At 47.3% G+C, this 71746-nt stretch overlaps 1 long non-coding RNA gene across 1 annotated transcript; it reads left to right on the top strand.

Moving 5' to 3' along the window:
- The first annotated feature begins 20807 nt into the window (after positions 1 to 20807).
- Positions 20808 to 42898, top strand: LOC124237946 (uncharacterized). The gene is made up of 3 exons (XR_006888191.1): positions 20808 to 20916; positions 41412 to 41489; positions 42770 to 42898. It is a non-coding gene; the product is annotated as an uncharacterized LOC124237946 (long non-coding RNA).
- The last annotated feature ends 28848 nt before the right edge of the window (positions 42899 to 71746 follow it).

Here is a 71746-nt window from a genome sequence, read left to right as displayed (position 1 = left end):
GAAGACCACTGGCTGCTGAGTGAGGATGGGCAGTGAGGAGTCAGGGAGGATGCGGGAAGAGCAGTGGGGCGGCTCCAGCTGTGCCCAGCACAGTGGTCATGGTGCTGGTGGAAGGGGAGAAAAGTACCCTTTTGGGGACATATTTTGGAGGTGGAATCACTAGGACTTACAAGTGGACTGGATGTAGGGAGTGAAGAAAAGAGAGGATTCAATGATTAATTCTTAAGGTTTTAATCAAGCAACTGGGGAAGTTGTGGTGCCATTTACCAAGATGTGGAAAACTAAGGGATAAAAAAACATTTGTGGGAGGTGTGGTGAGGGCGGAAAATAAGCCTTCTCCTCATGCTGTTAAATGTGAGGTTTTCCCCAGCCGTCCAAGTGGAGATGTGGGGTAGACAGAGGGAAGGAAGAGTCTGGTGCTCTGAGCAGCCGGGTCCAACGGAAATACAACATGAGCCACAAATGGGAGCCACATAGGTAGTTTTTAAATTCACTAGAAGCCACACTAAAAAGCTAGAAGAGAAATGTGAAATTAATTTCACTATATATTTTATTTCATCCAATACATCCAAAATATTATGATTTCCACATACAATCAATATAAAATAATTAGTGAGATATTTTGCATTTTTTGGTTATTCATCGAAATCTGGTGCATATTTTCCACTTTCAGCACGTTTCAATTCAACTGAGCCACATTTCAAGTGCTCAGCAGCCACACGTGGCTAGCGGCTACCATATTGGAAAGCGGAGCTCTAGAGAAAGCCGAGGGTTACAGAGTTTCGTGTGGGAGTTATTGCCATAGAGGGGGCAGCTGAGGCACGGGATTGCCTAGGAACACCTAGGGAGCATAGATAGAGAAGAAGGCTCAAAGCAAGCCCTAGGGCACTGCAAAATCGACAGCTTGGATGGAGAAGGGAGAGCTGGGAGCGGAGACTGGGAAAGAGGAGCAGAAAGATTAGAGGAGAATTTGGAGTTTGAGGAAGGCTCCCTGGCTGAGTCCAGAAGTGTGAGCCAGTGAAGAAAGGGGAAAGGGCTTTCCGAGTGTGAGGCACACAGGAGCACAGCAGTGAGAGAAAGGGCATCTGGAGGGGACTAGAAGAGTGTGGATTTTTCTAGAGTGGCAGGAGAGGATGGGGAGGGGTAGGTGCTGGAGCCCAGAGGACCTTGTGCCCATGCTGAGGACTCAGAGCTCCATTCTCTGGGCTGGTGGTCTGGGTCCCATTTGCAAACACACCACCACCACCAGTGCGTTCACACACACCGTGCATCCCCTGGTCACTCTGGGGTCGGTGCGCTGCCTGCTGCGGCTCGTTCCTGCTTTCTCTCCTCCTCAAGAACGCAGACCGAGAGCACCATGGTCTCTTAGGATTAGTTGCTCTACCTTATAAACAAAAACCTCATTCTAAATTTTAATTTTTATTAACAATGAATCACTTGCAGCGTACCTCATAGCTGATCGCGACGTATTGGCGCATCCCAAGGCAGCAGCTGAGAACTTCTGCCGCAGGCCGTGGGGACCCTGGGAGGGCTTGAGGCAGAAAGAGGCAGAGCCGTGTTTGCATTTGAGACAGACAGGCTGGCAGCACTGGAGAGGGTGAGTCTCTGCCTGTTGGTTGCAGACCCCCTGTCCTAGCCAACCCCTCCGTCTCCTTAGTCCCTCTGCAGGCTTTCATCTTTCAGCTTCACCTTCCATAACGAACAGATCAAAAGCTGTGCCCTGCTAGATGGCTCAGGATTCCTGTGTGGCCTTCTTTGCAGGCAGATTATTAAACAACACTTGAATATGCCAAACACATGCATCAGAGATCACACGGAGAGTGGGGGAAGCACGTGAACTGAACAAAGCAGGCGTGTGCTCAGCAGCTCCCAGCTCCACTCGTGCATGTCTTCCTCAACAGTCCTAAAGAAGAGATGCTGCACAGGCGGCCATGGGCACCCATGCCCTGGTGAGATCTGGACTCAAGTAGTCAGGGCCTGGGAGAGAAGCTGGGGAGGTGCCGGGATGAAGCTGAATGTGGCTGTGGTCCTCAGACTTGGTCTTCTCTGCAGAAGTCTGACTCTCACTGCTGCCACGATGTCCATAGGCCGTAGGCTGCTCAGGAGCAACCTGAGCTGTTGAGGCCAAGGTCATGGGCTCCATCTCCAGGCCTTTATTCACTTATTCACTTGGGTTATGCATATATTGAGGGCTTACTCTATGTCAGGCATTTGTTTATACAGTGGTTAAAAAAAAAGGCAGAGTCCCTGCTCTCGTAAAGGGTATATATACTCTAATGGAGGAGGCAGAGGTTATACAAACACACCAATACGCAGATTACTTTAAATTGTAAGTGCCACAGAAGAAAAGTGCCAGATTCTGTTAGACAGACCTGCAGGGGTATCTATGGTCGCTTGGAGGAAGTGACATTGAGGCTGGTTAAGGCCACTTACTACTCCCCGGCCCCAGATCTCACACCTGGCCCTGGTTCTTTAGGGGACTGGTCAGAGGAGGGCCAGGTAGGAAGGGCTGAGCCAGCACTGTGGTCGGAGGGTCCCTGCACTGGGACTCAGAAGACCCGGGTGAGCCCTTGGGTGGGGCGCGGAAGCTCCCCAAGCTTTCAGTTCCAAGCAGTGGGAAAAATCCTTGGTGGAATTACCTCAGGGAGATTAGACAAGGCCTAGGCCCTGAAGGTGCTTTGAAAATCATGTCACATGGCATAATATGTTATCATTTACGCAAACAAATCTTTGTGTCAGCTCCATGCCAGGCGCTGGGGCGATTCAACGGTTGGTCAGACGTAGCACTCATTCACAAGGCCACATCTAAGGGGACAGCTTGAGCAGGAGTGTGTACATTAAGCGTTTTCCCCAGTGTTGTCCATAGGCACTGATGGCCAGTGATGCTCTGGGACCAACAGTCAGACTGTGACTCTTGTCTAAGCATCAGCGCTTGGCCCGTGCAGAGCCCGCAGCTCTTGGCCTCGCTGATGTGACCTGGGAATTGTCATCTCCCGTGGCTCTCCCTCTGAGCAGGCCTGTGCCTTCACCTCCTATCTCTGCGCAGGCTCCTGCAACTTTACCGACTTACCCTTAACACTCGAATCTTTTTTCTGTGGAGCTTTGCTTATTCCCTGTTATTCACTCCTCTCACCCCATGCATTGTTGTTCATGCTCTCCTCTGTGCTAGACCCATGGCTCACAGTAGCCCCCTTTCTGCCGGTAGCAGGCGCTGCTCTGAGTATTTCTGTCTGTAAAAAGGACTCTTCAGTTTTGAGTGACTGAAATCTAATCAAACCAGCTTAAGTTAAAAAAAAGTGGTTGTGATTATTGTGGTTGTTCTTTTGGTGGCTCCTGAAACTAGGAAATTCAAGAAGTGAGCCTGGTGTCAGGTACAGCTAGCTCTGAGGGTGCTCATCAGGAAGGTGCCTCTCTTTCCTGTCTGTTGGCTCCATCTTCTGCGTTAGGCGTCACTCAGGCAGATTCCCCTGGGGGTGGTGAACACGGCTGCTGGCAGCTCCAGGCTGTGCTAACGAGGAGAGGACACTTCTTTTCCAGTAGTTTCAGCAAAAGTTCTGGACTGACTCAGTCACATGACCATCCCTGAGCCAACTGTCTCGTTGGCGGTATGGACACTCTGGCCAGGTGTGGCCGTGTGCCCTGGACGTCAGGGATGGCCAGCTCCAGCTGGAACTACGTGGACTCAGAGTGCAGTTCTTCAGAGGCAAACACGGGGCTATTGTTGGAAGAAGGGATTCTGGACAAGCAAGTACCGTAAAAGTCCACATTGCTCTCATCTACAAACTCCTTACTTAGTAAAATCTTTGAGGACCAAAGCCATGTCTTACTGCTCTTCGCATGCTCAGTGGCTATCCTGAGCTGGAACATAACATTCAGTAAAAGTTTAACAAACAAATGTGTTCAGAGTCAGAATTGGGGAAGCCATGCACAGCTTTGTGCATGAAGTCGGTAGGACGTAAGGTGGACATTAACCAATGGGTGGAAATGGCTAAAACAGGAATTATGAGAAACAGTAGGCAAGACTTGGTGACAGATTATCCATGGAGGCTGTGAGGGAGCCAAAGGTGTGCCTAGGGTTTCAGTTCTGAGTAAGTGGAAGGAAGATGGACCACTGCCTGGGACTCACCCTTGCATATCACCTGGGGCTCAGCCGGTGTTTATGAAGCAGAGTCTGGAGCTCAGGAGAGAGGTCATCACTGCATCTAAAAGCCTGAGCATTTTCAGGGAGAAACCTGAGAAGGAATGTGCCCTCCAAGAATGAGAGTGCCGGGAAAGAAGGGCCTAGGCTGCAATCTCGGGAATGGTCCTCATGTAGGAGGTGAGCTGGAGAAGGAAGACAAGCCAGTGACTATGGCAGGGCCAGATCAAAGGGGAACAGGCAGAGGCAGAGAGGTGCAGAAGCCAGGGGAGGAAAGACCCCAGAAGAGGAGGGCAAATACGTGAATTGATTCAAATGGTCAAAGGGGCCTAGCTGAAACAAAGGCCTGTGCATGCAGCATCATGGTGATCTTCAAGAAAGCAGTCTGGGGAGTGACAGGAGGGCAGGAAGCGGATTCCAGGGAGCTGAGAGATAGTAGGAGGAGAGACCAGAACAGCAACAGGTCCTCCTGAGCGTGGATCACCAGAGTCCCTCCCACAAAATAAAGCGAGCCCAGCCCTGCAGGCCCTAAGTACCCTCGTTGCTTGAACACGGTGTATCATTCTATTGGGTCTCAGTTTCCCCACTTCTAAAGTTTGGACTGAAATACCTGCTCCTAAACTCAATATTAAATTTACAAGTGGCTTTGATCTCAGAGCAAAGGGTGGGGAAATAAGATTTTTTTCTGACACACTTCTGCTTTGGAAGGTAATGAGTGAGGATGGGGATTCGCATTTGAAATCAATATTTCAGAAGACTTAATGGCAGCATGACAATTGCACATTTGTGGCTCTCAAAAGGGCAGATCTGTGCAAATCAGAGAAGATAGAGCAAAAATCGGTAATTTCATGTCTTGCTTGAGAAGGAGCATTCATAGAGAATTTTAACAGGGAGTAAAGTTGCTAGGAAGGACTCCCTTTCACGTTAGTTTTCTTCCAAGACTCTTGGTAATGGATTCAGGGTGCAGCTGGTGAAAAGAGTGAAAAGAGGGTTCATTAATTAATAAGCTGCAGTGACTTCCCTTGGTCTATAGAAATTAATGTTTATTTTTCACTGAGTACTTAAAGCGCTTTGCAATCTGAGTTCCACTTGCATTTTGTGTTCTCTTGACTACAAAAACCCATCGCCCTGTGGATGTTACTGACCTTCATTGCAGGCCCTTTCCAATTGTTTATTCATTCCACGAACGTTAATGTGTACCTGCTATGTGCCAGGCCCTGATGTAGGCTCAGGAGCTCAGTGGTGAATACATTCACAACGCTGTCCTCTGTCCACTGCCCGTACAGCATGATGGGAGGAGGGAGGCACGGCAGAAAGACCATGCCATCAGGCTCACACCGCAGGGTTAGAATCTAGACTAAGTCATGTGCCAACTATGTGATTCTGGGGAAATCTATTCTCCTCTCCCAGCCTCAGTTTTCTCTTCTATAAAGTGGGGTAAGAACACCAACTTTTAGGTCTGATGCAGGGATTAGTGAGAAAATGTATGTTATGAGCTTGACACATAGTTGGTCCCAGTTTACTCTTATCTTCATTATTACTATTAAAATCCCTCTGCCTAGGATGTCCTTCATCAGGCTTGGAGACAGAACCACCAAACCTAACTTTGTCCCTGTGAGAACGCATTCCCATGTTGTCTTCTCTGGCAAGCAAGGAGCTCTGTCTTTATTTGGCAGGGGAAGCATAAGACTTTAGAGAAAGTAAGAGGGATGGTGTGACTGGAGCTGGGGTTCAAGTTAGGTAGCCACTGCAGTAATCACACAAGAAGTGATGGGAAAGGATGGAGGGATGTCCATGTGAGTAAGCTAGAAGTAATCCACATCATGGACAGGGAGGGAGAGATTTTGAACCTGGGCAAGAAGTGGTACCATGATTGGAAAGGGGGTCGTTAAGAGAGAGGAGCTGGTTTTAGGGGGAAGAGGTGGAGCTCAACGTTATCAAGAATTCTAGAACACTCTCTTAGTTATTTGGAGCCATCAAAGGATGGGGTGGCAGGCAGGTTATTTCAATTCTCCCTAACTCATGACCTAATCAGATTGAGCTCTCAGCACCAGACACTTAAAATTCAGAAGCATATTGACTTGGGTGAAGTGGCTGAAGAAGCATTAAGGCATGCATTGCTTAGTGCCCTGCTCACTCCTCTTGAGCATGAGGCGAAATCTTCTCCTGGCCTGAGCACTCCCTCAGGATGTATGTCACTGCCTGGGTGGTGTGGCCATGGTCATGGTGGACCCCGGCTGGCCTGCTGTCTGGCTCCTAGCTCTGCTTCACCGTGATAAGAGGGAAGCCTAGATGTGGAGATGTTGAACAAGTTGTGCTCTCACCTCAAACCTGCCTCTATCTTCTCAAGCCTTTGCCCAGCTGCTCTGGTTAGGAGGCAGCCTGCTGGTCCCCTCATCTCCCTTGGTGGCCAGAGTGGGACTTATTTACTCAAAGGCTCTGTTCTTACAAGCAGGGGCCTACCTCTTATTGGCTCAGCTCCTTTATTTTACTTTGCGAGACACCTTTTAATAATCCTTGCCTGCCACCACACACTGGTGTAGTCAGCAAACGCTGGGCAGTGTGTGTAACTTTTATCCTCCTGTCAACATCCCTGCTGCCCATAAATAGCTGAGCACTATCTTTTCTAGTCTTCATTTCACAAAGCAAACTGATCACAAAAGGACTTTAAGGGTCTGTACAGCAAAGTGGCTAAAGGTAGTTGTGCCATAACAGGGAAAATATCCAGCAGGTGGCTGAGAACTTGGACATAAAGTGTAGGATCGAGGCGATGGCTGGTGGTCCAGCTCTGGGAATTATCCTTCTAGCTGAAGTTGGGGGAGAGGATGAGCTCTTCAGGGGGAGCATGTCAAGCATAGAGAAGGAAGAGAAGGCAGCAGAACTGAGAAGGGAGGGAAGACGAGAGGTAGGGTCTGTTAGGAACCACAGCCCTAACCCTAACCTCAAGCCAACTCTAACCCTGACCCTGCTCTAGATGCTATGGAACTGGGGAGGAGAGGCTTCCACGGACGTGAAAGTCAAGGGCGATGAAAGCCATTAGAACTTGGAGGGTTGTGATCAAGAAGGACTCAGAGACAGATCGCAAGAGGTTAAATTGAGAGCGGGGATGAGGAAGTGGAGACGGCACGTGTAGCAAAATGGCATCTTGCTAAGCAGCCCGAGAATTATTAGACATTTGGATAGAGCAGGGCAGGACCAAGAGAACCTCAGAGAAGCAGAGCCCTGCAACCCACAGCTGGGGTCGTTGTTCTTCTGGACTTCTCGGTATGTGAAGAAACACATTTGTGACTGTGTAAGCCCATTTGAGTCAGGGCTTTCTGTCTCCTGCAGGCAAACACATCTTAACTGGTTCCACTATCTGGAAGAAGGTAAACTCCAGGGAGGCAGGAATCTCACCATCTTGCTCGATCTTAAATATCTAGGATCTAGAATAGTGGCCAGCGTATACGGATAAACATTTGTTGAATGAAATATCTTTAACAAGGCGGTTCTAACAACATTAGTAGTGAAGAGTGATGGACTTGGTTAGGTACGAACACAGGTGCATGCCTCTGGGGCTTCTCCAAAATCACAATTTCCCTGTAAGGGACCCAAGATGTGTGGGTGCAGGGCCTGGTGCCAGCTGGTTGCAAACAGCATCATCTACTGATCCCATCCCGCGTCATTACAAGGTCATTTTCCCTGAACCCAAGGCCCAGAACGACGGTTCTTGACCAGAGGGGTCTCTGAAAATCACTTGTGAGTTTTTCTAAACTACACATGCCCACTTGAACTGCTTAGCTGCAAAAAAGACATTTTTGAGAGAACGGAGGAAATCTGATTATGGGTTAGTTCTGCGGCACCCGATAGAAATGTAATGCAAACCACATAAGTAATTTTGTTTTCTAGGAGTCGCATTAAGAAAAGGAAAAAGAAACAGGTGAAATTAAATTTAATAATATTATTTTACTTAAGCATATCCAAAATCTTATCATTTCAATGTGTAATTATATAAAAAACTGTTAATGAAGTAATTTACATCCTCTTTTTCATGGGTGAATGTGGCTGAAACATGAAATTTGAGTTGTCCAGAGAAGCAGGTGCAATGGAAAGACTCAACTTTAAGGGCAGCCTCTGATCTTGGCTAGACCAGTAACTTGCTCTGTGTGTGTATGGCAGTTTATTTCCCTCTCTGGGCCTATGTTGCGTCGTCTATAAAAAGGCCCCATGCATAAAGCAACTTGACATTTCAAAGCAAGTATTCGAAGTAGGTGTTACTAACTCATTCTACCTGAGAGGATGCTGAGGCTCAGACAAGTTGAGTGTCTTGCCCGGGTCTCATAGCTTATGAAGGTTGAATCAATACCAAACCCAGGTTTGCCTGACCCTGTGGAAAGTTCTTTCCACTTTGTTGCCCTTTCACACCCTCTCCTTTTTGGACCAGAAACCTCCCAGGAAGTAACACTATCTTGCCTCCTCACTCTGGGATCCTGGTCAGAGCTGCGAGACTCTCCTCTCCTCGCCTCTCCAGTCTTATAGACAGAAACCAATGGAGACCTCGGAGAAAGTGTGTATGTCGGGGGAGAGCAGAAACCATTTATTTTTTTCTAAAAATACACGGAATAATGTAATGCCTAAATAGCCTTGCTCTAGAATTCAAGGCACGATTGACTCTCAAAAACAAAGTGGATCAGGGCTCTGCTCAATATTTACCATGAAGACCTGCTCGCCATCAGCGAGACTGTCCTTACTAGCATCCTGTCACTGCTGGGCGCTGGGGGAGTATGCCGACTGCAAGTCACTTCAGGCGCTGGCGGGCCTTTCTGCTATGCTTAGCAGCAATACCAAGGGAAATTCAAAGGCAAAATCGGCTGAAGCATTGCTGGTGCCAATAAATTCTTCTCTGTGGAGTGACTGAAGCATGGTAATTTAGCAATTGACGGCCATTTTTCCAGTAATCATTGAAATAATAATTGATAATTAGAAGAAGTCTACTAAAGGATTGCATTTAAACCAGATGCAAAACATTCACCCCCTGCTGCCGCCTCTTACTTCTTTTATTCCCACTCACTAACTTAAATATTTCTCATTTCTTTTTCTCTTGCAAAAAGATGAAAAGGGCTATTTTGCCCTTAAGTAAAAATAAGTATAATTTCCTTCTGGCAGGCTCCCCAGCGGTTCACCATTGACATGCCGCAAAAGCCAATTAATAGACAATCACCATCATTTGCTAATTTCGCAGGCCTTACGCGTGGCTGTGAGTGGAAATGGAGCTGACCCGAGAGGGGCCAGCCCTGGGCTGAGCTTCTCGCCAGAAGAACAATGCCCCCAGCGGGATTCTGGAGAATCAGCTGCCGTCCCTCATTAGCCCACGTGGCCCTGCTCTGCCCTCATTGCTTTGATGGGGACTTGAGAGGCGTGGCAGCCCAAGTTCTGAAGGTGACTAATTAAGCTCCTGTCACCTGTGCCCCGAGCTTCCCGGGTGAGCCTCAGGATGGAGGGACCTCTCGTGGGTGGTGCAGCTCTGAGGCAGAATGAGAAGGTGCAGAAGTAGTTAACACTGTTTCTAATTTCTAAGACAACTTGGAGGCACTGAAGGCGTAGCATCCTGGGAACTTATTCTCCACGTTAATAGAGATAATTTGAGAAAACCACTTTCAGCTGTCCATGCCCCTGGCCCTTCCCATTTGCACTGCCTACATCCAATTAACTAATCATTTTTACAGTGGGAGCAACTTAACTTTGAAAGAGAACAAGCTATGTGCTGAAATATGGAGGAAGCAAGGACTCTGGGTCTCTCTGCTCTTCTAGTGAGAGCGTGTGAGAGCAGGACCAGGCCTGAGGATTGCCTGGCCGACTCTTTCACGTATAGATCTGCTTTCTTTAAGGGAGGCCCTGGGGGTGGGTGAATCTGAGAGGAGGGGGTGGTGCTGCATCTCTCCAGGGAGGAGATGGGAAGGCCAGAACCAACTGTATGTGGGGATGGAGAGCAGGGGTCAGAGGGGCAGAGGTGAGATTCCCCAGCTGTCTCCCTGCTTTGCACTGTATTAGTGTCAGTTGAAGGGCACCAATAGAAAGGGTTTAAAAGGAAGAAGGATTCTCCTCCCAGTAACTGAGCCCAGGAGAGGACTTGGTGCAACCTCTTTTTTCCCTTCTAAGTCCCTGTGGTTGAAATCAGCAGTGACCTTAAAAGTAGGTTTTCGGACCCAAGTATATCTCCCCACCAGGGGCTATAGATAGAGTACCTGTAACTCCACCATTTGGAGTTCCAGGCAGAATGCAAATACTCCTGGGAGGAGCCAGGACCCTTAACCAGGATCCCTGTGCATACAGCTAGCATGATCGAGGCTCAGTAGAATGGGACTCAGGATGAGTTTCAAGAGGGAGAGACAGCAAAGAAACAGACAAGGAGATATATAGTGACGCATGTTATGTAAGTGTGTGTAAGTGTTATAGAGAAAAACAAAGCAAGAGGATGAGGAGAGAGGGGCCGGGTGTTACTTTGTGTCGCATGATAAGGGAAGGCCTTTTGAAAAGGTGACATTTGAGAAATGACTAGAAGGAAGTGAGAGAGTGAGCTATGTGGCTATCGGGGAGGAGCATCCTAAGCAGGAGGAATACTCAATGAAACAGCCCAAAGGAAGGAATATACTTGGCTTGTCTGAGAAATAACATGAAGGTCAATGTAGCTGAAATGGAGGATGTGAGGGGGAGCATTGCAGGAACATCGATGGTCAGAGTTAGTCAGTGGCCTTGTGGGCTGCTGTGAAGAGTGGGCTTCTATAACTACTGTCATGGGAAAGACTAAGAGTGGAAGGACAGGAGTGATGTGATCACTCTGGTGGTTGTGGTGAATAGACCTCAGGAGACAAAGGAGAAGCACGGTGAATTGTCAGGTTCGTGCATCAATCCAGGCCAGAGATAACAGACGCCTGGACCAGGACAGCAGCGGGGGAGGTGATGGGTAGATTCTGAATGATTTCAAAGGCAGGTCCAACAGAAATTGCTGGCAGATTAGAAATGGGGTGTTTGAGAAAGTGAGTATAGTATAGTATAGATTATATAGTATCACTCCAGTGTTTTGGGCTGCAGTAACTGGTTGGATGGAAATGCTATTTACTAAGATGGGGAGGTCTGCATTAGGAACAGGTTGGAGAAAGTGAATGTGGAGTTTTGGTTGGATGCCTGTTATCTATCCAAATGGAGAAGTCCAATGGCCAGTTAGATATACAAATTTGGAGCTCACTGGAGAGGTCAAGCTGGTGATACACATTTAGGAGATAATAGCATTATAAATGGTAAAGTGGTGGACTGGAGGTGATCACCTAGGGAACAGGTCTAGATAGATAGAGAAGGGAAGTCTGAGGACAGAGAGGCAGTGCAGTCAGGGAGAGTGGAGGAGAACCAAGAGAGAGCACTTTCCTGGAAGCAGGGAAGAAAGTGTGTTATGGAGGGAGAAATTGATTCAAATACTGCTGAAAGGTCAGGTAAGATGGGGACCTTGCCTTGATCATTGGGTTCAGCAGTGTGGAGGTTATGGTGCCCTCGACAAAAGGACTTTTGATAGAGTGCTGGGGCAAAGACCACCTGGAGTGTGTTCAGGAGAGAGTAGCAAGAGAGGAAATAGGGATAAGTTTTAAAAACTCAGAGTTTTGCTTAAAAGGAGAGTAGAATAGTCAAAAGTAGCTAGAGGCAGATATGGGTCAAAAGAAGTTTCTTTGTCTTTTGAGGTGGGGAAAATAACCTCATGTTTGTATACTGATAGAAATGATCCAGTAGAGAGTATAACAACCGATGATGTTGGAGAGAAAGGAAAGGATTGTGGGAACAATATCCTTGGGCAGGCGAGAGGGGCTGTGATCTACTCCAACATCAGAAGACTGGCTGGAGCAGGAGCCCAGATGGCCAGGAATGGGAGGAAGGCAGAGGGCGTGGGTGCCGAAGTAGATGATGGGAGGGAACTCGCGATGGTCTCTTGCTGGCTTCCAACTTCTAGTGAAATGGGAAGCAGCAGAGAAGGAGGAAGCGGAGGAGGGGTTGTACTGTAGTTCTCCAGGCCGGTGGGGAGTGAATGGACTAGAGAGAATAGCAGCCTTGTAGGACAGTAGCAGTCACAAACTCGAAGTGAGACGAGCAGGTGTGTATCTGGCCAGCCATTTTCAGTTGGCTACCAGCTTGTGGGTGCAGAGATGCCGACAAGAGGATTTAACGAGGGTCAGGTATCGCCGGGAAGAAAACAACAAAGGGAAACGTGGGTGAGGAATTTGAGGAGATATGCAGGGGAGGGTTTATAGGAATGCATAGGTGGTTGAGGGACAGTGACTAGATGACTGGTCAGATCAACGAATTATAAGTCTCACCGGTGCTGAAGAGTTGCTGGAACGAAAAAGAGAAGGAAACGTTCAGAAAAAGTTTGAGAATATAGCTGATTTTGCTTGAATACCAAAGAGAGTATGGTGGGAGTTATGGAGAGTAGGAGATGGGCTCAGCTGAGAGGACATAAGGAACTGAATGGAATCAGAGTCTGGGAGACATCTGGCTTCGTAGGATTGGTGGGAGACTTAGGTTACCCAGGAGGGTGTGATGGGGTGGCTGCTGGTAGGTGCAAGTTGGATGGTGGTGGCAACACTGTGAGTGTTGGGTGGGAAGAAGGGGAGCAGGGGTTCTCTTCATGTTACATAGGGTTGGGGTGGAGTCCTCTTCACTCCTTTCATTGGTGGTGTGGGAACTGGGGTGGAATCATTGGGAACACAGGTTTCTGAGGATCCTTCTTTACTCATTAATCGAAGATTATCCAACTGCATCCTGGGCATCTCCTTTGGGACATTCCATTAATTTTAAATTCAATATTATCCAGTGCAAATCTGCTACCACTCCCTATAAACCTCTTTTCATACTGTGATTTTTCGGGGAAAATCTCACACCATCAACTTCTTCCCAATAAGAATTCTGAATTCCCTCCTTGCCTGCTCTCTCTCCCCACTCCACATTAAGTTGCCCATCAGGTCCTTTTGATGATATCTCACCCAGTGTCTGAATCTGCTCACTTGTTGCCCCCGGTACCCACACTGCTGTTTCCAGACCCCACTGTCTCTAACCTGGATGACCACAGCAGCTGCCCACTGGTTTTCTCCCCTCCACCCTCGCTCTACTACAAATGTTTGTTCCATCCAGCTGCCACAGTGACCTTCCAACCCATGCATCTGGCTGAGCCAGTCCTTAGCTTTAACCCTCCAATGGCTGCCCATTGCCTTGAAGACAAAATCCAAATTATTTAATGTGACTTATTTACTGAAATTTATTAATTTACTTCTCACCATTCTCCTACTCCTAACCAACTCCACAAACCTCTCCTTCAACATCTCTGAGGGATTTTGAAACAGGGAAGCCTTCTCCTTGTCCCTCACTCTTTATTTTCTTATGCTGTTTTATTTTTCCCCAGGGCACTTAACTGTCACTTGCCATGGTAGATATTTATTTGTTCATTTGTCTGTCTGTGTCTGCACATGAGAACGTGGCTTGATTAGAGTCGAGCGTGTCCACTTTGACCCTGGCTGCATTCCCAGAGCTCGGCACAGTGCTGGGCCCGGGGAAGGCGCTCAGTAAATTCTCACTGCTGGGTTGATTTCCAGATGCAGACACCATGGGCTCCTTCATTGAACGTGACAAACCCACCTAACAGTTACGAGCAAATCAGATGATTTATTGGCTTCTATGACTGCAAAGTGTAGAAGTGGAATTTAAATGTGACTCTATGGCTACAGCCGGTTATTTTTGTGAGTAAGCAAGATGCTTCTTCCAGCCACATCTTATCACCTTAGTGATCCCAACAGAAAACAAGACTTTGCTGGTAGCTCTAGGGGAAAAGTTCCAGGGAGGATGTGGCTAGCCAGACCTGCCTATCTCTAGGAGTGGGGGTGCATTGGCCCCACCTGGCAGGAAGAGGGGTTCTGGAGGGTGCCGGATTGTTTTTCCCTGTCCTCTTCTATTTTGGCACTTGTAAAGGAAGCAGAAGGGGAAATCTGGAGAAGGGAGTTACTACACAGCAGAGGTACTGCCTGGAAGTTCTGTTTTCTTTGGGTTGCTGAGTCTGTGAGGGGAGGCCCACATCTTTACGGAGGAGGTGAGAGAACACTTGTCAGAGGGTATTTGATGTGTGAAAAGACAAGTGTAGGAGGTTGTGGTATTTCGACTGATGATGGCATATTCATATCGGTGTCAAAAATGTGTTAGGAAGATACAAAACACCAACATCTCTTAATAATGGAAGTAAATTAGGTTCAATTAGAATACTTGTTGTTTTTCGAGTGCAGGGCCAAATTACATAAACCAAAGGGTCTTAGGATTCTCAGAAAAAAGAACAACGAATCTGTTAGAAAAACAATTTGCAAACACTCATTAGTCCAAAAGCGTCCCTGAGATTTCTGCCTCCAGGCCACTAATGGGCCATGAAACTTGAATTCAATAAAAAATGATTTAACCATCAGGCGGGTGAACTGGGTAGACTCCTGCTTCCTCGCTCTCTCATTACCGAGTTTATTTTTTGGAGGCTGTTTGTGTAAATACGATTTGTTTTACTGAAGTTCAGAGAAGCTTTGCATAAAGACGGTATTTTGCTTCACTGAAGGAGCTGGTGTGGGCTGCCCTCCTGCTGGCACTCCCTGATGCTCTCCTGTCCCCTCCCGCCCCCATGGCGTCCCAGCCACTTTGGACCCGAGCTGTGATTGCTGGGTGTGCACGGTGAGTCAGCCAGTCTGGGGAGTTTTGAGAGCTCGTACATTAGATTCTTGCTTTCCAATCCATTAATTTTGTTGTTCCAGGCCTGTTGGGAGCCCTGTTGCCGCTTGTAAGAATAACATCACTGCTGGTGCTTCAGGCGGCGGGTAGCCAGGCAGCTGTTCTCAGATGCTCTGTCTCCGCGGCGCTGCTGGCCTTCGTGTGTTGTGCTTAGTGGTCGCAGTTTGATGACCAGCTCAGTAGGAGCAGGTGGGAGTCTTCCTTAAGGGCAGGACATGTCCTCCTCCACACCCCCCAGAGGGCTTTGAGCACCCACTGCCCTTCTCATAGGAATACTCAGCCTATCCTCTGAGATGGAAGAACATAGAGATTTCTTCCGAAACATTTTACAAGGAACCAGAGGAATTTGTCCAGGACACAGTGGTTTGGGGTTTTCTTCTGATGGTTTTGCATCTCCCGCCATCACCATTGAAAAGCGCGTCCAGGAACCTGGCCCCGTGGTGGCTTGCTGTCTGCTGGAGGGACATGGGATTCTTGGTGGCAGAGTGGGGTTGCCTGGTGGAGTCTGCGTCAACGGCAGGCTGGTCAGTGAGGGAGGGAGACACGTGGTAGGCGTGGATGAGCAGGCCGATGGATCTTGTCTGCTCATCTTTGGTCCTGCGGGATCCAGATGTTTGATCAGCACTTTGAGGGGCAGCGCCATCTAATTTAGCTAGGTCACTGTTCCCTCTGTCCAGCTCTGATGTGTCTTTCTGTAGCTGATTTCTCAGCTCAGCTGGGGCTCGGGATCCATATGATATGGTAGAGAAGGTAAGGGCTTTTCAACTCAGTCCTGCTACTTACCAGCTGGGTGACATTTGGAAATTTACTTAGCCCCTCTGAGCCCCCATGTCCTCATTTTAAAATGGGGATAAGAAGACCTACCTCTGTGGTTTGCTGTAAAGATTCAATTAGCTGAGATAAAATATGAAAGCTCTTGGCAGAGGGCCTGGCATGTAGTGAGCGTGCCAGTGATGAAGCTATTGTCTCCCAGCTCCAAATCCACCCTTCTTGGCTCTGTGGTGCTGTGACTGGGTCTCTGCAACCTCTACTTCTGCACTGCCAGCTGCTCCCTGTTAGGCTCTACCAGTTGGAGGGACAGAGACACAGAAGGGAGGAGGAGGAAGAAGGGACTTGCTCCTGGCTGTTTGCTTCCTGTTGCTGTGAGCATCAGCCCAGCTGGCAGCGCACCGGTTCATTCTCCAACTTTCCTGAAGCGCTGCCAGCACGAGCCTCCTGGGGCTCCCCTCAAGGTACCAGCAGCCGCTGGACAGCTCCCTCTCCTCACAGGCATGGGTGTCAGCTGGTGGGGACTTTTCCTTCACGCCTCTAGGTTCTGATGGCTCCAACCTTTTCTTTTAGTTCCTCCAGTTCTAGGGGTGGTGGCTGCTTCCTGCAGTCACTAGTTCTGTGCTCCCTCACCTTCCCTTGTATACAGAAAAGAGTTGACATAACAGACCTGGCCGCTATGCTTCGAAAGTCCTGCTTGCGAGGTTGGCCCTGGGCTGGTGTCTGGGACCTTGGATTTTGCCAGGGTCCTCACCGTTCCTTAAATGATGAGTGACTCATTGTGCCTAAGCTGTTTCTATAAACACTATGGTTTTTGCTGCACACCTGCTTTCCGCCTGGAGTCTGGGGTTTTGGTGCATGCTGGGTGGAGGGTGACTGGCCCTCAGTAGACACCCTGGGCACTAAGTATCCAAAGAGCTTCCCTGGCTTTTTGACAGCATTTCCCAGGTGTCGTCTGTCACAGCTCACTGCTGGGGCATTAAGTGGGCCCTGTGTGCCTCCCCTGGGAGAGGACTCCAGAAGCTTGTGTCTGGTTCCCCAGCGTTCGGCCCCTAGGGCTCCCACTTTGCTGACTGAGCTTTGCCTCCTTTCTCTGTAATAATCACTGCTGTGTGGTTGACTGTGCGCTGAGACTTGGGAGTCCTCCTAGGGTGTCAGCAACCCTGGGGGGTCCTAGGGACCCTCACATCCCTTTTTACACTTTCAGTTCTCCAACATCCTTTTCAACAATGACTTATATTAAATTCCCTCTGTTGAAATGCACAGTGTGATTTCTGACTTTCTGAGTAGACCCTGCCTAGTATAGGATGATGTAGGATGTGGTATAAAGAGTTCCTGGAAACAGATCCTCAAGCAGGACTCTTGGGAGTGGGATTGGTGGTGTCCCTCACCTGCAGCTAAATGCAGTGCCAAGCTCCTGGCTAATAGCGATGAGATGCAAGGAATTCCTGGCATTCAGTGGCAAGAAAATGCCCTGGTTCATTACCTGTGTTGATCCTGATGAAGTGCCTACGAAGCAAGTGTCCTGGGATCACATGGCTGCTGTACGTGGCCACCTTGTGCGTAACGATGACTGCAGGCAAGGACTGTGGGTAAAGCAGCTGCTTCTGAGGGTGCAGATGCCCTTATAGAAGGATATTGACAAGCTCAGGACTCTAACCTCTGCTCAAGTCAGAGTTGGAAAACTGGAAAGCGGTTATGGCCACCTCAGAGTAATTTCTTTTTTTTCTATTTGCAGGGTCAGCCTTGCTTGAGGGCTCAGACAAAGCTGAAAACCTTGAATCTGCGAGTCCCTGAAGCTCCCTTGCTGTTCTGAGGAGACTGGTTTACCCTTGCATGGAGACCTGGAAGAATCTCTCCAAGGGGAAGCCCCATCCTCCTCAAGTCCCACGTTCACATCCACTTACTGTCTCTGGGATGGTCCAGACTGTGGCAGGCAGAATGATGGTGCCCAAAACATTCATGTCCTAGTCTCTGTAATCTTTGAACATGGTCCTTGACATGCAAAAGGCAACTTTGCAGATATGATTAAGTTAAGAACTTGGGATGGGGAAATTGTCCTCGGTTACCTGGGTGGGCCCAATGTAACCAAAATGGTCCTTGAAAGTGAAAGAAAGGGCAGAAGAGAGTCAGAGAGAGATGTGATTAGGGAGGAATGGTCAGAGAGGTCATTGTTGCTGGCTCCCAGATGAAAGAAGGGGCCACAAACCAAGGAATGCAGGGATCTTCTACAAGCTGGAACTGGCAAGGAAATGGAATTCTCCCTGAGAGCCTCCAGAAGGCAGTGTACACCTGCTGACCCCTGGATGAGCTCAGTGGGACCTGGGTCAGATTTCTGACCTATGGAACTGTAAGGTAAGAGAGCTGTGTTTTGTTTTTCAGGTTTTTAGGTTTTTTTGCTGAGGAAGATTCACCCTGAGCTGACATCTGTGCCTATCTTCCTCTATTTTGTATGTGAGTCACCTCCACAACATGGCCACTGACAAGTGGTGTAGGTCCATGCCCGGGAACCAAACCCAGGCCACCAAAGTGGAGTGTGCCAAATTTAACCATTAAACCACAGGGGCTAGCCCCAAAATCTGTGTTGTTTTAAGCCACTAAGTTTGTGATAACTTGTTATGGCAACTATAGAAAATTAACACATATACCTGTAACCAGGGTCAGATCTCAGAATGTGCAAGCACTGGGCATAAAAATCCGTGTAAGGAGGAGACAGCTTATACTGCAAAGTAATTGCAAAATTTGACTAACTTATGTCAGAATTCTGAGAATATGTGGAAATGGATTCTAAAACTTTTAGATGATGGAGGATGGAATTTAACCGTAGATGGAGAGAAATCTATTGATATGCATGCCCTTATTTGAGATTTTAGATTTAATGTGTTACTCGTGCAGCTAAAATGGGTCTAATAGTTTGCTTGATTGGTTGGATAAAATTACACACAGTGTAGCCTGTTTAAATGAGGTCAAGATGCCAGAACTTTCCTGCTATGACGTGGGGAAGGAATCAAAGATTTGGGGAGACTGGGACATTGAAGTGGATTATCATGTGCTGCCTGCAGTCCCCCTCGCCTTCTATCTACTGAGGAGGCTCAGGGGACAGTACCTTCGCTATGGCATTGGGAAATACATTAGGACCCTTGCAAAGCTCTGTGGTGGCTGGCCTCTGGAGGCCTTGGATGACAGTGGAAAGTGCTGCCTTTTGGACGGGTGCCCTGATTTCAGTGGGGACGATGGGATCCTGGACTGGCAGGAGCCAAGGATTAACCACCTGACTCCAGGTGAGTTCATTTATCATCATGCTGGTAACCGGGATATTTTGAGCTGCAGTTATCTTTAGCAGTACTGTTGCCCCTCGGAAAGCAGTAGATGGGCAGCCTACTGAAATATTGCTTGATCTATGTAACAGGACAAACTTTAGGTCTGTTGGCTAGAAATCTGACTTGAGTCACCACAACACAGAGTCACAGACTTTTATCCAATTTTCAGACCTGGGTCAGTTCACAGCCCCAGAGCCCCTTGACTGAAGGGGAGGCCGAGTGCTCCTGAGGAAGGACCGCACAGCACTGCCACGAATAGATCCTGTAAATCTTCCTCCAAACCATCCCCAAAGAAATTTACTAGGGTAACTGTGCTCCGGTAAATGGAAAAGGGAAATGCCCAGAACTCTCGGGGATTACTCAGCACTGGCTCTTTAGGAATGCTCATTCCTGGGGAGCCCAAAAGCTGTGATCCACCAGTCAGGCTCATGGACCCACCCTGTGGTTATTTCCCCACTTCCTGAATGGATGATCTGAATAGACGTTGTTGGAAATTTCCAGAGTCTCCACGTTGACCTCAGGCCCATGGAATGAGGGTTATTATGGCAGAAAGGGCTGAGTGGAAGCTCCTGGAACATCCCCTCCTCACCTGGACATAAGCCCAAAGCAATACTCTGCCCTGGGGGAGCCGCTGGCCTCATGGACCAAGAACCAAGAGCAGAAGGGCAACATGCCCTTGTGTTCATCTGAGGATGTCCATTGGATGCCTTTCAACTGGACTGGATCTGGCAGGCACAGAGTCTCAAGGAAAGCTTAGAGCTGAGCGTGAAGAGTGTGGGATTGGAGTGGGCAGCCCTGTATTTGAATCCCAGCTCTGCCACTTAACAACTGTGTGACTTGGGACATGGTACCAGGGACTCAGTTTCTTCGTTGAAGAGGCAGAAAGCCTAGCAGGTGAGAGATTCCTGGAATCAGACTGTCTAGATTCAGTTTTGGCTCCTCCTCTTACTTGGTAGCTGTATGAACTTGAGCAAGTTACTTAACCCCTCTGTGCCTCAGAGATAGAGTTTCTCTCTCTCTAAAGAGATATTCTAATACCTGCTTTTTGGCTTCCTGAGAGAGTTAAGTGGTGTAATGGATGCAGAGTGCTTGGTACAGAACAAGCACTCAAAAATAAGCAAGATTATCTTTATATTAATTATTTAAGAGAAGGAGCAGTTTGGCAAGTGACGGCTAAAGCAGATGTGAGAAGTGAGGCATTTGTACATAAGGCCTGGCCAAGTATGCTTTAGTCTCTAAACTAACCAACCAACTAAGAAATGAACAGCAAAAAACCCCATTCTATTTATTAAAATGATTATGCTGACCCAGTCCATTTGCATGACGCAGGGTGAGTGGGGCAGTTGTGTTGGAGTGTCTGGGGACAGAGGGCGGATGACAAGAGGGTGTTTATCTCCCGTAGGGCCTGAGAAGGCACTGCAGGCCTCTGAACAGGGAGGGACAGGCAGGAAAGTCCAGCGGCTCCAGGGTTCCTGTTGGATTAAATTACATTTCATGCTCGTCTCGATGTCCTTCCCTCAGACACTACACTGCCGCCAGGCCCAGTGCTCATCGGTCCGCCGCCACTGATCCTGACGTTTCTCTACCAAGTTTAAGTAAACACGAATAGGGGGATGGTGTAGTGCTTGTTTCAAGGAGGATGCCTAGCATTTCCTCAGCCTGTGTGAGGGACCACGCCCTGTGCGAGCAGCCTCTCATGCAGCTGATTTCTTGCAACAACCTGCTCGAGGTGGACTATTCATTTCACCTGCAAAAGAGAAAGCTAACAGGAGCAACAGCGGCGTCAGTGATGAACAGCATTTATTGATTGTCGCCATGTGACAAACGCCGTGCGAATCATTTTACACGAATTAAGTTACTTAATCCTGGCAGTGAACCTATGGGAGTGGCCTTGTCAGCATTCCCAATTTGTAGGTGAGTAAATGGAGGCACAGAGGCGTTATCTGGATGGGTGAAGCAAGTTCTATAGCTGGGACTCTCAGCGTAGGGTGGTCTGATTCTAAAGCTTATGCTCGCCCGCAGTTGTTTTATTTTACTCGAGAGCAGAGTGCCAGTGAGCTCTGCCCTTGCTGAGAGGTGGGCTGGGCTGTGGTGGGGAGGTGGGGAGCTGGAGAGGAAGGCACGCATAGCGACGGGGCTGTTGTCTTTCAAAAAGGAGGTAATGGAGGGAATTTACATTCTCCCTAAAACTCAAGTTTATTTTAAACAAACAACAAATAATGAGAAGCTGCTGTGTGCCAGGTCCTTGCCGGGTGCTGGTGGCAGAGGGCTGACTGTGCCACGGTCCTCGTCCTCCAAGTCTCCCAGACTGACATTCCAGGAGCATTTGGTACTTCAGCATCTTCCTTTCTATCACTCTATCCATCACATAACAAGAGCACTGCTATTTCCTGCCAGCTGGGCAGCTCGAATATGCCAGGCATGGTGCTCGACACGAACACACGCTGGCTTCTTTCCTCCTCTCCACCCACTCGAAGTTGCTGTAATTGTCTCCATTGACCAATGAGATACAGTTGCACTGTAAGTAGATTGTCCGAGGTCTCTTAGATGGAAGGCTGGTGCTTATTTCCATGCCTTTAGGCTTTTAAGGCAAGTTCTCTTTCCACTCTACATGGATGGCCCCCATACAGAATAAATTGAAGGTATCTTTCAAAATACTCTCTGTCTCCAGCTCATCCTGAAGTTCTTTCATTAGAATGACTGGGGCATGTTGGGGTTACACATTGCCAATGCTCCGAGGGCAGAAATCATCTGTCGTATTTACCATTTAATTCTCTGCCCAGTCCAGACACAGAGAAAGCTCTTAATAATGTTTAACCAGAGAGTAAACATCATCCCATCTCATATCCTTTTGCTCAGGAAGCGAGAAGACAAGGCATGTGTACCCCCTTAGTGTGGGTGGGTTGTGAGGGACAAGAGAGATGAGGGCCTGGCTCCTGGTGCGGAGAACAGAGAAAGGCAAATACATGGCAAAGGAAGGTGCTATGCCTGGAACTGAATTATGAAACGATCCCATTGTGGCCCAGTCCCCACACTGCATTCCAGCGTCCCAACCACTTCTGTGCCCCTGAGACCCTGGGGCTGAATCCAGAACGCTTCCTCCTGTTCTGCCAGAGAAACACTGATGGTGACTGCTCATCACCTCCCCTGACACCCTGTCTGAGAACATCCTGCCCTCCCCTGCCAGGCCCGACTCATTCCATTACAGTTTCAATTACAAAGCTCATTTTTCCCTGTTGGCCTGAAAGAGTCAAAGAAAGTTTCCCCGTCTGGGTGCATTTTTTAACTGGCCATGGTGTTAGCTTATTTATTCTCTTCCCTAAGACACAAATGGCTTCTAAAAAGAGGAGTTTAATTTTGCAGCCCACTGGTCCATGATGTGCGCCAGGCACTCCGTGGCCTCATCACGCTGTCTCTCGTCAGTGCCGTCAGGAGACCGGGGCGCCACTTGGTTTCTGGGAGTGGGATGGACGTGTCACTGAAGGAGAAGATTCCCATTGCTGCTCCCTCTAAAATAATGACCACCGTTCACAAGCGCCTGCTGTTTCAGGTGCTTGAATCTCCCTGCCTTCCTGTGTGGTCTGCGAGAATGAGTGCTGGACTTCCCGGAGGGGGACCCTTGAGAGGCAGGGTTTAGCCGTGTCTCTGCTTCGCCGCTGGCCCGCCTTTTGACCTTGGGCCTCAGTTTTCTCATTTGTAAAGTGAGAGAATTTGATGGGATGATATCTAAGATTTCTTCCCTTTCAAATTGGCTTCAGCATAATTTTCTGTGTGCGGGATGGAGCAGGGGTGGGTGTGGGGACGTGAGGAAGTCCACAGGGAAGTGACAGCTGTTAGGCTCGGCCTGGACACATGGGTGAGCATTCCCAGACGGGTGGGCCTGGGGAAAGCGTTAAGAAGCACCAGGAAAGGGAGGTGGGCCCACAGCAGGCAGCTAAGTACCTCCTGGCAAATGCCTAAGTACCCCCTCAAGCTGAAGCTTTGTGATTTTTGGGAACTTGAAGGTTTGATCAGAATTTACAGGAAACAAAGTGCTAAGTGCCCTTTTCTTGTTAGAAAATTTGCTCCTCTCTGATCACATGGGTGCTTTACCAGGGGTTTCCTTAAATGGCAGATAGTCAATATTTTAGGCTGTGAACCCTCCTGTCTTTGTTGGGACTACTCAGCTCTGCTGTTGTAGTGCTAAAGGAGTCGGGGACAATGTGGACATGGCTGGACACGGTTGTTTTCCAATAAGCCTTTCTTTACAGAAACAGGTGGTGGGCCCGATTTGGCCCCTGGGCTGTAGCTTGCGGACCCCCGTAGCACACCAATAGGTAGACCTGAGATAGAATTTTTAAAATTCAACAGCTCTATTGTTGCTGCTGTTTTATGTTTTATGGCTTTCTTAAAACGCCACATGGCATGGATCTTTAAGTGTGTGGCAGGCCTTCAGAGGATAATTGGTGGTGCCCGCATAAGACTTCGGCAGAGAGAAAGCTGTCTTGGGGTGGTGGGCACCCTGCTCCCACCAGGCCCTGATCTCTGCAGGACTATGCGATTAGCTGGACTGCCTGACTATCCTTGGGGCACCCCCTTACTCCCCCTTCTCCTGCAGCCCAGCTGCCTTCCCCGTGCCCACGCCTGCATACTGCTGCTCCTGCCATCTCCCTGCAGAAGACCCTCTCTCCCATGACCCAAACACCTCCTTTGACTGCATCCCTCCCTCATTCTAAGCACTGCAATAGGGATTCGATGATAAATAAGGCTTGGACCTGGCCATCCCTTGCCCACATTCTTGAGTTTGTTGTCTTCTGGTGGTGTGGGAGAAGGGCTGTAGGAGTCAGGAGATCTAAATTCAGATGCCAAATTGGTCATGGGACCTTCAACAAATCACTTCTCCTTTCTGGGTCTCTCTGAAGAAGCTGGCCTTAGGGCTATTCAGGTTCACGATGGCTCTTGCATACTAGGACTGTGGTGTGCAGCTAGTTAGGGAAGTAAAATCTTGATGGATTGTTAGCATTTTTCCTAGCAGGAAAAGATTATGGAAGAGTCAGAGCTTCACCCACAGTTATATTTTTATAGGAGGGCCTTGTGGGGCCTTGGACCCCAGTTTATCACTAGCTGTCGGCTCTCTGCACAGATGGGGAGAACCCTCCTTATCAGGCCACAGTTCGTCTGGTTTGGGATTCTGTCTTAGATAGTGGCTCCGAGAGGGGTCTGTGGAACACTGTCCTGCTGGCCTGCAGCGATGCGTCTGCATATGTGTCTCTCCCTCTGGATCTGAGCTCCTTGGGCAGAGATGAAGTCGGGTTTACCCGTCGTCTCCCGTAGATCACACAGCATCCAGCACAAGGTGGGCGATCAGCAAAGGCTTGTCGAATTGAAAGGTTTGTGGCAATTTTTGATATTTGTTTGGAGGACTTAGACGAGACCCTACAGAAAGCAAGCCTGCTTTTAACGGGGGGAGTTATTTAGGGGGGAACTAGGCTGATTTATAAACACTTAGTCTGTGCTGGGGCTTGGTACTCATTTAGTTCTTAAAATGGCACATATAATTTCTATTTTACAAATGCATAACCAAATGAAATCAATATGCTAAACCAACCACTTTTTTATTGATAAAATACATTGATTGTATGTGCCAGGTACCATGTTATTCTGTACATTTACATTTAATTCTTGCTGTAACATGGGGCAGTCTATAGTCTTAGCTCCGTTTCATAGATGAGCAAGTTGAGGTCCCCTAGGTAGTGAGGGACGCTGTCTGACTCCACAGCCTGTGCTGTCATGGGTCACATTTGACGTGGAGCTTCCCGGAAATTAGGGCAAAACACTTGATGGCTTACAGGGTTTTTGTCATAAGAATCGGTCCTAGAAGGATCTGTCTTTAGGATAAAAAGCCAGATGGATAACAGACAGCATAGTCAATAACACTGTTACAAGCTGGAGAAGAATCAATTTAGATAGGGTAGTTTCTATAAAGACTCTTGATTAATGTCCTAATGTTAAGTTTTGTTTTTAAATCAACTCTGGTTGCACATTTAGAACCACCATTTTAAAAAAAAAAAAAATGCCTGGGCAGAGCCTAGGACAAGCAAATGAGAATCTCGGGGCTCTGAGTACTGATGTGTTTTCAAAAGGCAGTTAAGAACCCCAGTGGCAAGCATAGTCGGGTGGGAGGAGCCGCTGGCGCCTCCACTAATGCGGGCAGGAATGCAGCTCTGACAGTCCAACTCGGTATTCAGGATGCTTCAAGGTGGGAGAGGATGACATGACCCTTAGACCTTCTTTCTCAAACATGATTTGCCCCACCTGCACTTTTGATGGAAACTGGACGCCGGAGAACCCCAAGTGCTGTGTGCTCATGGCGCCTTGCGGCGCGCGACCTGCGTGTCTGTTTGAGGGTCAAGCCCACAGGTGGTGACTGTCTTTCTTTTCAGTGACCTCTGTGACCTTTGTCCTCAATAGCTGTACACACAAGTGGTAAATGTGATTAGAAACAGCATCTTCAGGGAAGGAAAATGACCAGTGACAATGGAGGAACAAAAACTAGTGACCCATTAGTTTATTACATTTGCCGAGTGTTTAACCTTTTCAAATCCTTTCCACGTCATCTATATTATTTAACTCTGATCACATTCTCTTTAGCTTCCTGCAGAATGCTGCTCATGATGGACCCGTGGCTACTTCTCCAGCCCCTCTCCTGCCTCTTGTCCCAAGCACCTGTGCTCCAGCCATTCGGAGCCTCTGGGAATCTTTCATACCTCCCTATTATGCTCCTACCCTTCTCTCTCTCTAGAGTTCTCTTTTACCTCTGTCCACCCCATAAATCCCTGCCATCCTTGGGCCTTCTGCACCGTCCCTTGCAGCTCCCTGGCTGCGATTCCTTCATGCCGTCCTTGCCACTTGACTGTGAGCCCCTCAGGGGCAAGCAGCTGGTTCGCTTCATCGTTTTTTCGTCTGATGCTGAGCACAGTGTCTGGAAGATAATATGTGTTTAATCAACGTTTGTTGAGTTACTGAAACCTTGTGAAAGAGTTTTTGGAAGAGCAGAACCAGAGTGAGCAATTTGTTAAGTCGTAAGTCATTGGCTGTTTCTCCCAGTGTGATCCTTTTAAGGGGGTTCACTGTGTCCACGCATTGCAAAGCCCGGTGTTATGAATAAGAGATGCTGGGAAAAATGGGAACAATGTGGCCTCCGGGAGGGGAATAGGGTGTCTCGGGGAGAGGGAGAGGAAGGGGGACTTGCCCTTCATAGGGTGCCCTCTTTTCTTTCTTTCTTTCTTTTTTTGGTGAGAAAGACTGGCCCTGAGCTAGCGTCTGTTACCAATCTTCCTCTTCTTTTTTTTTTCCTCCCCAAAGCCCCAGTACATAGTTGTGTATCCAAGTTGTAAGTCATTCTAGTTCTTCTATGTGGGATGCCACTTCAGCATGGCTTAATGAGTGGTGTGTAGGTCCGCATCCAGGATCTGAAGCAGCGGACCTGGGCTGCCAAAGTGGAGTACCTGAACTTAACCACATGGCCATGGGCCAGCCTCCAGGATGCCCTATTTACAATTTGAATTTTGTACATGTTACATGTGTTACCAATACAAAAAATAAAATAAATCACAAGAGCAATCACTCCATGAGGTCGAAGGTTAGAGTGAGGGTCAAGAACGTTGGGCTTTGTGTCAGACCTGTGTTTGATTCCTATCACGTCTAGCTGTGTGAATATCAGCAAACTTCTTAGCCCATTTAAGCCTTAGTTTCTCTATTTTAGTATAAGTATGATAACAGCAACTCTTTAATAAGGTTAGAAAGAGAAAAAGCAGCCCCTGTGAGCTGGGAGCTGGCCTGGCACTCACAGCCAGGCCTTGGTGCCCTGTGAACATAACCAATGTCACAGGACACCCATGTCAGACAAAGCCACCCTGTGACTGCGACTGAGCAAGACACGAACAAGATCACTTCATAATCATGTCTAAAGACAGACAAAAGAAGAGCAGGGTCCAAACCAAAGAAAGAAGAAAACATCCCCCACACTGGTTTATGCAAGTAACTGTGGTTTGTTTACCAATTACACCTTCAGCCTTAATCTGTTCTTTCCACCTTCTAGATAAGAATTATCAAGTTAACCAATGATAGAATTACCCCTCCTTCCTGAAAGTATCCGAGCCGGGGCCAAGTCCCCCGTTCTTGGCCCCTCCCCAAAATTTCCAAACGTGAGCCCAAAGCTGTTATCAATCCTTCCTGCCATCCTTCTGTGGAGATTTCCCAGTGCTCCGCGTGGCGTGCGTTCTCCTTGTGGAGTCGTGAAGCCCAGCTCTGTTGAACTGTGGTGCGCTCCTGGTAGCTTTGGCTACAAGGCATTGACAGATTATCATCATCTTCATCACTATAATTATCAACTCTTTCTTCTGCCTCTCCTTTTGGATTCAACTGAGATCAAACAATAGCAAAGATAGAATTCGACCTATGACTTCTTGAATCTTATCCCTGAGAGCTTTCAACTGCATCATGGGAAATAATACTTTTGCACAAGTAGAATGAAAGGATTCTTATTTCCCAGGTTGAACAGTTATTATTCATGTCAGCTGCTGCTAAGAATATCCTGGGCAGACTGGAAGTATATTCTGGGAATATTATGGTTCTTTGTGGGTCTCTGCAGCGAGGGAACCCAAGCAAGCTCAGGGTCAGAACACATCGACACAGCTGCTTACAGGATTGGTTTCTGGGCTCGAGTTTTATCCGATCCTCAGTGTCCCTTCAGGAATGACCTGGGGCGATCTGTATGGGGAGAAGTCACCTCAGTGGAGAGATGGCCCACACCAACCGGGAAACTCCTCCTGGAGGCGGAGGAAGGGATGCACTGTGAGGAAATTCTTTTCTAGGTTTGCTTGGCTGTGATGAGAAATAGTTTGGGCATCTTAGTACTTTGGTACTTTTGCTGTCTCCCATTTTGGGCTTAGAAATGAGAAAGCAATTATTGTTCATGTTCAGGAATAATTAGGAGTTTTTATCATGGAAAAACACTAATGTGCTAAAGTGGCATTAAAAGGTGGAATATAAAATATCCCTGCCTTCTGATTAAAGCTATGTAATGATTTTGCACTCAATTCCAATGTGTGTGTTTGGGGGTTGGGGTTGGTTCCCACACCATCAAGCAGTTCTCTGACAACAGCTGGGTTTCCTACAGTTCAACTCAATTCTGACACTGTCTACCTGAAGATAGTATCAGATCCCACAGGTTAAGGGCTCAGCCCTAGGACACTGCTCCCTACTCCCCTCTTCAGATGCTGGTTGCAAGTCTGAGTTGTCGCCTGTGCTATAAATCAGAGGTTCCTATGACTCCCTCCTTGGGTTTAATTTGCTAGAGTGGCTCAAAGAACTCAGAGAAACATTTTACTTACTAGATCACCAGTTTATTATGAAAGGCTATAACTCAGGAACAGCCATGGCAGAGATGCATAGGGTAAGATATGGAGAAACTGGGGTATGGAGCTCCAGTGCCCTCTCCAGCGGTTCCACCCTCTCAACATCTCCAAGTGTTTACCAGCCCAGAATCTCTCTAAATGCCTCCTTTTTGAGTTTTTATGGAGGCTTCATTATACTGGCATGATTGATTAAATCATTGGCCATTGGTGATTGATTCTACCTCCAGCCCCTGCCCCACTCCCTTCCCTGGAAGTCAGGGGTTAGGGCTGGAAGTTCTGGCCTCTATACTTGGTTGGTTCCCCTGGCAACCAGCCCCCTTCCTAAGACGCTTTCTAAACGTCACCTTATTAACATAACAAAAGACACCTTTATCACTCTTAGCACAAGAAATTCCAAGGGTCTTGGGAGCTTTGAGCCAGGAATGAGACTGAAGACCAAATGCATATTCCTTATTATAAATCATAATATGACACTAAGTAAAAGTTATATGGAGAAAAAAGACTGGAAGGAAAGTATCAAAATGATAACACTAGTTGCCTCTATGAAGTGGGATGGTGGGTGATCCTCCTACTTTTGTGTTTCCAAATGTCCTGTTATGAGCATGTGTTACTGTTATAATGGAAAAAATGAATGATAATACGAAGTGTTCATTTTTGCATTGGTAGGGCTTAAATCTAAGGGTCAGGAAGACTTATGGATTGAATTGTTGGCAGCAAAGTTTCGTATCAGAGGCAGAGACAGTGGTGTCCATAGGCTGGATCCGTGATGGTGGGAGATCAGAAGCTCCCAGAGGCCCCCAGTTCCTCTCAGAGAAGGCACCAAGTTGCTGGTGCCTGCTATTTATATACAAACAACAGATTAAGCATCACAATGGCACTATTCAAATGGGGAGGGGACTGCAGGCTGAGGTGAGGTGTAAATCCCCTCTGAGGTCAGGCCTGTGGCCCCAGGGCCCTGCTCCCCAATACTGTTGCATATCCTTGGTTGCCAACCTCTGTAAGTGTGTGTTCAGGGGAGTGCAGGAAGCTTGATTTAGTTCATCTGTGGTACATACAGCATGGAAGGGTGAGAGATGAGGCCGGGGGATAGCATTCAGAGCATAGATGGCTGTTGGGGCCGTGCCTGGGGGGCCGAGCTCCGCTCCTGACAAATAGAAATGGTGAGCAATAGGATATATTGGAGCCTGTGAGAAAGCCATTCGGTGTAAACCTAATTTGGCCTGACTTTGTTTTTCCAAAAGGGCCTGACACGGCCATTGAGCATGCATTGTACATCTGCTTTAAACATGTACTATGGCAAGAACAAATGCCCTTAAGATAAAGGTGCAACATCCCCCCACATTGGTATTTCCTTAAGGATAAGCACCTTTCCTTAGGCTAGGGACTGATTGCTGTGCTCACCTGTGACCACCCAGCTCGAGACAACAGACCTGCCACCCTGCTGTGTCCACTGAGACAGCAGACCTACCTGCTGTGTCCATCAATCGATGTGCCGACAGAGCAGTGTCGAGACTATTGTAAAAAAGACATTTCAATCACATGTGAAACATCCTCTCTGGGGGTATATAACCACTCTGTGCACCCCACTTCTTCGGTGCCCTTTCTTCCTTTGGTAAGAAAGGCCCCGGGCCATGGTCCTCACATTTTAGCTCAGAATAAACTCACCCAAATTTTCATTTATAGATTGGTTACGGATTATTTTCGTCGACACTCCCTATGAGTGCGCTACCTAAGTTTGGCTGCCACATCCTTCTGGTGTGATGTGATGTGAGGCATAGAATAAACACAACATATCTTTTTGGAGATTCAATTTGATTTAATTTGGGGGGTGTGAGAAAGTCAAGTAATTTAACTGCTAAGTATTTTGTATCATTTTTATATTAAACAAACAGATACATCAAGCATTGAAATGTGAAATCTGCATTAATTATTTAAAGAAAAAACACTAGAGTACAAAGAAATTTTGTGCCTGCGGCAGGCTGCTTCACGACACATCTCCAAACCCGTAGAGATTCACTCTTGGCCAATTTGACATGTTTTTTTCACGAGAAACTGAATTTATGGAGCAGAGAATGAAAAACTGTCTGGGACAGTGAATTGGAGATAATTTCCCAATATTCTTTTTGAAGTGGCTATGGAAAGGAAAAGCTGAGGAGTAACTCATGATAAATTTTTAAAAGCAATTAAGGTGCATATAAAACTCTGAAAGAACCATGTTAGAAGCCGGGAATGGTCTTTTTATCATTTTAAAGTGACATCATTTTAAAGGAATCTCTTTCAGGAGCTACACAGGTGGAGGAATGACATGTTTGTTCCATCATCACAGTTTCATCTCAGACAGATCACTCTCCAATCTGAGGGCATCCATGCACTCATTCATTCAGGCATGCATTCATTCATTCACTCCACAACGACTTACTGAGTCCCTGCCATGTGGAAATCCCTCTACTCAAGAGGAATAATTTCTTGCACTCCTGAGGCTGAGATCCTGTAGAGGTGATGCCTGGGACTGGAGCATTCCTGCCTTTACTGGAAAGCATACCTTGGACTTTGTGCCGTTGCACTCGGATTCTTGTCCTGCTCAGCTGGTACACTGATGGGCCTTGGGCAAGCTGTGCAACTTTGAAGAGTCTGAATGTGTGTGTGCATGTTTCCTCACCTGTAGAATATGGACACCGCCCATCTCTCTCTCTTCATTCTGCCTGCTGCTCAGCGTGGCTGTGGGATTTGCTAATACATATGCAAGGCTTCGTCTTCTGCAACGTGTTCTACTGGGTTAAGCTGATCATATAAATAATAAATTAATAACTTCAAAGTGTTATTATTATAATCATTATACCATTATAATGAGGTTTTTTTCTCAGCTGTGAAGCTCATAAAATCAAGGTTAAGAGGTGCTTCTGAGAGGGAAGGCTGAAGCAGGGGGGTACTGTGAGCCTGGCACCCCTCCGCCCAGCAGGCACCTCCTGCTGCTGTGTGCCTCCCGGCACCGCCGTGTCTCCGCCCTCACCTGGAGCAGCAGAAGGGCCCCGGAGTCGGGGCTTGATTTCAATGTTGCTTGGTGGTTTAGGCACAGAATCATCTCGTGTACAAAACAGGCTTCAGTTCAGGAGGGGTGTAGGGCCATCCTTCACACGTGAGATGGTGTCCCCTCCAGCCATCTTCCTTCCAAGGATCGGGGGCTTTGGTGAGTTCCGAGGGGAGCAGATGGACTACCTGCCCACAGAACAGTGGACAGAGGACAGCACTCTTTGCACTGGTGGCCCTGTCCACTCTGCCCTTCACAGCCCACTTAAGGGTACAGAAAGGAAAGTCTTGGAGGGCTTGCTGTGCTCCAGCCCTTTGTTCTGTGCCGCGGACCTGTATTAGCTCACTCCATCCTCACAAAAGCCCAATGCGGCAGACACTGTGGCTTCACCATTTTGCACTTAAGGAATCAGGCTTAAGAAAGTAGCTCATCCACAGTCACAGAGATGACGAGTGGGAGTAAATCTGGGTTTTCAATGCGGAGCCTGCCCTCAGAACCACAGCACTGTGCTGCCTCTCAATATGCTTGCATTTTAATCTCTTGTGTTTTGAGAAATGTCTCTTTTTCCTGCACATTTACCAGCATTTTTTTTTTTTTCTTTTGGAATTGGGCTCCATTCCTGATGGGAGGGACTGTGGTTAATTCAACTTTCTATCATTTACCCATCATTTATTCAGAGACTACTGAGTGGGTGGGCTTATGTCAGGTCATGGAAAACCTTTTCCACTTTGAATCAGAGATGTCTGAATTTACAGCCCAGTTTCTATGTGTGACCTAGAATAAACCAGTCTCCATGAACCATAGTTTCCTAACATGTGAAATGGGGATTAGAATAACTATTTTTTATTGCAGGGATGTTGTGGAATTAGAAAAAATATTCTCAACATATCTAGCACAGAGTAAATTCTTGATAAATGTTAACTCTGCCTTGAGAAAAAAGAGTATACAGCTTACTTTCTGCTCTCACCATTTACACTGAGTATAACTTGCTATCAGCTACATCTACCAAAGCATCACAACATGGGTCACCCACTGTCTGCTGACTGAGGCTGCGGGAGTCCGTGTGGCTCCCATGACAGCAAACATGGATTGGCGACATGAGAGCATCCTTGAACTCTGCTGGATCTGTGGGAATGTCCCTCACACCAGGAAAGTGATGGGCTGGGCTATGCTGCAGTAACAAACAAGCCTCAAATCTCAAGGCTTAAGCTTAACACGACAAACTTTTATTTCTCTCTCACTCTACTTGTGTACTGTGTCAGATATAACGCCCTGCTCCCCACAGTCTCCCGTGGGTCCAGGCTGATGGAGCCTCCGCCATCACTGAGCTGCACCATCTGAGACACATGAGCTTCCTGGGGGCTGCAGCAGAAGAAGAGGAGGCTGGAGGGTCTGCCCCGGGAGTTCAGTGCTTCAGGTCAGAAGCAGCACACGTCATTTCCCTCACAGCCCGCAGGTCTGTCACGACCCCTCCTAACTCCATGGGGCAGGGAACACCTCCCTCAAGCTTGGAAGGAGAGGAGAAATGGATGCGGATAATCAGTCTGAGAACCTCTTCACGTAAGATCTTATTTCTGTTCAACTGGCTATTTCTTTGCAGCTCAGATCCCAATCAGAAAAGGATGCCTTTCTGCTAAAAGACATTGAAAACTTCCTTTTTCATTATATACAGGCATGGAGCCCAAAATAAGTGTAGGATGCAGAGCACTTGACTCAAACCAGAAAAGGAAGTTGTTTGGTTGGGGCAGCTCTGGATTCAGCAGTTGAGAGAGGATTGAGTCAAGGGAGAAGCCCCCTGCCCCCTCATAGATTGCGGCTTTTGCCCGGCTTGTCCGGCTTGTTCCAAGACAAGAATGACGGTTTGTACAATAACGGCAAATTGGAGCTTGGGGCTTTAAAGTTTCCGGGACTAGCAACCTCTGGATTGTCTCAGGGGACAGTGTTCGTGCTTGCATGGGTTTGGCCTCTGACAGGGTTTGGAGACATGAACATCATCGTCAACAGCGACTTCAAAAGTAAAGAATATCCCAAACTCATCATAACTATATCGTGCATAGTAATTTTGAAGCTCTTGGAGGAAGCAATTTTGTTTTGAGCTGTTCCTCCTCTGACCCAGACGTGTGGTGTTCTGATGGAAGGAGATGGACACGGGACCCCTGAGCTCTCACTTCCAGCTGCTAGGCTTTGTGCTTACCTGCTCTCAGCCTTAGTCTCCTCATCAGTCCATGGGAACAATGATAACCCTGATCTTGCAGGATTGTCATGACCATCACAGGAAATAAGACAGTGAAGGGCCTGGTGCTACACCCACTCAGTCAGAGCTAGTTAAATGCCAGGTATTATTTTGTGTTTCCCACGTTTAAATTCACTCCTGGTTAGCTGGGGCTCCTGTATGATCCTGCACACCTTCAGCAACCTGCCTGGGATGGTGGGATTTGGATCACAGAATAATTCTCTTCCCACTCGTATCCCCCTCACTCGGGCTTCTTTCTGCACCTGAGAGACCCAATATCCTGCACTGGTTCTCATATAGTACCTCACTTCTTGTCCCCAAAGGAAGCTTGATGTTTTTCCTACCACTGTCATCAGGACCACTCAAGCTGTCTGTCCTCGCCCACGCCATCTGTGAGGGCATTGGTGAGCCCTCTTTCCAGGCTGGAGAGAACGTTTGGAAGAAGACAGTCACTGCCCACGGAGCAAGTCACGCTGGAGGAGGAAAACCAGCAAAGAGGCAGGAAAGGGGGCAGCGAATGTCTCCATCAGTAAATAGTTTTCTTCTGGAACAATGTTAGCTAATTTAAAAAACGGAGACCCGTTGAAATGCAGAAGCAAAGCCGTGCCTTGAGGTGACCAGGTTCTGTGAGAGCGCGACAGCACAGGTGTTCCTCTGAAGACTGTTTACACGTGCACACAGGACCACTTTCTCTAGCTAATTAGAAATGTCATTTTATTGCCAGCCTTTCCCATCTCCTATCAATCTTTGTGGCAGACAACTGCTTGATGGAGGTAAATTTTCCAGTTTTGATGGTGTTTAGGTAATTTATGGGCCCCCAAAATAGAAAGGGACTGGAATAGAAAGGATCTTGATAACTCATTTAGTCAGCACCTGGCCTCTGCCCACAGGCTGACCCCTGTGCCACGTATACGCCGTGTTTCAATGGTGATGCCAATATTTCCATTGATTCATCTATTCAGCAATGTATTGAGTAATGATAAAAATAAACTGCTGGCATTTATTAAGTATTTACCTATAGGCCAGAAACCATGCTAAGTGCTTTGCACTGCTTTTCTCATTTTATGTTAACAATTCGCTGAGGGATAGGCTATCGCTATCCTGTTATAGACGTGCTTTGGGAAAGTTGAATAACTGGCACCAAAGAGCTGTGAATAGGACATAGCCCTGCCTTCTAGGACCTTACAGTCCAGAGAGGACACACAGGACAACCGAATGCAGGTGACAAGCATGTGAGACTGTGTTATGGAACTGCATGGAAGCCACCTTAGTGCAGCATTAGGATGTCAATGCAGGCTTCCTGGAGGAGGTGATGTTTGGGTTGAGACCTGAGTAGCCAACCAGGTAAAAGATGGGGTGGGGAAGCCCTATCCTACCGCCCTTGCAGGGTGAGGTTTTAACCAGGCTCTTCTGGCTTCTTTCAGTGTGCAGTAGTGACAAAGTGGAGGTTAAGGCTTTCTAGATTAGAAAACGAAAACCTGGACTGTGTTGTGGGCCCACTCCTGGTGCATGAATGAATCGCCCTAGAATTTGGCTTCTAAGTACAGTAGGAGCAAAGCCCATGAGGAGAAACCAGCACAGTTCTTTGCCTAATGGACAGGTCACGTGGTTCAGTATGAGGGTGGTGAGAGGGAGTGGAGTGAAGAAAGATGAGGCCAGGTCCCCCTAGTTCTTATAAGCCCAGTTAAAGGGTTTGGACTTTATTCTGAAGGCCGTAGGGGTCCACGGAAGGGTTTTCGACATGGCTTTCCGTTTTAGAACCTTACTTTGGCTGCAGTAAGGAAAGTGAATTGAGCAGGGAAAGCTGAGAGTCAGGGAGAGCAAACCGGGTGGTGGCTCCATGCCTGGGTGGATGAAGGGGCCGGGGGTCTGGGCGAGGGCAGCGGTAGTGGAGACGGAGAGAAACGGACTACGGGGGGTATTAAGGAAACACCGCAAGCAGGACCTGGTGGTGGACTGACTGTAGGAGGAGAGGGGCGAGGAGTAGAGGGTCATGCCCAGGTCTCTGGCTTGGGTTGCTGGATAGATGGTGGTGGCAGCTATTAGGGTAGGAAAGAGCACAGTGTAACTGGCCTTTTAAGTTGGCAGAAATAATGTGGCATGATCATGAAAGCAATTTTATATTTTATCTCTTACTATTCCTTTAAATCTGCTGCATGGGGTGAAAGCTTGGGCAGGTCTCATGACTTTTGTGGTCTCTTTGGTGGTGCCGGGTCCTTAGTCACTTTAAGTCACAAATGCAGCTTCAGTAAACAAATAGGGGGTCCAGTGCAATCTGTTAATGAGCATCCCAATCCTCATTTATGTGTAGGGTCCCCACCTCTGCCCAGCAAGGGCCCCTGCAGGTGGCACATTCCCCCTTAGGGAGGGGAGTGTGGTCGGCCTCTCTGCTCCCAGCTCTTCCTCACCCACTTTCCAGGCGCTGTGTGTGAGCCCTCAGCATAGAAGGGGGCGCAGAAGAGAGCGACAGGCCTGGGGATGACCTTACTTGACTCACGACTGTCTCTGAGCCTTCAGTGTAGAAGTGGGTGCGGAGGAGAGGGACATGCCTGGGGATGTCCTTACTCGACTCACGCTGCTGTGACATGGCTCTGCCTCTCGGCCTGGCAGGTGTTCTCAGGGGCACTTTTTTTTTTAAAATTTTTTTTTTAAGATTTTATTTTTTTCCTTTTTCTCCCCAAAGCCCTCCAGTACATAGTTGTATATTCTTCGTTGTGCGTCCTTCTAGTTGTGGCATGTGGGACGCCGCCTTAGCGTGGTTTGATGAGCAGTGCCATGTCTGTACCCAGGATTCAAACCAACGAAACACTGGGCCACCTGCAGTGGAGCGCGGGAACTTAACCACTCGGCCACGGCCACAGGGCCAGCCCCTCAGGGGCACTTTTATGGATTCTTTGGCGACTCCCTATTGGGCCCCTCTTTTGTGGGGAATGCTTCTCTTTCAAGAGGATGCACTCACTCGCACCTCAGCTTCCGCTTCTGCCTGTAGGTCCTTCTGCATCTCCACGCTGAGGCCCACCCTGGCAGGATCCATTTTAGGATGGCCCTGGGTCAGTGTTCTGCCCTGGGTTCCCCTCCAGCTCGCGGGGTTCCCTTGCTTTGATCTGCCTTTTGATCTGCACTTACTTCCCAGACAGGGACTAAATCCTGCTGCATCTCGGCTCTGGCTTCCTCAGCATGAGTCAGGCTAGATTTGCTGCGCTCCCCACCGTGGCCTCTCAGCCGTTGGGGTTAGTGGGGGGCCACTCTCCATCCCTCCTGTGTGGGAGGATGATGCTCCCAGCTCCCAGTGATCATATCTGAAGGGATCTTTCTTCAAAAAATTAAATTCCTTAATATTTATCTTGGTTCTTCTGTCTTCACTGACAATTGATCATTTAGCTGGTTCTCATTGCCTAGTTCGAAATGTCACATTGAAGTCTCTATTATACCTTGATTTTGGCATTTGACGTTTATTATGTGTTGAGATCTCCTTTGAAACCTCTAATTTAATATTCTGTTGCGTTGTACTTTCAGTCTTTTCCACATGCCTTCCTGTTTGAGCCTATGCTGTACTGTGAATGGGTGGGAAGGCGTTCTTGTGTCTATACTTCATAAGAGGAGCTGGAGGAACAAGGAGATTAAGTGGCGGAGCATGGTTAGTCTGAATGAACCAGCTAAGGGCCTGTGGAACTGACTGAGTCAGGAGGCCCGGGCTGGGCAGCCTCGGCTCCCTCTGGGCAGGGCCATAGCAATAACCCCATAAAGCAGTGTCTAAGGTGAGCCTTCCTGGATGGGACAGGGCCTCAGCAGCATGGGCATCACCTAGGCTGGGGCTGCCTGAGAAACCAGGTAAGATAAGAGCTCACCCAGAGCTCTGACCTGTGTCTTCAGAGGAAGAGGCAGGGGGAGTAGAGAGTCAAATGAACTGTCTTAGGCTCCTGTGACCTGAGGCAAGTCCCTTCACCTCTCTGAGCCTCAGTTTCCTTATCTGCTAAATAGAAGTGATAGTATCTTTCTCACAATGTTCTCGCAGGACCAAATGAGGTAACTCCTGTTAGATCCCAGCACACTGCCTAGGGCGGGTGGTAAATAGTAGACACCGTCCTTAAGCTGAGGTTATGGTTATTAAGAAGAGGTCTACCTGGCGCTCCAGGAAGGAAGGTGGGGTCAGAAGAATGAGAGGATTAGGAAGACCCTCCTCTGGAACTTCATGAAAGCAGAGGTCCCAAGTTCTCATCTCCCTCAGTGACTTTCTAGTTGTTTCTTCTGGGTCTTCGGCATTCTAGTAGTTTTTGGAAGCAGCAAGGGAGCCGGGCCTGGAGAGACTTTCAGCCCATCTCAGTGTGACTGGGGGAGGCTCCCTCCAGTGGGCAGAGTGGAGGCAGTGACAATGACCAAGGGGAGAAAGTAGGCCGCGTTTCTCAGTCCTAATGAAGAGAAGACAGGAGTGCTCAGGGTGCTGGCCCTGAGAAGAGGGAGCCCCAAAGGCCGAGCAGTCAGAAGGCCCATGTATAAGGTGGCACTGCCCATGGTCCCCTGTGGAACTCCAGGGCACAGAAGATGAGCTTCTAGTCCCGGGGAACCCACAGCAAAGATGCAAGGGCCAGTCAAGACACACCAGGGCACTCAGCCCACCACTGTCTTTGCTTGAGTTGACTCTCAATTTAATGAGATTGCGAGGGTGAGGTAGGCGACTGCCTGCAAACACAGGAAATCCTTCTGTAGGTGCTGTCTTGTGTTGTCTTCGGGCCTTATAATGTTACGCGTACTTTAAAATAGAAGACAGCAAAACTATGGAGACAATAAAAGGATCGGTGATTTTCAGGGTTTTTTTGGCGGTGGGTGGGGAGCTGAATGGGCAGAGCACAGAGGATTTTTAGGGCAGAGAAAGTACTCGATATGAGGCCATAATGATGGATACATGTCATTATACGTCTGTACAACACTGTGAGTGACCCTAATGTAAACCGTGGACTTTGGGTGATAATGATGTGTCAATGCAGGTTCATCAGCTGTAACAAATGTCCCTCTCTGGTGGTGGATGTTAATGATGGGGGAGACTGTGCATGTGTGGGAGCAGGGCGTGTATGGGAAATCTCTGTACCTCCCTCTCAATTTTGCTGTGAAATTAAACCCGCTTTAAAAAATAAAGTCTTTATAAGAGATAGAATATATCGTGTGTTTAATCACACTATCATTCTTGTTCATCCCGACTTGAGTGATGATTTTGCAGAATATGAAGTGCCTTTTTCATTCCATCCCTGGAGTCTTGTTGCTGCTAGGTTAACCATGACTGACAGGATTGGGGTCTTGCCCCAGCAGAGTGTGTGTAGGTGTGCGTGTGCCTGTGCCCACGTGTGTGCCCTTAGGATGAGACAACAGGCAGGTGGGAAGAGGTGAAGTAGCATAAAATGTGACAATTAAGTATTTTAGCTTCAGGTCTTCCTGCTTGTAATTTCTCTTCTAAACTGGTGTTTTTGTTAGAAATAAGTCATAGAGCAATCCTAAGGACATAACTGGGAAAACACTGTTGGGGGATCTTCCCAGTGGAAACTTGCTGAGGTGGCTGCCATGTTTGTATTAGCAAAATCCATGCTAGTTCCTGTTTAGAGAAATTTATTTCTTCACGTGCAGAGGTGTGGTTGGGGCTCATCTTATGGCAGCTTTTACCCTGAAAAGTGTGTCAAGGCTTGGTTTTTAGTACGTAGTGGGCCTGGTAAAATTGAGTGATCGATCAATGGTCTCTGTCTCAACTTGATTGATCAATCAGTGGTCTCTGTCTTAACCTGATGTCTCAAACTTGAGCACACAGTGGAGTCCCCTGGTGGGCTTGTGCAAACACAGATTCCTGGGTCCCACCCCAGAGTGGCTGATTCAGTAGGCCCAGGATGGGGCCAGATAATTTCCCAGGTGATGCTTATGCTGCTGGCCTGGGGACCACGGTTTTAGAACCACTGGGCCTGTGAACAATTATAATAAAACTCGATGTCATCTTTTTAGGCACCTAAACAAACTCATTGTTTACTCTTAGGACTTTAGAGGGTTACACGGTCAAAAGGAAAATGACATGCAGCTTTATTAACCTGGGCCAGTTCCAGGAACCCCACAGCAAAGCTCAGGTCAACCGCAGACTGGAGAACACAGTCCAGGCTTGAGGCAAAAGTGTAGTTTCCAGACTGCAACCTGAATCCGGCCCTTGGGTGACCAGCGAGTGGTAGACCTGGGATCTCAATGCAGGCAGAGACTGTGAGTCGGACGGCTAGGTGACGTTGTCTAACAATGAGCACCAGAGGCCAGGCTCCCCATGAGCCATGCCCATGTACCGAGACAGAATTGCAGAACCGGAAAAGCGGGTTCTGGCCTCAGCATCCTCATTCACATCCGAGAGGCCCTTCTTGTCTTCTTGTGCTTCTTGCTGCCATGTGTGTGCACACTTGGGCTTGCCTTGTAGATGCGCACCTGGTGGCTACTCAGCTCGCCTGCTGGGCCTGCCCTTTCCTCTCGGCCCCATTTCCTTGCCATGGACTGGTTGCATAAGTGTTCTCCGGATCTCCCAAACAAGCGTGGCTGCGCTTCTCCCGCCATGGCTCTGTTGGCTGGGCCACCTACTGGCTGAGTGAGGTATGGATCTCTGCCTTGATTTCCTCAGCTGTAATATGGGGATATAATAGTGCCATGGGTATTGTGAGAATTAAATCAGTGAATGTGTGTGAAGCCTTTAAATGAGTGTCCAACACAAAGTAAGTTCTCGAAAGGCCATGTTTTTACTCTTAGTCTTTTACTGGAGAAGAGCAAATCAGAGGGAGGAGAGAGCCGGTGGAATGTCTTTTTCAGAATTTCCCTACCTACGAAGATGGAGTATAAATTGCCTTCTTTATGGACCAAGGTTGAAAGATGAGGAGGGCAGATAAAATTCACCCCTCCACCCATGATAACATGATATTATCATGTCCACATAATACATTCACCTGAACCTAGAAGAGTAGCTTGAGTATAAACGCACTCAGAGAACGCAAAGTCTTTCACATGATTTTGAGTCTCATCTTAGCCATACACTCAAATCTCTGTTATGGATGAAGGTATAAAGTGAATGTTTGATTTGCTTAAAAATCACTGAGCCAGCGAGAGGTGGGTCTGAACTCAACTTCAGCCTCTCCAGCCCAGTGCCAGGCACTCTTTGTGCCCAACCGTGCTATGGGAAGTGGTCAGGGCACCTATTTTTCCTTTCCCACGTTCCCAAATTGGGGGCAGGGTGAAGCATTTGGATGCAGTGGTCATAATTTCCCGCTGTTTCTGCTAAAGGTCAAACTGGCAATGCCGCTCTGGCCATTTCTGGCGTCTCCGGTGAGTTATTTATGCCTGTGTACACGGCACACCATTTACACACGCTGAGATGCGATCTATGCATTTGAAGGATGGTTATGACTGCAGCCTCTCTATTATTTTACAAAAAGCTCCAGGAAATATGATGTTTTTCTCAGAATGCCAATATAAAAGTTGATATAAAGATTGGCGATGTGTAAGCTTTGACATTACATAAATATATATGGGCACTGTAAAAGTTAACAACCGTTTTATTTATAATTATATTGCAGATTGATATTTTTATATCCACATTGTCAATGGTAACCTTTCTGCCTTCACTTCAGTGTTGGCCCCAAATGTTTATACTTGATTTTTACGTCTGTGTTTCCTTCTGGAATGTCAGGGCGCACACTGTCTTTCCTGAGTCACAGTGGTATTTAGTGTCATTCATCCTTCCTTCCAGGAAAAAGGAAATTCTTGTCCCACTGGATTCATAATTCATGGTATTCTGGTGCACTGTTGGATAGCTCTTCATTGCCATGTAAGTACAAACTGTACTTTTCCTGTTCTCTGTATCCTCATAATAATATTTCTGGATGGCCACATCTGTCTTGCAAGATAGAAAAGTTACATTTGGTTGAAATTTGAGCCCCTGGATTATGAAATATCATTAATCTGACTCTTCCAAGTGTACAAGAATGTAGATCCAGACTCTTGTCTTTGCATACGCTTGAAGAAGATAACAGCACGTTTTACCATCTGCTTAGCTCTGCTCTAAGGAAAAAAAATTCCGCATCTTAAATATCTGTTCTTGTCTACGAAAGATTCTCTATTGAGCAGGGAGCTAGTCCTTTTAGCTGGTGGAAAACCACCTTGGCGTTGCTTTGGAAGTGGAAAGGGGAAAAGCGATATCCACATGATGTGCAGAACTATTGGCCCTGGAATAATGATATTTTCTTTCTTGATGGGCTCAAATTAAGCAAGACTTAGATAATCCCAGTGCTGCTGGTGGAGGCGGCTCAGTGCACGCAGAGGCAAGAGCGACTTGGGGAGTCAGGAGGCACAGGTTCTGTGCCTGGTTCTGCTGCTTACTAGTCATGGGCCCTCCCTGAGCCTCTGTCTCCTCTTCAGTCAGAGACGGCATTGAAGGGTCCTCCTCAGTCTGCCTCATGAGATCATGTGTGCAAAGGCTTGGTACAAGTGCAGTGCGTGATTTTTTTTTTTCTTGGAAGTGAAATTAACTGACGTGCTTCCTTGATTAAATTTAATCACTCGCTCACTCATTCAATACACGTTAACCGCTAAACTGAGACTTAGAGATGTGTCTAAAGGATGCAGCCAGATGCTGGCACAGGATAAGCCCCTGCTGGTAGTTTCTGGTGTGTTATTTCTGATGTGTGTGCTTAATTTCCATGGCACACCAAGGCCTAGTTAAAGGTTTTCTATTAGAAAGGCTGGATGGGCCTTTTGGGAAGGGGTGTCCCACATTCTCCTGGCATGGAGGAGAATGAGGTGGCCCTGGGGGGGGATCTGAGTCAGAAGTCCCCTCTGCTCTTCCCCCACCTGCAGTCCTCAGGGTGGAGTTACTGCTGGGAACAGACAGAGACACTTACTCAGTGCTAAGTAGGAGTCAGGCACTCTGCATACATTATTCAGTCGTCCATAAATATCTCATGATTTCTCTCCATGTCCCAGATAATCATTGGAGATTAGAGCTATGGCAGCGAGGAGGACAAGGTCCCATCCGAGGAGCTTGCAGGGTGGTGGCAACTCCCAGAAAGCCCTCCAGGAGGGTATTAATATCTCCATTTTACCTATCAGGAAAATGAAGCTTGGATTTGCAAGGGGTCCCGTCTAGCCTCACATCAACGCCACCTGGACAGTGTGTGGGAGAACCAGACCCTGGCCCCAAAGCCCCTCACTTTCCTCTGCATTCTGCCCCCTCCACCAAACTGTGAGTCAAAAAGCTGGTGATAACAATAGAGGTGAAAACCAGACCAACGAACAAGGTGGCAGATGCCTCTGAGCCCAGGGCAGTACCACCAGGAGAGCCACCCAAGGACCAGATGTAGTTGTGGGTTGGAGGGAGTGGCGGTGACTGTTGTGGTCCTAGTAAGACGTATACAAGTGCACTGTTCTCAGTGAGGCCACAGATGCTGTAGGCTTTAAACGTTTCTTGGATTTAAGCTGAGTGCTTGCGGGTAGGCAATAGATCCCCATCCCCCACCATAGGTGAGCTCCAAGTGTGTAGGTGAGGATTAAACCAAGAATATATGGCTCACCTACCAATAGTCATCCAGGCTTTTCATTCTTGGGCCATCGGAGGAAAGGAGTGACACAGATTTCTCTTGTTTTAATTTTCATTTACACAGTAGCGCACATTCGGGCTGTCTGGAGGAAGTGAGTGGTCTGGCTTCTATCTACTTCTCTGTACTACTGTTTGCCTCACCCTGCATTCAGACTCTGGAGCAGCCACAGAGAATCATCCCAAAGTCTTGCCCTGTTTGATGCCTCTTGGCTTATACACTTGAGGCTCCTTTCACTCTTGTCTGCATCCCAAACTCAGCTCGCCCCACTGTCTCTGTCATGCGTGGAGAGTCCTCCTCTGTATTCTGCAACGCCCATCACAGCAGCAAGGGCATTGCTCCGTTGATCTCTGCATCCTACCTGTCTGTTTCATTAGACCGTGAGCGCCCCGTGCACAGGGACTATCGATTTATTTTCTGTCTTCATAGCACCTGCCATAGTGTCTCGCACATAGTAGCTGCTCAAGAAATGCTTGTTGAATGGGCAATAAATGAATAAGTCACCCAGCAGTATATTAAAACGAAGCATTTTCAGGTCTTTGCCGACCCCCACAGTGACGCTGCTCAGCGACTGTGGACATGACATGTTAAAAGCCTATGTAACACGAGTTTTCCAGAAGCTCCTTCTATTTAGTTGTCAGTTTGGTTGAAAAGCATTTGTCAGGCTACTAGGCTATGTTCAATGACTGCATTTGACTCCTTGAATGTGTCCCTGTCTCAAGGGCCAGTTGCCAGGCCCCTAACACGACCAATAGTCACAAGTCCAGGGATGGTAGGGTCCCAAGTGGCTCTTACAACGATAACAGAGATTTAACTTTTCTGCTTGGCCTAGATGAAGAAATGACATGGACTCTTTGAACATAGGATGTAGGTCTTATTTATCTCTAGAATGACAGCATGAGTCATATGGTTTGGCACATCTTTGGTGCTCAATTAATGTTTATTGAATGAATAAATGAGCCTGTAGATATTAACCATAACACTTTGTAGATACAAATTCCTACTTAAGAATAAAGAAATGATAACACTTGGGAAAAAATAACAGACCTTTGGGTTTTCAAACTATCAATGATTTTAAGGTTAGTGGGTGGGTAAAATAATATTTTTGTGAGGGTCTGGACTCTGTTTTCACAGCTTTCCACATACTATCTCACTTAATCTTTGCATAAATTCTGCAAAAATGCACTATTGTCCCTTGCTTTATGGATGAAAAATTGAAGCTCACAGATGTTCACACAGCTGGAAACCAGTACAATTGGGATTGAAACTCTGAGGTGGTCTGAAACTGGAACGTATGCCAGGATTACCTTTTGGGTTTTAGAATTAGTGGCTGGGAATCCAGAGACCCAGTTAGCTCAAAGACAGTAAGAACGCTGTTAGGCTTTTAAACTCTGACTCTGCCTGAGAGTTCATTCAGCAGGACATCTTTGAATTCGAATCTGAACACACTTTGTAGAAGGGTTTCCAGCACGGGGCAGGGAGCAGTCATGTCCACCGCTGCGCTCCAGCCTTAGGGGGTAGTGCATGGCTGAGAGTATCTTTCAAAAAGAAAGATCAGAGGCAGAGGCTCTGAATTTCAGATATTGTTTCAACCTCCAGCATTCCCTTCATTTCACTGCAGTTTGGGCACTTGTCTTCCTCTTGAAGGATAATTTAGAAACTGCTTTCCTTTGGCCAGGTGGTTGCCTATTTGGGTGGTGTGCGAGAATGTGGCTAAATGAATCAGCATTGCAGGTACTTGACAGTGCTTTATTAATTAGACTGCTTGATTTAGCAGACACCCTTCAAAGCATCCTGCCTCCTGCATATGTGGCGTAGGCCACCACTCACATGTTGTGAATGAGGAGTGCTGGGACGGACCCTTCACCCAAAATAGCTTCCTTACTAGCTGTCGTCACACCTACAGTCTTGCTGCAGGTCAGCCTGTGTCCCGGCTACTTGTAAATGTCAAGTTGATCCCAAGAGGGTAGAAAGTGACCCTGGAAGCTGGACTTGGAAAGGATCTTAGAATTCTTCTTGTCCAGTTCCCCGCCAGGTCAAGAATCCTTTTAACAGTATTTTCCAGATCTGGTTATCTACCTGCCATGCAAATGCTTCCAGTGGACAGAGACTCCCACTTTCATGGTTAATTGTCTCTACTGGCTAGGATGTTCTTTCTTCTATAAAGCCCAAATCTGTTTCTCTAGGATTCATGTCAACACAGAAAACATATCTAAAATAGTGATGATATAAAAATCTCCCAAGATTCCTATATATATATATGTAGAGGCAGATCTCCCGGAATCCCAATCTTCTCCATTCTCCTCGGAGGACGGCTCAGAGCTTTCCTTTCTAATGGTGCCTTTCACTTTGCAGCCCACATTTGCCCACCTGGTCTGAGAATTTACTCTAATAATGATCACAATCCTCTCTAGCAAATTTGAATTTTTCCTCTCTGGAGATTTCTATTTTAACTGTAAATGTTCTTTTAACTTTAGATGCTCTCTCATTTATCTTTAAAACAAAACCAAAATCATTGATTGATCCTTCTATGGTTATTTTTATTCAAATTTTTCATTGCACATCAAATTCCTTGAATATATGATATATGTTCTCTGCCTCATCCTCTCATCCATCCATCCTTCCTTCCATTCATCCATCCATCCACCTACTCACCCATCCATTACCCATCCATCCTTTTATATGTCCATCTAGTTATTTATCTATTTGTCCATCTAGGCAAAAAAGTATTTTCTAAGGTTTCACTAAATGTCAGAGATAAGGAAGTCACATTCTGTGCTCAGGGTCACTTGGGAGCTGATAACAAATCCTCATGTCTGCCAATAATCAAAGCCCACTTGCCTGCCCTCCTAATGGACTATTTTGCCTTTCCAGTCTCATGAGAGTGTCTCTCCTTGCCAGTCTTAATGGGAACCATATTTGAAGAGAGTTGGAAATGTGGCTCTCAGACATCCAGCTCTTGCATTGCGGCGTAGAGTTAAGAGGACAGGGATGGTGCTGAGTGCTATTGCTGCCATCTAGAACAGAACATCTCTGGCGCCTACTCCATAAACACACCTCAACTCCTGTTTAAACTCCCAAAGAACAATAATAACAGACGCATCGTGCTTCTGCCTAGTAACAACCCAGCTATCTCTCTTACAACAGAGGTGCTCTCATTCTCTCCATGAAATAGGAGAAACAAAGTCATAGCAGTCACAGGACCTGGCTGTGAGGGATGCTCATAGCCATTCTCTATCAGTCACAATTCTCCTTTAATATCTTATCCCTTAAAGACTGAATTGTAAGGTTAAATAAACATCACAACACATATTATATAAAATAATAAGGGAATACTGGGTGGGAAAAGAAATTGGTTACTGTATACTGACAGGTAAATAATAATCAAGGGATGTACATATCTGTTGCAGCCCCTATTTATGCAGCCGGTTGTGAGACCATCCTTCTCACATTACTAATGGCATTCATTAGTAATTTATTTTTTCCTCTGTCTGTTCCAAGTTCCCTCTGCCCTTCCTGTATCCCACACTTTAGCTGGTCGTAGTTCCTCACCTGGTGGGATGACTTGAATCTTTCAGTCTCTTGAAGGGTTTGTACCCTTGGAGGTGCTGACTGCATTGGGTTATGACGATTTTTCAACAACTTTTGCCCCTAGGCAGAGAATCACCAGATAGTTCCCCAGGGGATACTCTGGCTTCTTGAGATAGTCTTCTCTGCCCCCAGTGTTTCACAGCAGCTCTATTTCTCTTCTATAATCAGGAGATATCACTAAGTTGGCCTAGTATCTCTCTTTTATGCCTGTTGGTTTAGTGGAAGGAAGAGCTCAGAATGACCAGGTAGCCATCTCAAGTTAAAGTTCAAGGAACGATTGCCGTGTCCCTCTGGGGAAAGCACTTCTGCCTTGAGAACAAAGACCGCTAAGCCAGCGGACTCCAAAGTTATGGAGATGTGAAGAAAAATTTTCCTATTGATTATAGAAGTGACAGTGAGGGTGGCCACTCCTGTTTTCATTGCTTGAAGCTCCAAGTTTTACATTTTGGCTGTCAGAGAGAGTCCTTCGTTGGTTGCTGGTTCACAGCATATGCTGCATTTTATAGGATTGCTTTCCAACTCTGCACGGTGGTGCCTCTGAGCTAGTGCCATAGCTGAGTTTTTAACAGATCACTGCAATTTTATAGAAGGTCAGCTGTATCTGCATAATTAGGAAAATGGTAAGAACAGTGAGTGCCAAGGGCACAAGTCCGTTGCCTTACTCATTCTGCTGAAATAAATTTCTTTGCAAGATGCGATGGTACATGGAAGCAACATTATGGTAACGACAAAGGCATACTGTAGGTTCAGGGATGATAATCCTGCAGGAGCATCAGGGGCAAAGAAGGCAAATCCAAATCTAGAGTAAGTCTATTCTAATGAGGACAAATTGCTGACCCTTCCGTAGAAGGGGCCCAATATAATCTAAATGCCACCAGGTGCCTGGCTGCTTCTCTTGGAATTGATGCCATATTGTGAACATGGTTTTTATCTCTGATTTTGGCAGGTAGGGCATTTGGCAATCATCGCAGCCAGCAGAGATCTGTACTGTTGAACTGATGCGTAACTTCAATCTCTGTCCTGGCCACACTGCTCAGGAGCCCATTGAGCAAGCACTGAGGTAACTGGGGAAAGAGGCTGACTTGTCCAGAATGGATTACCATTTCTGCTTGATTTCTGAGACCAACCTGTGCAGAGGGTGCCCTTTGGTAAAGAGTTGTATGGAATACAGACATCTCCATACTCTATGCTCGTTCTGACAGGTTCTGCTTCCTACTTCTTACTCAGAACTCCTTCCACCATTTCTCTGATCCAACTCTTGTCAAACCTTTACCCAGGTAGCCAAACCATTGATCACTGCTTGTGAATCCATGTAGATCTCTATCTCTGACCATCTCTCCTTCCAGGCACGGTTTGATCCTGCAGGTTGTAGGATTGTAACTCACGTTGGCATTAGAGCCTAACCACTCTTCTTCTGTAAAAGTGAGAGCACTGATTGAGAAGGAGCAGAAGCTGGGAGCTGGAATGGGGACGTTTGTATGAATTCTGATGAAGCTAATATTTCAAACCTCCACTCTGTGCTGAGCCTCCCTTATGAGCAGAAGATGCCTCTCCTCTCCCCTCTAGAGAGGCCAGTCTTCCCTTGTATGGACATTCGGCAATGTCCTCACCTAGGCGTTTCACTTATAAGGGAAAGTGGGTATCCTCAAGTTCCATCCCCACAGCCCTGCATTGCCTCCAGACTGACCATGGGCAGAACTCAGCAGACTCCAGGTAGATCGGCACAAGAAAGAGCTGCTCATAGTCTCAGCTGTTCATCACCGAAGGGCATGATTGGTAGGAAAGGTTCTAGAAACTGTTGCTGAGCCTGGTGCTTGCTGTCTGCCGAGGCCTCGTGGCTGCCTGCTGCTGAAGCAATGACAGCTTCGGCTTGTCTCTGCCTTCTAAGTCTTTCAGAAATCCTTCTTGTTGGAAGATTTGAAAAAGAAGCAAAGCTGGCAGAGGAGTCTGGGAAGTGTGGTTTCTCACCTTCTGCCTCTGTGCCTTATGGGACAACATAGGACAGTAGAGAGAGTGACAGGCACCAACAGACAGCGTCCGACTCGAGGACCCGGCGAGCGGCGTACTTGCAGGCTTGTGAGAAGAAGGAGAAGTAGTGATAGAGGAAAGAAGGAGGGTTTCTGTGAACTAGCTATTGGGGAGTTTAGAAAGGAGATAAAGAAAATACCTTGAGGGGGCTGGCCCCACGGCCAAGTGGTTAAGTTTGCGAGCTCCGCTTCAGTGGCCCTGAGTTTTGCTGGTTCGGATCCTGGGTGCAGACATGGCACCGCTAATCAGGCCACGCTGAAGTGGCATCCCACATGCCACAACCAGAGGCACTCGCAACTATACAGAATGTATAACTCTGTACTGGGGGGCTTTGGGGAGAAAAAGGAAAAAAAAAATAAGATTGGTGACAGATGTTAGCTCAGGTGCCAACCTTTAAAAAAAATTTAAAAAGAAAATGCCTCGAATTGGCTAAAATCTTATCATTGCTGGAAATAGTTTCATAATTGTTCTTGCTTGAAAAGACAGTTTCCAAGGACAGAAGAATGATATAGTTGGTCCCTTATAAATGGCTTATACCCTGGTGGAAACCAGTTCCTAAAAACTAATAAATTTCAAAGATTCCTTGGAAACTGTTAAGGGAGACAGTTCTCTATGGGATTTGCTAAAGCTGTTTCTGTTTATAGAAACGCTGAGGTTTTTCTCTCTCTGAAGTGTCTTCTCTTGGGCATGACATGTGTTCCAGTGGAAGCCAGAAGAGTGATAGAGCCGGGGAGCGAGTGGGACACGTGTTTGTTAAGAGGTTTTGACAAAGTATCCGGAAGGGGCATCTGGTATTAACAGTGGGAGCTAAATTGCACTCTTTTGTTTCTTTTGGCACATGACGGAAAATGAACCCAAATGTCCCCTTGGGTATGATGGCTGAAATGTGAGCTCTCTGGAAAAGAACAGGGAATTAACATTTGAAATATGTCTACTTCTTGGCACCCATACCCAGAAAGTCTGAATTATGAATAATGCATACATGATTATTTCTGATTAATATTTTAACCCTCGATATTGCACCAACAGGGAGCATGCTGGCATTTTTATGGCTTCTGTAACAATAGGGAACAAAGATTCTGATTCAGCTGTCAGAAGCAAACTCAGCTATATGTGTAAGGACCCCTCATGCCCAAGGAAACTCCAATCTGCCTTCATATGTTGAAACCAAAGACTTCAGAATGAATTCAAAACCAGTGGACTTGTGTCAAGATCCTTTTAAGGAACTAGGTAAGCTCAGTAGGAGCTTTTCACCACAGAAGGGGATCCCATAGCTGGGTCAGACCCCATAGTCAGAGGGAGAGTCTGAGTTTTGGATATTGGGGAGCCTTGAGGGTGGGCAGGAAGAAGACACTGAGGGTTGAAGTAGGGCAGAAAGTGAAAGATGCAAGGAAGGGCCGAGCCAGGGACTTCCGGAGGAGAGTGAAGTGTGGTTCAAGCAATGGGTTGGGGCGAGTGGTTCAGATCTATGCTGCAGAGACTCCTCAGGTCCTTGGCTTGCTTTTCAAACTTGTGTCTGTGGCAGTCGAAGTGGCAAATCAAAGCCACAGTGCGAGGTCTGTAGTCCCTGAAGACTTGGTTGTGCACAGGAACTGCCCCACTGGCTCACTCTGAGGCCCCAGTGGTGACTGGCCTCCATCTGCCAAGTCTCTCTTTGTAACTGTCCTTCTATGACTGTTTCCTCTGAGGGCAACGTGTGTGAGCTGGGCTCCCACTTTCTGGATGTGGAGAGGACACGGTCCTGGCTGCTCACAAATGTGCCTTGACTCACCTCATCTAGGGGAGGTCCTGCCATTTTATATTCTCTTGCTCCTTCTGGAGTCCATCGCCAAATAAGGAAAGCATCCTGTTGAAGTACATGATTGTGTCACCTGGGGCTGCTTCAGTTACAAGTGACAGAAGCTCAACTCGAGCTTGCTTGACTTGCTTTTTAAAAATGGATTTTGTTGCCTCATATAACTGAAAAGTACAGAGGTAGATCTAGGTTTAAAAACATCAGAGGACGGAGAATCAAAAGACGTCATGACTCGTGGGAACTCCAGTGCCCTCTCGCACACATCTGCCGATCTCCGATGCGGTATCACCCTTAGGCAGGTTTCCTCCCTGTGGCTGTGGGATTACAATTACATGAGCTCAGGTCCAGACGTAAAATAAGTTCCCTTCTTCTGGCAGCTCTGGTTCAAGTCCTGAGATTGAGTCTTGTTGGGCCAGGGTAGAACCTGTAAACATCTCCAGACTAATCTCTGTGATCGGGGAGAATCAGTGTTCTGATTGGCCGGGCCTAGCTCGTGTGTCCACTTCCAGAGACAGGAGGCAATGATTGCACCTAAACTACTTAAACTGGAAATGTGGAAGGCGGCTGGGTCCTGGAGGTAGTTTTTAGGGTTCTGTTACCAGAAGAAGGGGCAGGAAAAAATATCAAATGCATGTGGGGAACAGCAGGAGATTAGGCCAAGGAGGTTAGTTCATGAAGCATGTAGATTAGCAGTAGCAAGTCTCAATGATGAATATCATTTGATTGGAATGAATGCCTAAAGCATGGTGTTGAGAAGGATTCTGAGGCTGAGTCTCCGTATGCAGTCATTAGTAAGCAAAGTCTATCATCGGTGCAGAAGGAAGGGGTGGTGTTATAAGTGCCATGTGTTAGCCAACTCTCATGTGGAAAATAGCTTTATTTGTTCATGCAGATCACTAATGCCTTTAAAAGGAGAAAGCTTTTAACATGAGATTGGAAGTGTCTTTCCCTGCTGAAGATGAGCAATAAATTCAAGCATCTCTTGCTTTGATGAAGGTCCCAGGGTATCCTGCTCCCATCTTCCTTTCATGAAAATCAAGGAAACACAAAGAGCTTGGCAAGTATTGTCAAGATCTGGGTACCAACTGGTGCGTGGTGCCTGGGGAGTGCTTGAAAGCCTCTGCTTCCAGCGCAATTACATCGTGAAGGAGCCAATTGTGTAGAAGATGCAAAATGCTTCCTAGTGGATTTCTCATCTTGACAAACGCCTCTACTAACTGCCAGCTTGCACAGATCTCTTTAGCAGTTGAGGAAATAGGCGTTAGCGATGAGGAGTTGGGATGCTAACAGCCGAGCCCCTCCGCCCTCTGCCCAGCACAGCCAGCTTAATCTTCGGAGCATAGCGACTGCCTCCTGCAACTCCCAGGCCTCGTTAACCAAGCTCCTTGGGCCAGCCAGGCCCTGCCCCACATTTCCTCCTTCACGCATCTGACATTTCCTAATGAAGACATTTAACTTCATTTCTTACCACTGTCGCTCAGGCGCAAGTCAGTTTCCACCGATGCCCGAGTGTCCGAGGGGGCCAGCAGCATGAGGCCACCAGGACTGGGGCTCAGAGAGATTTTCTCGGGGTGCACTCTCCAGGACCCATTCAGCAACACCCCTGAGCATCTGTACCAAGAGTGAGGACACAGAAATAAACATCGCCAGTCCTGCCCTCCAACATCGAGTTGGTAAGCAAAGACAGACCCCTCAGTGAGTAAGGCATAGTACAGACCACTGAGTTCAAAAGCAGGAAGGAGCAGAGATGAGGAGTCTGCCCAAAAGACGTGATCATGAATGTAGGCTTCCCCTATTTCCTGATGCTCACGGTCATCCTATGAGGTTGACAGGACCTGTATTTTTGGAATTATGGACCCCCATTTTATATACGGGGAAACCAAAGTTTAGGTTGCATATCCATTCATTAAGTCATTTGCATTTTTCTTGTACCTACTGTGGGTCAGCCACCTTGCTAAGCGCTGGGGATACAGAGATGAGTCAGCTCTCGCTGCCGTTGCTGATTGAGATGCTCACATTTGCCCCTCAAGAGACACCACGCAGTAAATGGGTCTGGGAGGCGGAGCATTCGCCCTCTGTATCAAGCTCTCTCCCCTGAAGACTCTGGACTGAGTATGTCACTGTGCTGCCACCTCGAAGATTTGTCATTCCTAAAATGATCTGCTCCTGAAAACAGCACAGGTTGTTTTGCTGTGAGATGTTTCTCTAAGTGATCGCTGTGGCTTTGCCTCCGATGGCGGAGGAGCCCCTGCTGTACAAATGCAGATCGAACCTACAGATGGGATGAGTCCTGTGAACAAAAAGTTGCTCCCTAAAATTTTCTCTATTCAAATGGCTGTTGGCATATCCTTGAAGAATTTTTACAGAAAGTTCTACGAACCCCAAACGTTGTGCTGTGGAGTTATGTTGACAAAGCCATCTATTTTGTTTCCAAGAAGACCTTGAGGCAGAAATCTTTGGGCTCTGCAGCCGCTGCAGGAACCCCAGGGATGCTGGCCAAGGATGCTCCACAGGAGCCCTGAGCTGCACGCCAGGGGACCCAGGAAGCCCTGGGCCCTGCTGTCTCTCTGCCCTGGAAGGAACACAGGGGAGATGCTTCTAGACTCTTCTCCCAACTTGGGCAAGGCTGTTAGAAATGATATTAAAATTGTTTTCCTGAAATCACCTAGTACAGTGGTTATGCCAATGATTTGTTCAGACTCGTTTTTACCACTTTCCTGAAAAGTTGTTTACAAGGATATTTTTAAGCTACTATAGAGAATATTCTTATTTTGTCCCTCCAAGGTTAGGCTGTCCTAACTAGAGACGGGAGAGAGTGAGGTGACCTGAGCACCCTTTGGATGAATTCTGCCAGGTCTATGGAACAGAACAGAGATCCCCATCTCACAGCACTGAGAAGACCATCTGGCGGGACCCACAGAAGGCTCTCTGGACAGCCCGTGATCCTATAAGCAACAAACGACCAGTCGGAGGAGGGCGGGACCGTCCTGTCCTGGACGTGGCTGAAGCGGGGGACCTTCCACGCTCCAGCACTTTGCTTTGCCCTTTTCAGGCACTTCTCTCTCCCCTGGGGGGTTTGGAGGGACTTTGAGGGGCAGAACAATAACGCATAAGGCTGGGTAGAGTTGGAATGGGGTGGGGAACTCCACTATTCTACTGTGTCCTTCTGTCCCTGATAAATCTACCTTGGGACTCAGGGAAAGCGAAGAACCCTTCCCACAAGGCCACGGGACCTTTGCTTTCTCCTCCAGGCACACTGTTTCGGAATACTTAGGGTCAGTTATGCCAAGTCCATTTAGATTTTTAAAAAAGTATTCTTAAACCCCTCCACTTGACCCACTACTACCTTGACAAAATATAGGGAGGGGTCAGTTAATTTTATATTATAGTTTTTGAGTAATATATAGTATAATCCAATTTTAGACATGAAATTTCTGTCTTCTGGACTCCATGTTTGTGGTTGAATAGTCACCTTCTTATCATGCTCTCTCATCTTAGGAACCTCCTCTTGATTTCCAGAATCCTCTGCAGTGAAGGGCCACGTGTCAGAGTGAATAACTGAGAACCCATCTGTCTGTGAGTGACAGCTTTGAACACTAGCAGCCTCTCATACACAGTTGTGGACAGTGTGTAAAAGAAAGAACCTGTGTTCAAACTTCAGCTTTCACACTTAGCAGTTGTGTGTCCTCGAGTAGTTTTTAAAAGCCTCCTTGTTGTCCTGGGAATAATATCACTTTCCTCGCAAGGTCTCTGTGCGAGGAGCCCTGGACTCACTTCGTGAGGGCTGCCCCTGCGCCTGGCCTGCTGTTTCTTCCCTTATGAGAGAAAGACACATGAGGCAGCTAATATCTGTCCTCAGACAGCAAAGAACAGCGTTCACCCTAGTTCTTCAAAAGGTCATGGAGATTTGGGAGCAACCTTTCCCTAACCAATAATTATTTAGATTTGCAAGAATACATCTTCCTAACGTTTTTAACATGCACATAATTAGTGCTGAGCCTTTGCGTGCATTTAAGTAAGCGTCTACTCTTTACACACAAGGCGTCTGTTAAGCTCTGTAACTGATATAAAGCTGGTTGAAATCAGGTAGCATTCATTAAGTGTCAACTAGGTACATGGGCTCAGATCTGCTTCTTGTCACTGTGTCCTTCAGTGGTCTCCAGGTGTGGCTGCTCTTGTCTAAAACTGGGTTCTGGTGCTGCTGCCCACGGGGTGAGGATGGCCAAGTCTGGTTTTAGGGACTGTGCTTTCGTCCCCTGATGACCCACAGCAGGCAAAGCTCTGTTGGTTCTGCATTGGCTCCAGTTGCTGGTGTCCTGCCACATCGGGCCTTTGGGGCTGGCAGTCTAGCTTCTGACTGTCAGGCAGCACTGCCACGGGCTGCAGGCATGGAGTTGGCCATCACTTCGTAGCCTCCTCGAGCTGGGGGCCTGCCCTCCTCCCTTGCCCCATCGGTGGTCCACTCCAGAGCTTCCAGGTGGGATTTGTGTCTCAGTGGGTTCCCTCCTGACTCTGGCAGTCATGGTCTATCCGTGTCCCAAATACCGTTGGTGACCTTCTCTAGGCCTGCAGGACCCTGAGGAATCTCTGTTACCCGACCTATGGCTCTGGGGAGAACCAAGGATGACTTTCACTCTCTTCTGACTTGCTTTGTCACTGTGACATTTCCTACCTAAGGTCAGAGTGGTGCCGTGTTGGATATGGTGATTCTTGAAAGTTTTCCATTTGTGTCCAGGAAAGCTCAAAACAAGCTTCGTTTTTCTGGAATTCTCTCAAAATTTGTCTGAGATTCTGCTTCAGATTTGGTCATATGAGTAGAGGAGAGAGAGGAAAGCAGTAGATGAGAGAGTTCCTCTCTTTCCCTTTCTGTCCCCTTCTTGCAGGTCCTAAAGGACCATGTCCTATTCTTCCTTCTTGTCTGACAGGGACTTCCCCTGTCATAACCTTCTTTTCCTGAGGTGACATTTACCTTCTCCTCCTCCTAGCACCAAGACAACAGAAAACAAAAACCACAAAAATTGAAAGACCAGAATCTCCAAAATACTAGAGATTTCTCAAAAATTATCCTTGTTATTAAACCAAGTTCAAGATCAAAAGAGAACAAGCAGTTCCCTCCTCTCCTTTCCTCTGGGAAACAAAACAAGGATGTCAATGGAAAGAATCTGATTGCTCATGGCCGCTGTTGACCCCCACCTGCACATCAATACTTGCTTCACTGTGTTGGGGTCTCAGCAGCCTGGAAAGACAATTAAGCATAAAAATACTTTCCTTTGAAAGTGTGAAAGTGCTGGACCTTTGGCTTCCCAATGTCTCTCTGCTTCCTCCCGCCTGGGTCCTGGGTTTCTGTGAGTCTCTCAGAGCTTTTTCAGGACCTGGGCCACCTTGGACCTGGGCAGTAACAGGTGGCATGAGATCATTAAAAATGACATGGCAGCATGCCCCACCCCAGGCCCCTCTCTCTATGAGATCAGTAGAGCTGGGCCCTGGGCTTTCCCTCTCCTCTAGTTGGGATCCTTCTCCCCACTCCCTGACCTTGTCCCTGATATCCAAGCTTTCTTCCTGGGGGCTGTTAGCATTCACCTCACTGAACATTCTTTCCTCAGCCCCTTATTCAAAGAGGCCACCTGTGCTGGTGACCTGCACTGAAAGTTGAGGATTTCTGTGTTCAGACAAACCCCCTCCTGGGTCACAAGCTAGTCCGGGCAAACAGAAAAGAGGATGGGAGAGATACTTGGCTTCTCTCCTTCCAAATGGGGGACACTGAGCAAGGCACCTAACTTTACCGAATCTCCACGCTGCGCAGCAAAACCTGGAGGAGTGATGAGGCTGCTGGGTGGACCACTCTGTCTTTGAGGATGAGCTACAGATGAAGGGCAGATCTGTGGGGCCGTTGGCACTGCTCCGTGGCAAGTCTGCTCCAAGACTGTGGCTTTCCATTTTGTAACCACTTATTTGATGTCATTTTTACAGAAGCTCTACTTTTTTTTTTTAAAGGATGCTTTTTCATGCTGCAATTTGTCTTGTGATGCCTTCCGTATTATTTCCTCCTCCTGTTATTTAGCGCTGGATTTCCGCAGGTGCTCCTGGAGTCCACTGTCATCCATCAGGGTGATTTTCTCTGAATCTGTCTCCAACAGGAGCTCTCTGGGTGTCTTCCTTTTGTTATGATATGACGAGATGACTTTAACAGCCAAAGTCCCACTGTTAATCTTCTTGGAGGAGATGGAACCCTCCGATTGATTCCCTTTTCCTTTCTCTGATGCCATTACACTCTCCATTTGATGGGATCTGATTCTACACATGCCACAAAACGTGAAGAGATCACAATGCCTCTTTCTTTGGAAAGTTAAACAAGCACCTTCCAATTTTTGATGCTGCTTTTCTTCCACAAAGATTACCTGGACAGTGGTTGATTTTACTCTCTTGAGGCAGCTCTGAAAAGAGAGAGGAGATAAAATTGTGTTCTTGAGTGCTGCCCGTGTACTTGGCCTTACACCAGCTACAGAAGGAGCAGGGAGTCTCGCCTTGCGAACTCTCAGCATAAAAGGAGAAGGATCAAATAGCTGGAGGAGAGCTTGCAGAAAGCGTCTGCAGGGACCTGCAGGGACCTGCAGATGCTTTCTGTGCCTGAATACTTTGTGAATTGCTCCCTTTTCATTATGTAAATGCTCCTGAATTTCTTTTCTTTCTTCCCATTCATTTCTTGGAAGTGAAAGGTCATCAATGCTAATAAAATATTAGTTTTGATAATAACAATATTAATGATAATAATAGCTACCATTTGTTGGCATCAAGTATGCATTAGATGTGCTACACACACTATTGTGTTTAATACTCACCACGGTCCTGCAGGACGGAGACGATGATCTTCATCAGATCGATGGGGAAAGTGGAGCTCAGAGCAGTTGAAGTACTTGTCCAAGAAAACTGAGCTAGCAATCAACGTGAGGACTCAAACTAGAGCTTTCTGACTTCAAAGTCTGTATAGCCTTTCCTGCACTTTAAACCCTAGCTTAATTCACTTTTATTGTAGGTATTTTCTCTTTCTTTGGTCTCCTTTGTCAAGGTAGATACTATTTCTTTGATTTTCAATAAGAGGTTTAATAGAAGCAATTGGTAAGAATTTTGAGCAGTAACATCCTGGAATAGATGGGACAGCACCAGGAGGTCTTGAATCCGGTCACACATCCAGAGAGCCTGGGAAGCTTGGAGACCAAAGACACACACACACACACACACGACACTTTTATTTGTTTATTTTATTACAGAAGAAGTAATTGATTCATTTTCATCGTGCAAGATTCAAATAATGCAAAAGTATACAGAAATACAATCACTCCAAGCCTTGGGGATATTTTTAAAAAGTATAAGTACCTGTGGCCCACATTGGAGAGTCTGCTTGGGGGTGTGGGATGAGGCCTTGGGGTCCATATTTTGAACAGTCTGTACAGATGATTCTGATTTCCAGCCAGAGCTAAAGAGCCACGGCCTCCTCTAGACTAAGACTAAGGCTTCCAATAATGGTTCGGCTACTAGCCTGCTGTGTGAGTCCAGCTGAGTCATGCCCTCTCTCTGGTCCCTTCTAACTCCAGCACTCTCCCTTTCTGAGTGGGCAGTGGGGCTGCCAATGGTGTGTGAAGAGAAATGCTAGGATAGAGGTGCGGAGTGGTGGGTGTGGAAAGCTCCATGTGCTTTGCACATCCATTTGATCCCTTGAGATCCGGTATCTGGCATTTGCATGCCTGAGTTTGACATATCTCAACTTCCAGACAACTGCATGATCTTCGTTCTGAGATGAACGTGGTGCAGTGGAAAGAATGTGACTGCAGGGTCAGGCACACACAGCTGGGAACTGGGCTCTCTCTTAGTAGGTTGTATAGGGACTCAACAGGCACCTGTGGCCATCAGACGTCTACGTTTGAGTCCATTCCTTCCACCCTTCTGGGCAGGTTACTTAATCTCTCTAAGTCTCAAAGTCTTTGTTTGTGAGATGAGAATGGGAATGAATGGAGTAATTCTTGATTAGCGTTTACATATGAATTAAATGAGATAATTTATGGAAAGTTCTTGATTGGTTGGTGCCTGAGAATTCTATGTATTAGTTATCTTGTGCAAGTTATTTAACTTCTCTGGGAATTTAACTCTCTCTTGAAAATTACCTGCAAAAGAGTATACCAAATGTGCCTGGTTCATTGCAGGTGTGCAATAAATTCTGGTTCCCTGCTTCTTTCCCCTGAATACACCAGACTGCAGGTCTGACTTTTAGGGAAGCCAAGATTCTGTGGTTAAAGGGTATGGAGAGGCCATCATTTGAGATTTGCAAGCTTTGCACGCAGAACTTTCCTTTGCCTTTTCAAGGTGACAGAGTGATCCCCAGGCAAATCCTCAACACTCTGCCTGGACCCAAGGAGGGAGGAAGCCTTTCAAGAAATGTAAACCTCAGGAGTCAGGCGTCACTTTGGTAAAGTGGAGATCCCAGCTTTTCCATCTTGATGAGAAGGATTTATTCTGTAGCCATTACAAGGAGACCTGCGGACAGTTACAAGCAGTGCAATTTATAGAAGTGACTCATGGATACTCAGGTTATTTAATTCGATTGCCGGCCTGGAAAGATGCCTCGGCTGAGCAAAGTGTAACAGAGACAGGTAGAAGAGTGTCTGAGGAAGTTCCTTGACCTTATCTGCATGTCTGTTGATGTGCATAAAAAACCAAGATATAAAAGAAAGACCAAAAAAAAGTCCCTCCAGCAACTTGTGGTTATAGAGCAGTTCCCTGCCTCAGAGTCACATTTGAAATGAAGCTTTTCAAACTCCTCTCTCCGAGCTCACCCCTTTCTCATCAATCAGCGACTGCTGGCAGTGGGGACCTTTACAGGTCAGCCCATCCATCCTCGAGGTTGCTGACAGGCCTGTTGCCCTGCAAAAGTCTCAGACACATGCGCGACTGTCCTTCTTTGCAGAGCTTTCCTGAGGAATAGATGATCAGCATTCTCTGTAACCCGTGCCAGTGCGGAGGGCCTGGGAAGAATGTCTCGAATTAGCATCACCTCCAAAAGGAGGAGACTCAGTAGTCCTGCTCAGTGTTTGGTAACGTGGATTATGCATCTAAGAATAAAGGAGGCATAGAAACCAAATATGTGAGTGTCAGAAACAACTGACTCACTCATGGACCTGTGACTCGGCCATTATTCTCCATGACACCAGCTAATGTTCCTATGGACAAGCACCTCCACTTCCAGTAGAGACTTTTCAAGTCTAGCACGTGCTGCCTCATTACATTCAGAGCGTAAGTCAGTTATATGGCCAGGACCTCATCTAAGACATGGAAATATGCTTCCCTGTGCGGAGCTGGTCTGCAGTGTGGAGTGACCTGGCAGTTGTCTCCTGGGTGTTATTTGAGGGGCTCCAAAGTCCCCAGTGGATAGAATTTTTCGTCTGTACATTTTGAATTTCCCTGTCCAACATCTGCCTACACATAGGTCCTAATATTATGCCAGCATTTTCCCCCAAATAAACTGCACATATTCACCTAAGAGTTTTCAAAACTGGTGCTGTCAAGTGGCCTTAGGCTGGAGGGTAGTGCCAACTAGTGGCACCAGGGATGCCTGACTGAGGACTCTTACCTGTGTTGATGGCTGCCTCTCCTCGGGTCTCTGTTCCTCCACTGGGAGAACTCGGTGCTGACCCTCGGGAGCTTTCTGTCCCTGGTGCCTGGCTCGACTCCTTCTCCCAGACCAGATTGTTGCATAGTGATAGATTAACATTGCTGATCCTGTGTGGTCAGTGTTTCACCAGGTACCCTCCTGGGGCTTGGGGAAGCCATTATCTCCTCAGCTCCAGAACTTACTGACCCCATGTGTTAGGATCCCCTTGACTGTAAGTAAAAGAAGACAGTGACCAAAATTTGTTGGAATGATAAGGAAATCCATTGCTGCGTATAATGAGAGGCTTAGCAGTAAGGCAGCTCCAGGCCTCCTGCAATTAGAAGCTCAATGCTGAGATCAACGTGTCTCCCCATTCTGCCATGCTCGGTATGCCACCTTTGCCTCAGGATGGCTCCCTCTTGCTCATAAGAGGGTCACTGTTTCCCAGGTATCACAGTCAGACATAGTGATTCCCGGGGGCAGAAAGACAGCGTCTCTCCAAGGTCTTCATAAAAGAGAAAGGACTGCAGATTCCCGGGAGCCCTAGCGACCTCCCCTCATGTCCACTGGCCAACTGATCCACTGCCTACCTATCAGCCACCAGTAAGGGGAGGAGACCACCATGACTGGCGCATCATTGAGGCGGGCTGGATCCACCTTCCCCTGTGGCACCCAGCCTGCTGGAGAGGAGAATGAGGGTGAGGGCAATCAAGAGTATCTGCAACTAACTCTGCAGTCTCTGGCAAGTTATCTTCCCTGTTTGAGAGCCAGTTTAGGATTGCACTGTGCACTCTGCCTGAGTAGCAGCAATACTCTGAGACTCATAATGTGTTTGGAACTCATGGGGCAAAATAGCCTTCACCCAGTGTCCAGTTTAACTTTAAGAAAGGATATGAGACGGGCAACAGCACTGCATGTATGTCAATAGCACAACAGAGGTCTTGGGGGTCCTCAAGCTTCCACTTCTTTCCAAATTGCTGTATAGTTGACACCCTATGGTCACAAGACAAGGCTGAGTGGACACAGACAGTGATCTGTTCTGGGAATTGTGGCTTCTACGTCTTGCCACACCTTCCTGAGGGATAACTGGTTAACGCTCATTCTCAGTGCACCTGTAACTCATCCGTTACCAATCACTCATCAATTGCGGTTTACTCACTAAATAACCTCAATAATGAGGTATGCGCACTTGACGTGTACATAGCATGCATCTTGGAGCTGCTATACCTCTACAAATTCCTCAAGTTAGTGCTATGGGAAAGATTTAAGCAAAGATCAAATCTTGGGTGCCCCCGAGGCTGGAGGAAAGACCATAATCAGCTGTTGACCCTTTCCTTTCAAATTTAAGTCATATGATATAGTGTTTTATCACAGTGATAAGAACATGATGTGCACTAAATAAATATTCCTGTCCTCACCTATTTCTTTCCTGAAGCATCACATCTGCTGTGGTTTTCACCTTCCTCCATTCCTAGTTTTCTGGAAAATACCCTGCTTCTCACTTTTGCACAGTATTTTGCTTAAATTTGGGTCCATTAATATCCTTCCTCAAGATTTTGGACAATGGACATTTCTTTCAGATTATTTTTAAGCTGTAAGACTATTATTCCCATTTTATACATGAAGAAGTCAAGTTTCAGAGATTAGAAAGTCTGCCCGAGGCCACACTGTCAGTAGAAGTGATGAAAGGATCCAGAAGTCTCGACTGCCAAAGCCCTGAGCCTTCCCACCCCGCCATGCCATCAAGCCCCCAGGCCAGGAGCAGATCTGAGCTGAAGGGGGTGCACATTACTGTTCTGGAATCCTGGCCCCCATTGGGGTGCTGTTCCTGCCTGCTGTCATGACTGTGATGGCTGAGCATCTGCCTCTTCTCAAGCCCTGTCACCACCTTGGCCCTGGCAATTGTCATTTTTCTTTGCCCAGTTTAATCACAGGCTTGTTGCTCCAGGACGTTTAGACTCGGCACCGCCCTCCTTTTACACCCCACCTCGCAGGAAAGAGTAATGTAACTGCAGCTCTATTCATTGCTAACAGACTTCCCAATTTGATGTCAATTTGCCTACCTGGACTTCTGATTCATCACTGCTTTCTTCCTGACTGCATCACCACTGGGTACCATTGGATTGGATTTTAATGGATGAATGAGAGTCAAGTTTTCTATAGCTAAGCTGTGCAACGTGTTGGAGAGGGAGTAAGAATGGTCCCTTTTGGGAAAGGCCCACAGTGTTAAGGGGTGTGATAGATTAGGTTATTGCTCAGCAAATATCCACTCCCCTGCCCACCATGGGAGGAGTCTATCCCTCCCCTCCCCACGGACATTGGGTTTGGCCATGTGACTTGCTTTGGCATGTAGAATGTGGGTAGAAGTGTTCATGGTCATCAACTCTGAGGCAAGGCCTTAAAAGAGACTGTACGTTTCTGCCATCACCGTGAAAGTACTGCACCCCAGGAAGCCTGCTCATCCCAGGAGGTTGAGAGACATATGAAGCGCACCTAGACTGAACCTGTGGCCTGGTACGGCCCCACGTGCACGTGAGTGAGAAATAGTACTCGCCGTTACACGGCCGAGATTGTGTGGTGTTTTGCAGCAAAAACTGACTGGTACCTGGGGAGACATGATGATGATCGAGTATAACGATAGCATAATGTACGGGAGGAGGCCCGAGGAGGCTCGACGAATGGAGAGTCCTTACCTGGGCGCAGCTGCAGCAGTGTTGGTCCCTACACCCCAAGCCCCACCACGGCGGGGAGCTGGGCTCCGCTCCTTGGCCTCTCTGCCATGGTGCCCTGGGTTATTTGATGGGAGACATGACTGTCTCTTCCATGTCCTGTACTTTACTTCTTCACGCTCATCTTGTGCAGTTAGTGCTTCCCTAGCAACCTCCAGGCGTGTCAGTTATCGGCTGGGAACATTGCAATTATTCAGGAAGGATTATAGAGCGGTGTGCATTTTAACCTTAAATGTTACAATTAGGTCAAAACTTAAATGACAACCTTTTGTCCTTTAGATAGCACTGTGGGAGATCTGGAGGTCTTTTACATCTTCTTTTTAAACTTAGTTAAATCGCTAATGACTCCTTTGCCGGATCTCAGTTCGGAGGTAACTGTGTTAGTAAGGCCATCCTAGTCATTATAGAGACAGCAAGATGTCAGTAGGGCAGTGCCGCCGGGGCGCAGAAAGCCGTCACCAGGGGCTCCCAGAATGGCCATGTCCTGAGGAGCCATGGAAATAACGTGGTCCAAACCCAGCATTTGTGCCTTCGAAGTCCAGAAAAGTGAAGGATGTGCCCAAAGTCACAAAGCCGTTTGGCTGCAGCTGGGAACTAAGATTTATGGAGTATCTATCAAGAGGCGTCCACTCTGACCAAGTTTTCTGTGTTAGCACATTTTAATCCCTGCAACATTCCTGTAAGTATTGCCTTTCCATTGTTCTACAGTTGAAGAAATTGAAGCTCAGAGACGTTAGCTGTCAAGCGCCTACTCATCCCCACCACCACTCTGCAGAGAAGGAGGACGGCATTCTTCTTTTTCCAGTAGCTGCATGCATTTAAGAGCTCTAAGATCATTTCATTAAGTTGAGGGTTTTAAAGATCAAGAGCCCTCAAGTACTGTTGTGCTCTTGATTCTGGGCCATGCCCACAGGTCACCATGAGTCACCTGCTGGACCGAAGGCCCCTTCAGTTCAGCAGATGCTCATGAGAGGTCCTACCACATATTTGACCAGGAAATGGGTTTTCCTGGCCCACACAGTTTAATTTAAAATAGTTACCAAATTTGAAAAATGGGATATTTCATATCAAAATCTCAATTTCCTGCTTTTTTGGAAAAATCTGAGAGTTTGGCAACACTGAGACTACATTTAGAGGGGGCATACCATGGTCCCTGCTACTGCAACGACCCCAGGTCTTCACTGGTCTGAGTCTCACTAGCTTTTGTCATCTGCCCGGCCCCAGTGGACATCCGAGTCTGCAGTTTCTGAGCTTGATTGTGGTGGTGAGGGCTGTTCCCCAGGGAACGAATGATTGTTTCCTCCTGGGCAGGGCTGTAGTTTACTTGCTGGGCATTTCTCCTAGTTTGCTTTGATTGTCTCTTTCCCATGTTGGAAGCTTTGTTGAAGGATAAGAGAAGAGGTGGCCACCATCTTGGTGACCCTCCTCCTTCTGCAGGTGAAACAACTAGGTTTAATCATTTCGTGAAATGGCAACCATAACAGAGTGGTATGCATGTTGGCCAAAAACCCCACAATTATTCTGAGAGAGGGAAGCTATTATTCACTCGGACATCTGGGGGAACAGATTACTTGTGGAGAGCGCTTTACTCACTCTGAGATCAGGGCCACTGATAAATAATGAAAATGATGAGGATAAGAGGGACACCAATAATAATAATGCAAGGGCTCATGAGTGCCATGGGTGGCCTCCCAGTCGCCTTTTTCTCTGGAGGGGTGGCATTGCTCTCTTTGCAGAAATGGCAAAGCTGCGATAGGCGGGGCCATAAGGAAGGCACGTGGCTTTGCTCTGGACTAGAGAACACCACCTCTTTCAACCTTGGATCTTTATCACACAAGTCTTCATGGAGCAGGTTATTTGACCAACCACAATCTTTCTGCTATATTGAGTGTGTCTTTTGTGAGATGATTATTATGATCCCCCATGTTCTTCCAATATGCCTGTGACATGAACAATACATCCCAAGGGGGAGATTTCCTCTGAAATGCTCAAAGAAAAGAGTTTTCAAAAACTACCACAAAGCTAAATTAAAAGGCGTAGAAAATAATTTCTTCTCAAATTGGGTTTTGGAGTATGAGGGATGGGTTCTACTCTCCGTTCTGCCATTTCTTCACTGCAGGATTTTGTTTTTATCTTAATTTCTTCTTCTTTCCTCCCTCCTTCCACTTTTTCTCCCTCCTTCTTTCCATTAAATTAACCAGTTAATTAACCAGTTAACCTTCAACGGGGAAAAAAGGCATACTTTCAGGAAGGATTTGAGGTGGTGAAGATAATGACTTGTTAAGAGCTGCTGTCAATTTGTGGATCACGCTTTTCTGCTCTGTGATTCCATTTCAACATTCTGGAGGAGGTGGGACTCGGCTGTCCACTGTGTGATTTATAAAAAGCTGCACCAGGACCCGTACCTTAAACTTGCTGCACTCTGTGAGAGGCTATGACAGTCTAGGGCTGATGATATTATGAGCCCCCAGCACAGGCGTGACCTTCAGCCCCCCAGAGGCAGTGGGGAGTTGGGGCTACGAGCAGCGCTGAGGTGCCACCTGCCTGGGTTGGCCTCCTGACCCTGCTACTTACTAACTCTGTGAACTGGGGAAAAAATATGGTGGCTGCTCTGGCCTCAGATTCTGCATCTGTAACATTTGTAGGATGGTGGTAAAGACTGAGTGCTCATATAAGTGACTTCCTTAAATAGAGCCTGGCACAAAGGGAGGTCTTACACACAGTATTGGTACTATTACTTATCGTGATTGCCAGCATAGTTGCTTTGCCAGAGAAACAGTCATTCAGAGATCTGGAGAGAGACTCGTGTTAGAGCCTAAAGGAGAAATACAAAGATTTTGAATATTGTCGTTGGGATCTCTGACTATACGATGGTTTAAAAATCTCATTTATGCTAATTTGCTTGTGCTAGTAAACCTATAAACCCTTAAAAAAAAAAGGCAAACCAAAACCACACCTATTTTCTCGTTGGAAGTAGACAAGGAGGCTTAAAATCCAGACAGGAAACTTTTGCCATGATTTAAAAGGCAGATGAGTAAAGATTCCTCTCACTGTAGAATAAAACAGAAAATACACACGCTTTGTGTTAGCTCTTTCTTCCCGGCTCCGAGTTCCCCGCCTTTCATTTCTTTTGAGCTCAGAGTGAAGGACCAGTGTCCACCAGGCTGACCTGGTCAGAAATCTTTAGGGAAGCACAGTGGTAAGTATATATTCTGTATTATTGTTGTGGCAAATAATTTACACTATTAATTTAATTTTTTTATGCATGTCTGTTTTTGAACTGGGGATTCTGAAGGAATTTGAATGCTTGCAAGGAAAAGAACTGGCCTCAGCAGAATTGGACTGCCCGAGGAAGAGCCCCCTGGATTCTGAGCTGGGGCAGGGGCTGAGCGCTCAGGTCCATGTCTGGGTACAGTGATCACCTACCATCACTGAAAACAAACAAATAACCCAGACAGACAAAGAAGCAAGCAAACAGAAAAACCCGCAGAAGTCGGAGGGAGGCTAAGCTCCAGAGATTTCTGGATTTCATTTTATTCCAGATTGGGTTAACTTTTACCCTAAATGGTAAACTAGGTGACACAAGGATATGTGTGTTTGTGGAGGGTGAGATGGACGTAGTGAGTCAGCGTGGCAGACACACACACGCTCTCTCTCTGCAGGAATTGTTTTGAGAAGCCCTGCAGGGTGCATCATAAATGATATTCCAAACGCATCTTGATCTTCTAAATGCTTATCTCACCCGCTCTCCTAATGGGCTCTCCAAGCGGAGGAGAAGTGATTGCTCCCATTAGTTCTGAACAGAATATCAAATGCGGTTGGTCTTCCGAGCACTGCGTCCCAGAGGGGGCCTCGAAAGCACAGCAAATTACGTTTGGCTTAGGAATGAGTAGGACTGTTTTCTAAATACCTAAAGCAGTATTTAGAAAGAGCGCAGAGCACCTGTGTGAGAACCGCTTGCTCATTACAGACGAGTGTTCTGGGCCCCTCTCCGCTGATCAGAAAGTCCGGGGGCGACTCCAACAAGGCTTTGAGGAAAGTCGTGAGGGGATTCTATGTCACCAAATCTGAGAAGTGTCTTTTCTCACGACTCTGGGTGAGGGAGCCCCCCTTCCTGCACGAGGTGCTTGCAGTTGGTCCTCCTCAGGCGCATCTGAATGTCTGAGCTAAGTTTTTGTAGCTAAGAAAACCAAGAGAGGAAATGCATTTAGGAAGACTCCTCTCCTCCATCCTGCCAGGGCCGGCGTGGCCAGAGGCCCAATTGGACTTGCTTAATGGAGAAGGGGGAAGTGCCTGGGAGTTTTGCAACTGTGAGTACGTAGAAAAGATTAGCGATTTTGCTGTCTGTAAGTGATATTAATAATATCATATGAATAATATGAATAATAAGAAATAATAATAGATAGCAATAAATAAAATAAATATCATATGAATAATATGAATAATAATAAATAAGTGAATGAATCCTGGGAACATCTATAAACTCCACTAAGGTCGACATTTCTGAGACAAAAGTACCTGAGTGGAGTTTATAGATGTTCCCAGGATTCATTCACTCATTCTTTCATGCATGTAACAAACATCTATTAATTGGCCCTGAGCCAGGACCTGTGATATTCTGAAAGAGTACGAAGATAAAGCAAGTGGAACCCCTGTTCTTTTTAAGTGTGAAGGCAGATGACAGGAAGGTGCCATGTGTTCTATGACAAAAGTGAACTACTGTTATGGGAAACAAGGGTGAGCCTTTTAAATCAGAGTGGCACCATTCAGGGCTTTCCAGAGGAGGCCACCTGTAAACTGGTGATGAAGAATGAGTGGGAGTTGGCCAAATGTGGAGCAGGGGTAGGATGAGAAAGGCATCTGAGGCAGCGAGAGTGATGTGTGCAAAGACACAGAGTGTGAAGCAGCTTGGGGACTGGGGAACTGTGAATCACGTTGTATAACTGGGGGAGTGGTGGCAAACAAGGCTAGACAGGCAGGAGTGGTCAGATTCTTGAGGGTATCGTGTGTGGATCTAAGGAGTTCGAGCCGTACTCTGAAAGCTGTGGAGAGATGTTGATGGATTTGGATAGGAGAGTCCAAAATCAGATTTGCATTTCAGGAAGTTGACCCTAACATCACTGTGACTCATAAATGGAGGTGATGAAACAGGAGACAGAGAGACCAATTAAGAGTTAAGTCCTGAGTTACAGCGGTGGTCCTAGAATAGAGGGGAGATGACTGAAAACAGGCATATTAATCTGCAAAACTGAATGACTGATTGGATAGGGGTGAGGAAAGAGGTGGAGGGGTCAAGGACGACTCCTAGATTTATGATTTGGTCAGTTCAGTAGGTGTTGCCATATAAGAGAAAGGAATCAGGAAAAAGAAGTGTTTGTTGAAGAGAAGGAAAGATTGTCAAGCTTGTTTTTGCAGTTGTTGAGTTTTAGGTTTCTCTGGTGCATTTGGGAGAAAATATCTAGAAGCAGTCAGAATCAAAGGTTTGGAGTGAAGGAGAGGTAAGTGTGGGAGCCATCAGCAGAAGCCTGGAGCCCTGTGAAGAGACAGTAAGAAGCACGGAGCAGACTTGGAGTGAAGAGGCCAGAAGGGGCAGGACAGAACCAGTGGGCAAGCAGAGAAGGAGCGCTCGTGAAGGAGGCTTAGGATGACTGGCCAGAGAAGGGCATTCAGGGACCCTGAAATGCACCCGTGCTGTTTTCCCACTTCCTTGTCATGCAATCCCATGTAATTGAGCTTGATGATGTCTGTTCTCACAAGAAACTACTTTCCCTCCTTTTGCTCTAACCTAAGAACCACAGGCAGGCACTCTTGGCAAGGGAGGGTCCTAGCTAACTCCTCCCATGAGCTCGGTGACTTCTGTAAATTTTAATGCCCTTGAACTGGTTGACGCTAGTTGTCAAGAGATGGAGAAGCAGGGATGAGCTGAGTTACTCACCTGGGTGGCTGCTGGGCAGACACGAGGAAGCGAGTTCAGAAGCCAGAGCCCAGAGCCAGAGGTGGCCACGAGACCATAAACTGTGACTATCCATCCCGGGCATTTGAAATGCTCAACCCAGTGAAGGGAGGCCGTGTGAGGAAATGGGCAGCTAAGTGCCCTGGCTTTGGGGTCAGATCTCCGTTACGCTTCCTAACAGTGTGACTTTGGGCAAGAAGCTACTTTAACTTCTGACAGCTCTGTTCTCTCTCCTACATAATTGAGATAATACAGAGTTCAGAGCATTGTTCTGAAGATTAAAATGAGATAAGCATATCCATGTGAGTTATCCAGCACAGTGCTTGGAACACGGTGTTCAGGAAATGACTGTCTCCTTCTGCCTTCCCTCTTTTCCTTGGTCTTAGCCAGAGGTGCGCCCAGTCTGCCGGGATTCCGAGGGTTTGGCCTGGGACCTGTCCTTGAGTTCATGGGTTCAACAAACAGAACAAGGGTGTTTCAGGAAGAAGGCCTGCAAGTGTATAAGCCAGGAGCTGTGGGAGGGCACAGTGGGTTTGGGGAACGATTGCGAGACAAGTGGTGTAATGGATGTGATAGTGTCATGAGAGGTTGGGAGAGCTGAGTCTGGAAATACATGTTGCAGCCAGATTTTAAAGAGCATCCAAAGCTCTGCCTGGGAGTTTCACTCTCTCCTGCAGGCAATGGGGAGTCATGATAGGCTGGGAAATGGGGGTGATGCTACTGCGTCTGTGCCTTGGAATCATAGTTCTTTGATCTCTTCCCTCAGGGAGCACTGCTAGGACTCTACAATGGAACTCTTCTGGAGGAATCAAAGGACTGTGATAGTTTAGGTGGGGAGATAGGTATTGATGGAGGAGTGGGGGCTTCCCAGGATTCCCACCAACATGAATTAACAAACTGCTTGTAGCTAAGACTTCACTGCCTGAAACCAACTGACCAGCAAGCATTGCCTCAGAGCCTGGGCCCGTTGCTAACAGGATTCGCGACATCCATTGATGTACAGCTGAGTAGACAACTACTGTGTCATCTCCTTCAACGTTTTTCTCAATAGCCCTTTTAGTGACTATGGAAGAAGGTAACTCATTATGTGTTTACTTAGTGCCAGGCTCTGTGCTAGGCCTTTTTGCCTGAATTCTTGGCTTTGATCTTCACAACCACAGTCTGGGACGATATTGTACCCCATTTTACAGCTGGAACACTAAGACTCAGAGAGAGATGGATAAAGCATTTGTCATAAATGAAGTCAGAATTCCAGCCCAGGGCTTTCTGACTGTGACGGCCTTGGTCAATTTCCACTTCCATCCCCGATTCTGTCGTGTGACCCAGGCGACCTGTGCTGTGGTGCTGGGGAAGGGTTGGGTGGCCGGGTGGGGTGCCGGAGGGGAGGGAGCAATGCCACTTTGGTAGGATCATCTATAGACTATAAACCCTCCCAGAGGATTCGTTTTCAGTCCATCTGTCTTCATTGTCAAGGTTTTTCAAGGAGCTGGTGCTTTCACAAACTGTAATTCAAAGGCCTCAGAGTCTGGCTGAAAAGCGGATCCGCGATCCTGGCAGAGCCGGTGATGTTCATCTCACGTCTGCAGTAATGGCCCATTGGAGGCTCCACTTTGGCCCTAAAGGGACCTGGGGACTGTCAACATAGCTGGGACTTAATAAGCCACGCTAAATGTGGCAGCTTTGAGGGAGGGAAACAGGACCAGAAAAGCTCATAATTAGCTGTGTATATCAGCCACGTATATTAGCCCGGGGAATAATGAGTTGGGCTGATGCCAGGTTTCGGGGGAGGGATGTGCCTTCCCACACACGGACAGGCTGGCAGCTGTCTGCTGGATGATGGTGGGGGTGGGGGTGGGTTGTGGTGACACAGAGCAAAGCAGCCTTGGAAGCCAGTGGGACAACTCAAGCCCCTGCAGGCTCCTGTCCTTCAAACCCACAGGTGACGATGCCACCTTGCAGAATATAACAATGGCCGCCTCACCACCCCACCTGCCTCAGTTTACCGTCCCCAGCTGTTGAAGAAAGCTGCCTCAAACAGGAAGAGAGGTGCAGTTTTGGGGAGGAAGAGGAGAAACCTAGCCTTGGTAAGAGGCTGGAGGCAGAGCCGTCAGGAGGAGGGCAGTTTGCGGTAGTGCATCTCAACAAACTCTGGTGGAGACCGTGGGCCCAAAGCCACAGCCTCCAGACTGCGACGGGGTGGGGAGGCCTGACTGGGTTTCTGTGGGGGGAGACAGGTCAGGATGGGCTGGGCCCTGTGTGTGCCTCCTGTCTGAGCATGGACGGACTGTAACAAAAGCCAGCAATAGGGGGGTTTGGAAACTCGAGAGTCTCAGGCCCTGCTGCTGGGGGACGACGGAGACAAGACACACCTCCAGGGCTGCTCTGCCCGCTGCCTTCGCCTGGCGTGCCATCCTCCTTGGTTTTCTCTAAGAGGTCCCAGTCCACTTCTCAGGCCATCTCCAGTGACTGTTGCTCAATAGAACCTCCTCTTATCCCACATTCTTCTTGCATGACATCCGGTGTTATCCTTTCTTTCATGTTGGAAGAGAGAGAAGGGATGGATGGAGTGCCTTCCACACACCAGTGCTTAATGATTTGCATTGATTGTTTCACTGAATTTTCCCGATAATCCTATGTGGTACATACCAGTAGCCCTATTTAATAGATTGGGAAACCAAAGTTTAGAAAGCTTGGGTAAGTTGACCAAGATCTTTTACCTTGTGGAGCTGGCATTCAAATCCAGTTCAATCTGT

The sequence above is a fragment of the Equus quagga genome, chromosome 4 (assembly GCF_021613505.1).
Source record: "Equus quagga isolate Etosha38 chromosome 4, UCLA_HA_Equagga_1.0, whole genome shotgun sequence".
Classification (NCBI taxonomy): domain Eukaryota; kingdom Metazoa; phylum Chordata; class Mammalia; order Perissodactyla; family Equidae; genus Equus; species Equus quagga.
Note: the sequence above shows the minus strand (reverse complement) of the source record. Positions and strands in the feature narration are given on the sequence as shown.